At 38.3% G+C, this 72089-nt stretch overlaps 3 protein-coding genes across 5 annotated transcripts in view; 1 reads left to right on the top strand and 2 right to left on the bottom strand.

Moving 5' to 3' along the window:
- Window positions 1-11269, bottom strand: part of LOC133655308 (cadherin-related family member 1) — a 42794-nt gene extending 31525 nt beyond the window's left edge. For 2 of the 3 annotated variants that reach the window (XM_062055334.1, XM_062055336.1), the window contains exons 1-6: window positions 10763-11269; window positions 10393-10512; window positions 10074-10219; window positions 9946-9996; window positions 2984-3073; window positions 2816-2902 (exon numbers count right to left, since the gene is read on the bottom strand). In XM_062055334.1, the coding sequence (XP_061911318.1) occupies window positions 2816-2902; window positions 2984-3073; window positions 9946-9996; window positions 10074-10219; window positions 10393-10512; window positions 10763-10823 (555 nt within the window). In that variant the 5' untranslated portion in view covers window positions 10824-11269. The remainder of the gene's footprint in view (window positions 1-2815; window positions 2903-2983; window positions 3074-9945; window positions 9997-10073; window positions 10220-10392; window positions 10513-10762) is intronic. The other variant, XM_062055335.1, reaches the window with a different exon arrangement.
- A 30732-nt stretch (window positions 11270-42001) lies between these two features.
- Window positions 42002-61055, bottom strand: ghitm (growth hormone inducible transmembrane protein). Its single transcript, XM_062055332.1, has 9 exons — window positions 60909-61055; window positions 60501-60638; window positions 53689-53791; window positions 50700-50811; window positions 47593-47734; window positions 47370-47478; window positions 47104-47292; window positions 42889-43060; window positions 42002-42791 (listed from the first exon to the last, which is right to left on the bottom strand). Exons 2-9 carry the CDS (start codon window positions 60627-60629, stop codon window positions 42707-42709), a joined length of 1041 nt encoding a protein of 346 aa, XP_061911316.1. The 5' UTR covers window positions 60630-60638; window positions 60909-61055; the 3' UTR covers window positions 42002-42706.
- Window positions 60937-71831, top strand: LOC133655305 (L-seryl-tRNA(Sec) kinase-like). The gene is made up of 6 exons (XM_062055331.1): window positions 60937-61372; window positions 63525-63765; window positions 63836-64037; window positions 64109-64184; window positions 66179-66272; window positions 71081-71831. The coding sequence occupies exons 1-6, from the start codon at window positions 61172-61174 to the stop codon at window positions 71326-71328; spliced, it is 1062 nt and encodes a 353-aa protein (XP_061911315.1). The 5' UTR covers window positions 60937-61171; the 3' UTR covers window positions 71329-71831.
- Window positions 71832-72089: the final 258 nt, after the last annotated feature.

Below are 72089 nucleotides of genomic sequence, written 5' to 3'. Positions count from 1 at the left end.
CGTGCCAGATAAAAAAAAAATCTTAAAATTCTAAATAAAAGGACAATATCAGTTCTGTTTTTCAATCAATCAATGTTTATTTATATAGCCCTAAATCACAAGTGTCTCAAAGGGCTGTACAAGCCACAACGACGACAGTTTTTTGCCAAGGTAAATAACTGTGACTCACTGAAAACAGTTGTGACCCACCAGATAAGAATCACTCATCTAGACCAGTGTTTTTCAACCACTGTGCCTGGGTCTAGTGTGCCTTTGGAGATTATGTAAATTCACCTATTTGGGTTAAAAATATGTTCTGAAAACCAGTAATTATAGTCTGCAAATGATGTGTTGTTGTTGAGTGTCGGTGCTGTCTAGAGCGCGGCAGAGTAACCGTGTAATACTCTTCCATATCAGTAGGTGGCAGGTAGCTAATTGCTTTGTAGATGTCGGAAACAGCGGGAGGCAGGGTGCAGGTAAAAAGGTGTCTAATGCTTAAACCAAAAATAGACAAAAGATGAGTGCCCCTAAGAAAAGTCATTGAAGCTTAGGGAAGGCTATGCAGAACAAAACTAAAACTGAACTGGCTACAAAGTAAACAAAAACAGAATGCTGGACGACAGCAAAGACTTACTGTGGAGCAAAGACGGCGTCCACAATGTACATCCGAACATGACATGACAATCCAACAATGTCCCCACAAAGAAGGATAAAAAAACAACTGAAATATTCTTGATTGCTAAAACAAAGTAGATGCGGGAAATATCGCTCCAAGGAAGACATGAAACTGCTACAGGAAAATACCAATAAAAGACCAAAATAGGAGCGCAAGACAAGAACTAAAACACCACACACAGGAAAACAGCAAAAAACTCAAAAGCAATATTGATGCATGGTTGGTTATGGTTTAAAGCTGTGGTTCCCAAACTACGGCCCGCGGGCCGGATCCGGCCCCCCAGCATCCAAAATCCAGCCCACGGAAAGTCCGAAGTAAAAAAAAAATATATATATATATATTTTTATTTTTTTATTTTTTTATTTTATCTTTCCTTTGTAATCTATTTTTATACCGCTTGTTACTCTTGGTGTCTCCTAGCCGCTCAGGCAAATCATATTGTCTAAAAATGAATTTTCCATCGATAACATGACAATGTTAAATGTTGATGAACATCAATGTTAATTGATGTTAAATGACAAAACGGATTAACTTGCTGTAATATAAAGACAATGTATATATATATATATATATATATATATATATATATATATATATATATATATATATATATATATGTGTATATATATATATATATACATATGTATGTAGATATATATATATATATATATATATATATATATATATATATATATATATATATATTATATATATATAATACATATATATATATATATATATATATATATATATATATATATATATATATATATATATATATATATATATATATATATACACACACTACCGTTCAAAAGTTTGGGGTCACATTGAAATGTCCTTATTTTTTAAGGAAAAGATCACTTTAAACTAGTCTTAACTTTAAAGAAATACACTCTATACATTGCTAATGTGGTAAATGACTATTCTAGCTGCAAATGTCTGCTTTTTGGTGCAATATCTACATAGGTGTATAGAGGCCCATTTCCAGCACTATCACTCCAGTGTTCTAATGGTACAATGTGTTTGCTCATTGGCTCAGAAGGCTAATTGATGATTAGAAAACCCTTGTGCAATCATGTTCACACATCTGAAAACAGCTTAGCTCGTTACAGAAGCTACAAAACTGACCTTCCTTTGAGCAGATTGAGTTTCTGGAGCATCACATTTGTGGGGTCAACTAAATGCTCAAAATGGCCAGAAAAAGAGAACTTTCATCTGAAACTCGACAGTCTATTCTTGTTCTTAGAAATGAAGGCTATTCCACAAAATTGTTTGGGTGACCCCAAACTTTTGAAAGGTAGTGTATGTATATATATATATATATATATATATATATCTATATATATATATATTATATATATATATATATATATATATATATATATAATATATATATATATATATATATATATATATAGATATATATATATATATATATATATATATATATACACACAGCCCGGCCCCCGGCCAAATTTTTGTTACCCAATGCGGCCCCCGAGTCAAAAAGGTTTGGGGACCCCTGGTTAAAGTCATATCCAACAATTGCAACAATGACTTTTTACAGTCAACTGAGTTTCGTTTTTTAATGATTTCTGCTGGTGGTGTGCCTCCGCATTTTTTCAACGCAAAAAATGTGCTTTGGCTCAAAAAAGGTTGAAAAACACTGATCTAGACAACACTCTACTTACTGAACATGTCCCAGTTCATACACTAACTGGGATTCAAGTACGATTCCTACAAATGTCACCAATGAGCTCCCATATCCTTGCCAGTTCTTGCAAATTCCAACCTTTTATTTCACCATTGTTCTAGGCTTCAAACAGGAGCTCAATTGCCCATAGCTGTCTGAAACCACACAGGACCACTTTCTCTACCACACTCACGATTCTTGAAAGTGTGTATGAGATTAATCAAATCCATCCATCCTTTTTCCACACTCCTTAACCGTGAAACTGAAAGTCCAAACTCAAAAAAGAACCCTTTTAGTTTTTCTGACAACTGATAAAGGCAACAGAAAAAAAAGGATCACGCTCAAATTCGCCATTTGTTCTGCAAACTGGAGCAGCCTTGGATTGTATGAATCCGAATGAAAAAGCAGCTTAAAACGTCACGAGTGCCGCATACTCTGCATAACATTAAAAGATTGAGGTTCACCTGGAGGGAATAGCAGATGCTGCCTCCTGAACCCATGTCTTTATCCAGTGCCTGGACTCTGTAGACGCTGCTCCCTGCCACGGCATCCTAAAAAGAACATATCCAAGACATCGAGGGGTTTTCTTTCCAAAATTGGGTTTGTGTCAATGCTAGTAGGCTCTACAGTACCTCTGGGATATTAACAATAAAAGGCAGGTTCTGGAATTCAGGAGTTTCATCGTTGGTGTCCGTGACAAACACTCTAGCTGTTTCAACCACCTGAAAACACAACAAAGAGCTCCATTTTAGCCTGCAGCTTGTTTGTAACTACTGTCAAAATAAAACTGATCCATTGTTAATTAAATATATCATTAGACTCTACACCAGGGGTCACCAACCTTTTTGAAACCAAGAGCTACTTCTTGGGTAGTGATTAATGCGAAGGGCTACCAGTTTGATACACACTTTTATAAATTGCCAGAAATAGCCAGTTTGCTCATTTTACCTTTAACTCTATGTTATTATTAATAATTAATGATATTTACACTTAATTGAACAGTTTAAAAGAGGAGAAAACATGAAAAAAATGACAATTAAATTTTGAAACATATTTTATCTTCAATTTTGACTCTTTAAAATTCAAAATTGAACCGAAAAAAAGAAGAGAAAAACTTAAAAAAAGATTTTATGGAACATCATTAGTAATTTTTCCTGATTAAGATTAATTTTAGAATTTTGATGACATGTTTTAAATAGGTTAAAATCCAATCTACACTTTGTTAGAATATATAACAAATTGGACCAAGCTATATTTCTAACAAAGACAAATCATTATTTCTTCTAGATTTTCCAGAACAAAAATTTTAAAATCAATTCAAAAGACTTTGACATAAGATTTAAATTTGATTCTACAGATTTTCTAGATTTGCCAGAATAATTTTTTGGAATTTTAATCATAATAAGTTTGAAGAAATATTTCACAAATATTCTTCGTCGAAAAAACACAAGCTAAAATGAAGAATTAAATTACAATTTATTTATTATTCTTTACAATAAAAAAAATTTTTTTTTACTTGAACATTGATTTAAATTGTCAGGAAAGAAGAGGAAGGAATTTAAAAGGTAAAAAGGTATATGTGTTTAAAAATCCTAAAATCATTTTTAAGGTTGTATTTTTTCTCTAAAATTGTCTTTCTGAAAGTTATAAGAAGCAAAGTAAAAAAATTAATGAATTTATTTAAACAAGTGAAGACCAAGTCTTTAAAATATTTTCTTGGATTTTCAAATTCTATTTGAGTTTAGTCTCTCTTAGAATTAAAAATGTCGGGCAAAGTGAAACCAGCTTGCTAGTAAATAAATACAATTTAAAAAATAGAGGCAGCTCACTGGTAAGTGCTGCTATTTGAGCTATTTTTAGAACAGGCCAGCGGGCTACTCATCTGGTCCTTACGGGCTACCTGGTGCCCGCGGGCACCGCGTTGGTGACCCCTGCTCTACACCAATTTGCTTTGTCACTGATAAACACTTTCATTGTAGCTTAGCATATATCAATAGTAATAATAATGGACATTGTGAACTGAGGACACATCATTTAAGTTCAAGTTAAAGTACTTAGGTGTGGTGAAATTTGTCCTCTGCATTTGACCCATCCCCTTTTTCACCCCCTGGGAGGTGAGGGGAGCAGTGGGCAGCAGCGGTGGCCACGCCCGGGAATAATTTTTGGTGATTCAACCCCCAATTGCAACCTTTGATGCTGAGTGCCAAGCATGGAGGTAATGGGTGCCATTTTTATAGTCTTTACTATGACTCGGCCGGGGTTTGAACTCACAACCTACCGATCTCAGGGCGGACACTTTAACCCAGGGATGTCCTAAGTGCGGCCCGGGGGCCATTTGCGGCCCGAAGGTCATTTTTTAACGGCCCCACGGCCCATTTTAAAATACGATTAAAAACATAAAAAGTGGTATAAAAGATCAAACAGGTGAAATGTAACAAGAAAATGTTGCAATGTTCACTCTAATAACACAAAGCTGCCATGCAGGCTGTTTCTTTCTTTAAAAAATAATAATGAATCAAAATCAATGTCATTATGAATTATTGACCTATCCAAGGCTCCAATTACGTCACATTAAATATTGCACTTTGAGATATTTTTGGGGGAAAATGTTGCATATTTTGTGTTTGCCATATAAAAAATTGAGCTGTTTTTTTTTTTTTTTTTTTTAAAGAAGGGCCTAAAACGAACAAACAAAAAACATAAACAACAATACAACGTACAATTGACGGATAGATCTGAAGTTGATCTCGAGCTTATTGTGTTAAAAGTAAACAGTAAAAGACATTTTTTAACACTTTAATGAGTAGGACCCTTTTGGTTCCCCAATAATTTTTGTGTGATTTGTTTTTAAGTGTCATCGCTCAAAAAATAATAATGAATTAAAATCAATGGTGTTATGAGTTATTGACCGTTTTAAGGCTCCAATTATTATATAATCTGAAATATTCCACTTAAAAATGTTATTGGGTGAAAATAATGCATATTTTGTGTTTTTTCCATTAAAAAACAGGGTTTTCTTTGACAAAAAGAGCATACGACTTGAATCTTTAAAAACATTATATTGACAGATAGACCTAATGTTGATCTAGGGCAGCGGTCGGCAACCCAAAATGTTGAAAGAGCCATATTGGACCACAAATACAAAAACAAATCTGTCTGGAGCCGCAAAAAATTAAAAGCCATATTACATACAGATAGTGTGTCATGAGATATACATTTAATTAAGAGGACTTAAAGGAAACTAAATGACCTCAAATATAGCTACAAATGAGGCATAATGATGCAATATGTACATATCGATAGCCTAAATAGCATGTTAGCATCGATTAGCTTGCAGTCATGCAGTGACCAAATATGTCTGATTAGCACTCCACACAAGTCAATAACATCAACAAAACTCACCTTTGTGCATTCATGCACAATGTTAAAAGTGTGGTGGACAAAATGAGACAGAAAAAGAAGTGGCATAAAACACGTCCTAGAAAGTCGGAGAAAGTTATACATGTAAACAAACTATACGGTGAGTTCAGGGACCGCCAAAATTAGTAGGACAAAACGGCGCTCGCCAAATACTCGAATCAGTGAAGCATGTTTAATATAAACAGTGTGATTTATAACAATTAGGGAGGTTTGTGTCATGTTTGTCCTCCTACACAAACCATACTAAAACAAAAAAATAGATTTTTTTCCCCTCATCTTTTTCCATTCTTTATACATTTTTGAAAAATCTCCAGAGAGCCACTAGGGGGGCGCTAAAGAGCCGCATGCGGCTCTAGAGCCACGGGTTGCCGACCCCCGATCTAGGGATTTAAAACTTGAATAATAATAAAAATAATAATAAAGAATAATGACACATTTTTTATATTTTTTTTACCAAAACCCTTTGGGGTCCCTGGGATCAAGCCTAAGTGGAAGCCTTAATGTATATTTTTTATACATATATTGTATTGGTTTTTAAAATAAAAAAATATCAAAATGGCCCCCGCTTGCTTTGATTTTTCAGTGTGCGGCCCTCAGTGGAAAAAGTTTGGACACCCCTGCTCTAACCACTAGGCCACTGAGTAGGTTATTTAATCCACATTCACACATTATTGACCTACATTGGATTAGTTTTAACATCTTTAATGCACAAAGGGCCTCATTTACTAAAGGGTTGCGTGTACTAAAACATGTGCCAACTTAATAGCACACGCAAAGATGGGCTACTAAATGTGTGCAAAGTGGATTGCGTCTGTTAGGTGATCAGAACAAGGCGTGAAACCTATTTTGCAGCTCTGTGTTCATTAATATGCAGAATATATGCTGATTAGCAAAATGCTCGCAATACTCGGAGGAGAAGATGCCAATATATGATACAGCACGCGCAATGTGATTTGGTGTGTCTGTGTTTCAACCTATTTGCATGGTCTGTCATAAATGAATACATATTACACATATTGTCTATACAGCAACAACCTTTTCTAATTTTATAGCTGCATGCCGGGTGTGTTAAAGGCCTACTGAAAGCCACTACTACCGACCACGCAGTCTGATAGTTTATATATCAATGATAAAATCTTAACATTGCAACACATGCCAATACGGCCGGGTTAACTTATAAAGTGACATTTTACATTTCCCGGGAAACTTCCGGTTGAAAACGTCTATGTATGATGAGGTTTGCGCGTGACGTCGATGGTTGAACCGGAAGTATTGGGACACCATTGTATCCCAATACAAACAGCTCTGTTTTCATCGCAAAATTCCACAGTATTCTGGACATCTGTGTTGGTGAATCTTTTGCAATTTGTTTAATGAACAATGGAGACTGCAAAGAAGAAAGCTGTAGGTGGGATCGGTGTATTAGCGGCTGGCTGCAGCAACACAACCAGGAGGACTTTGAGTTGGATAGCAGACGCGCTATCCGACGCTAGCCGCCGACCGCATCGATGATCGGGTGAAGTCCTTCGTCGCGCCGTCGATCGCTGGAAAGCAGGTGAGCACGGGCGTTGATGAGCAGATGAGGGCTGGCGTAGGTGGAGCGCTAATGTTCTTATCATAGCTCTGACGAGGTACCGTAGCTAAGTTAGCTTCAATGGCGTCGTTAGCAACAGCATTGCTAGGCTTCGACAGGCCCAGTGTTTGGTTCGGTGTCTCCTGATAGTAGTATTGTTGATCTTCTGTCTATCCTTCCAGTCAGGGGCTTATTTCTTTTGTTTCTATCTGCATTTAAGCACGATGCTATCAAGTTAGCTCAGTAGCTAAAGTGCTTCACCGATGTATTGTCGTGGAGATAAAAGTCACTGTGAATGTTCATTTCGCGTTCTCGACTCTCATTTTCAAGAGGATATACCGTAATTTCCGGACTATAAGTCGCTACTTTTTCCCCTCGTTCTGGTCCCTGCGGCTTATTTACGGCCTGTTCTTCTCCGACACCGACGAAGAGGATTTCGGTGGTTTTAGTACGCAGGAGGAAGACGATGACACAATGATTAAAGACTGACTTTTCATATACCGGTAGGCTGGTTATTTTGATAACGTACAGGCGAGCACTTTGTGTTACTTTGCACCGTTGTATTATTTGTACTCTGCACGAATGCTGTTCGCCATGTCAAAGATGTGAAAGTTCGATTGAATGATTGAAAGATTTATTGTTAACAAATGGGACGCTTTGCGTTCCCAAACAGTCATCTCTGTCCCGACAATCCCCTCCGTGGTAGCAGGAACCCCTATATACTACGCTAATTACACATCAAAACCCTGCGGCTTATAGTCGGGTGCGGCTTATATATGGAGCAATCTGTATTTTCCCCTAAATTTAGCTGGTGCGGCTTATAGTCAGGTGCGGCTTATAGTTCGGAAATTACGGTAGTGTCCGAGGTGGTTTAAAATACAAATCCGTGATCCACAATAGAAAAAGGAGAAAGTGTGGAATCCAATGAGCCAGCTTGTACCTAAGTTACGGTCAGAGCGAAAAAAGATACGTCCTGCACTGCCCTCTAGTCCTTCACTCTTACGTTCCTCATCCACAAATCTTTCATCCTCGCTCAAATTAATGGGGTAATCATCGCTTTCTCGGTCCGAATCGCTCTCGCTGCTGGTGTAAACAATGGGGAAATGTGAGGAGCTCTTCAACCTGCGACGTCACGCTACTTCCGGGACAGGCAAGGCTTTTTTTTATCAGCGACCAAAAGTTGCGAACTTTATCGTCGATGTTCTCTACTAAATCCTTTCAGCAAAAATATGGCAATATCGCGAAATGATCAAGTATGACATAGAATGGATCTGCTATCCCCGTTTAAATAAAAACAATTCATTTCAGTAGGCCTTTAATGGCGTTAATGTTTTCATTTAGAATATATATTATTACCTTATCTCCTATATGAAAAAAAAACTTCTTGAAGTATGCATCTTTTTGCGTCTTGAGCTCAGTAAGTGCAGCCTCTCTACTGTGGGCGCCTCTGCAGCGCACAAAAAAAACAAAACATTAAAAAGTGGTACATGTCTGCTGCTTGTTTGACAGCAAAACACTGCAGTTAGGATGAGTAGTTCAGTGGTGAAAACTGCGTAGTACACACCAAAACCTCATTCAAGAAAGGCGGTCTGGACTAGTTATGAATAGCACGTGCAATGTGGGTAGATTGCACGCAACACGCCCTCTAATAGTACACACAATTTTATAGATTGCAGACGCTGTTTAGCACATGCTATTTTGATCTTAGTAAATTACGCCCTATATGTTAAAAAAGTTAAAGTACCAATGATTGTCACACACACACTAGGTGTGGCGAAATTATTCTCTGCATTTGACCCTTCACCCTTGATCACCCCCTGGGAGGTGAGGGGAGCAGTGGGCAGCAGCGGTGGCCGCGCCCGGGAATCATTTTTGGTGATTTAACCCCCAATTCCAACCCTTGATGCTGAGTGCCAAGCAGGGAGGTAACGAGTCCCATTTTTATAGTCTTTGGTATGACTCAAACTATCCTTCACGTTTTTTTTTGTATGTGGCTAGAGGCGAGAGGTCCCGGGTTCAAATCCCGGACAAGCCCCCAAATTGTTGCGTTAGACCAGATGTTCCTCCAGGGAATTTAAGTTTCTGGTCACTCCCAAGTTCTTTTGATGACACATAGCTGAGCTCAAATTGTACACCAGGCAGTAGTTGGTATTTTGTGGTTTATTCTCAAAGCTTTGAAAACAAACGTGAGACCAATCCAGTACAGAAGTGTTCACTCGCCCCGCCAAGATCGATCTCTCCCCCAAACCTACGGAAGTGCTGTCTTCTTCAAATCCGTCCCTCGCTCCCACCCCCCAGAGACGTACTGTTCTACCCCCCCTCTTCCCCTTCCTCCTCCCCACCTGTTGTCTGCTAGCCCAGCCCCGCTTTGTGCCCCTTATCTCAAGAATGTTATGGGAATCTTAAGCAGAGAGAATATTCAACGCTCTGACTCTTTCAGCAAGGACACTCGTAATGCGAGCACTTTGTACCACACGAAACATTAGCTGATTAAAATATGACTCTAGGAGATACAAAAGAAGTAACTATTAAATATGGATATATGTAATTATCCACTTCCGTCACTATCTTAGAACTATTGAATGATCTATAACCACTCACTTTGTTCCGGCCGTCCGTAATGCTGACGAGCACCGAAATCTCGTCTTGTTCCTGCAAAGTAGTTACACTTGTTCAAATGATGACATGTTTCGAACAAAAACTCCTGAAAGAGTTGAGGGTCTCCTCACCTCTCTGTCCAGCTCCAGAACTAGGGTCACGTTTCCCAAATTGGGCTCAACCCTAAAATACTCCTTGGAGCCCTTTTCAAAGGTCAAACCGTATTGTATTGGATCTTCTTCTGGATCTGTGCCGTTGAGGATGTAAATCTGCGTTCCTGTGCGGGAATCATTTGGGCAAAGATGATGTTTTTGGACTGGATACCTGGTATCACTGGTATAATACCACAAGGTATTATACCAGTGATTAGCTTCAGCTTCAGAACCACGGTGGTAATTTTTACAATAAGCTTGATCAAAACAAATTACTGTACGTCCTAATGTGACTCACCGACTGGTGTATCTTCGGAGATGCTGAACAAAGCCATGTTCCCGTTTGTACTGCTGGGTCCATTGTCGTAAAAATACGGGGCATAGTCGGATAACCCTTTGTGAGAATCCAAAAGTGAAACTAGTAAAAATAACATGACATCAGTACTTGTGTGGTGATGACTAATGAACTTACTTGCTGAATATGAAATCAGAGTGGAGAAGGACAACAGGGAGGAAAGGTTAACAATGTGTGTGAAGTAGCCCAAGAATTCACATTTAAATACAAAGTCAGTGCAGAGAGCGGTGCACTAATGTGGTCTCTTCCCTGGAGGATTAAGCGTCTAAGAAGTCTTATCCACGCACAAAGACAAAAACAAAACCAACCTTACCCGTGCTGAAGTGGAGCAGAAGGACAAAGGTGAAAGGAGACATTTGTTTCTCTTTCTTCATCCTGGAGAGGGGTCGAGGCCCGGCTGGCTCATGTGGAAGGCTTCTTTGCGGGTTGCGAGCTGTGCGAGTGTCGTGCCCTTCTCCAAGCAGCTCAGAGGGAAGGAAGAAGAAGAGGCTGAGACTCACAAGGCACTAATCCAGTGACGCATCCCTTCCCTCCGCAGTCTTCTACCTACTACACTGCGGCTCGGATTCATCCTGGAAGACAGTTCACACACACACGGATGTGGCGCTCACACCTTTGCATGTGTTAAATCCAAGTAAAAAAAACCTGCTTTGCAGTAAATTTACCATTTCTCTGGCAATGGCAGCTCGAGACCTACAATCGAACGGTACATTAACAGAACTATGATTACTACCGCCCGAATGCAGCTGAGATAGGCTCAAGCGACCCCCCGCAACCCCAAAAGGGGCAAACGGTAGGAAATGGATGGATTACTCTATCTGTGTTGGCCCTGCGATGAGGTGGCGACTTGTCCAGGATCTACCCGACCTTCCGCCCGAATGCAGCAGAGATAGGCTCCAGCACCCTCCGCGACCCCGAAAGGGACAAGCGGTAGAAAAATGGATGGATGGAGGGTTACTCTAGCAGACTATATGACTATATCAATTTCTATAATCTGATAGTTTTTTATCATACAAAAGTGATGGAGAACCAATCGCGTACGCAGGCAACAAAGCAGGAAAACTAACATTTCTAAAAACCCTCAAGTTTGGTTCCTTCTCTCAATGACTCAAAATTACTTTTAAGAAATTGTGTTCCAACATCCTGCAACTCAATGAAAACTGTTCTGGTATTCAGAAAGTAAATCCTGAATGTCAACACATTGAGGCTGAATCCCTATTGTCGCCCTTTGCCCTTTGTCTTAGGACAAGGCCAGACCTGGGCAAATTAAGACCCGGCGGCCTGTTAAGCTTTTCAATCTGGCCCGCCGGACATTCCCAAATAATTTTTTTAGATCTTTAGGATCGAAATTGTAGCCACCATTATGTTGTGCAGTGATGTTTTCAAGTCTTGAACTATAGAAAGTATTTTAATGGTTGGAATCTGCGCTTTTGCATGATATACTAATTACTATGGTAATCTAATTCAGTGTTTCCCACACATTCATTTATTTGTGGCGGCGAAAGACGAAAGAATTACGTCCGCCACAAATAAAATAAAATAAAAAAAATTTGGTTTTTTTTGTCCTGGCCAGCTTCTCAGGCAAATCATATAGTTGATGTAGATGCCCATATAGGCTGTTCAGATTTACTTTACAAAAGAGAAGTGTAGGATACTTCTCTTGTTGCCTTATTTGTATTTTACCACTACTGTTTTCTGTTTATTTGTTACTGACTGTGGCAGGACACCTCTGCCTCTGTTTCACTTTATGTTGCTGGTAAATAATATGGTTGTAGTAGTAGGCTAAAGTTAAATTATTTAGTATGCACTAATTAAAGGGGCAGAGCTTTAAGAGACATTTTAGCTTTTATATTTTATAAGATATATTTTTTGTAAGAACCACAATTAATAAATATATTTCAGTGAATAACTTATTGTTCAAGTCGGTATATAAAAATATGTACATAAAGTGTTATAATTATATTGTAAAATGGATGGATGGATGGACGTTTAAAACAAAACTGTTATTATTAATTAGTAAGTATTAGGGATGTCCGATATATCGGCCGATAAATGCGTTAAAATGTAATATCGGAAATTATCGGTATCGTTTTTTTTATTATCTGTATTGTTTTTTTTTTTTTGTTTGTTTTTTTTTGTGTTTTTTATTAAATCAACATAAAAAACACAAGATACACTTACAATTAGTGCACCAACCCAAAAAACCTCCTTCCCCCCATTTCTTTCTGTTATCAATATTCTGGTTCCTACATTATATATCAATATATATCAATACAGTCTGCAAGGGATACAGTCCGTAAGCACACATGATTGTGCGTGCTGCTGGTCCACTAATAGTACTAACCTTTAACAGTTAATTTTACCCATTTTCATTAATTACTAGTTTCTATGTAACTGTTTTTATATTGTTTTACTTTCTTTTTTATTCAAGAAAATGTTTTTAATTTAGTTATCTTATTTTTTTATTTTTATTTTTTTAAAGTACCTTATCTTCACCATACATGGTTGTCCAAATTAGGCATAATAATGTGTTAATTCCACGACTGCATATATCGGTTGATATCGGTATCGGTTGATATCGGTATCGGTAATTAAAGAGTTGGACAATATCGGAATATCGGATATCGGCAAAAAGCCATTATCGGACATCCCTAGTAAGTATACATTTTTTTAGCCTTTTTAGAGAAAATCATATCATTGTAGTAAATTATGCAATTTACTCGATGATGTCATGATGACCACGCCCATAGCCACGCCCCCACCGCCACAGGTATCTTGGCAGTTTATGGGAAACACTGTAATTAGTTACTATGGTCATCTAATTAGTTGCTATGGTAATCTAAGTCACAGCAGCTCAGACGAGGCACCAAGCAGTGTGGGCGGGGAGCGTTTCCACCGAGTGTTTCCAGAGCGGCTAGACTGAAATGCGGGTGTCAGGGACAGATGCGGAAGGAGATTTTTACAACAAAGTTCTAAAGCTTAGTGATATATCAGATGTATCAGATTGTAGGTGGGTTTATTTTTTACCCTTTGCGTTCATATTTCGCTGTGTTTGTTGCGTTTCGCTTGATTGTAAAATATGTTGATCGAGAGGGGGTGTGACGTTCATATGTTCTCAATATTCAGTGTTTTATCGTTCATAGTTAATATTCTAAATCCCGCATTCTTTATTTTCTCATTCAGTAAAAAAAATTTCAATTCCATTACGTTTTTTAAGGCGGTCTGTCATAACGTTTTTAGCATTCAGACGTTATTGTGAGGATTTGTTATAGTGTTCCTAACAATAGATATACCGGCCCCCAGACACATTTTTTTCTCTAAATTTGGCCCCCCAAAGCAAAATAATTGCCCAGGCCTGCACTAGGCCCTCAGTTTTGCACGTTCTTCTTTGAGCAAGTGGTGTACCAATTCTCCTATAAGGTTAAGGCAGGGGTCGGCAACCCAAAATGTTGAAAGAGCCATATTGGACCAAAAATACAAAAACAAATCTGTCTGGAGCCGCAAAAAATTAAAAGCCATATTACATACAGATAGTGTGTCATGAAATATAAATTGAATGATGACTTAAAGGAAGCTAAATGACCTCAAATACAGCTACAAACGAGGCATAATGATGCAATATGTACATACAGCTAGCCTAAATAGCATGTTAGCATCGATTAGCTTGCAGTCATGCAGTGACCAAATATGCCTGATTAGCACTCCACACAAGTCAATAACATCAACAAAACTCACCTTTGTGCATTTATGCACAACGTTAAAAGTTTGGTGGACAAAATGAGACAGAAAAAGAAGTGGCATAAAACACGTCCTAGAAAGTGGGAGAGAGTTATACATGTAAACAAACTGCGATGAGTTCAAGGACCGCCAAAATTAGTAGGACAAAACGGCGCTCGCCAAATACTCGAATCAGTGAAGCATGTTTAATATAAACAGTGTGATTTATAACGATTAGGGAGGTTTGTGTCATGTTTGTCCTCCTACAGAAACCATATTAAAACAAAAAATATATTTTTTTCCCCTCATCTTTTTCGATTTTTCATACATTGTTGAAAAAGCTCCAGAGAGCCACTAGGGCGGCGCTAAAGAGCCGCATGCGGCTCTAGAGCCGCGGGTTGCCGACCCCTGGGTTAAGGGAAGGGCTAAGTAGAGACATGTGTGTAAAATTTTCAAAATGAATTCATTTAAATGGAGCCAGTATTATCAGACAGGTCTTGTTAGGACGATTTCAGGGTTATAAGTATAATTTTCCTGTGATAAATATTACAAAAGTTAGGGATTTTTTCACCTAGTGAAAATGCTGTAACTTATGGTCAACCTCTTCAATACAAAGTTAAAAATGTTAAAAATGTCATAACGTTCTTAATGTTGACCTCATTTTAGAAAGTTTGGTATGGTCGGAAAGTTTGTTAAACAAAGACACAGAAAAAAGGGTTCACAGATAAGGTGTATTTCTAATTGGTCAAATACGTGAAATTAGCGTAGGAAGTGACGGAAAATCTGAGTAAACATGATTGGTCTGACTCGACTTCACTGTTAGAAGTGATTGATTGATTGATTGAGACTTTTATTAGTAGGTTGCACAGTGAAGTACATATTCCGTACAATTGACCACTAAATGGTAACACCCGAATAAGTTTTTCAACTTGTTTAAGTCGGGGTCCACTTAAATTGATTAATGATACAGATATATACTATCATATATACTATCATCATAATACAGTCATCACACAAGATAATCACATTGAATTTATTTACATTATTTACAATCAGGGGTGTGGAGGGGGGGGGGGGGGGTATGGACATCAAGTAGTGGACATAGAGAGAGAGAGAGGAGAGAGAGAGAGAGAGAGAAGAGAGAGAGAGAGAGAGAGAGGAGAGAGAGAGAGAGAGAGAGAGAGAGAGAGAGAGAGATCAGAAGGCATAAGAAAAAGTATCTGCATTTGATTGTTTACATTTGATTATTAGCAAAAAAATGAGGGTGTTAGTTTAGGGTTGTAGCTGCCTGGAGGTGAACTTTTATTGCGGTTTGAAGGAGGATAGAGATGCCCTTTCTTTTATACCTGTTGGGAGCGCATTCCACATTGATGTGCATAGAAAGAGAATGAGTTAAGACCTTTGTTAGTTCGGAATCTGGGTTTAACGTGGTTAGTGGAGCTCCCCCTGGTGTTGTGGTTATGGCGGTCATTTACGTTAAGGAAGTAGTTTGACATGTACTTCGGTATCAGGGAGGTGTAGCAGATTTTATAGACTAGGCTCAGTGCAAGTTGTTTAACTCTGTCCTCCACCCTGAGCCAGCCCACTTTGGAGAAGTGGGTAGGAGTGAGGTGGGATCTGGGGTGGAGGTCTAGAAGTAACCTGACTAGCTTGTTCTGAGATGTTTGGAGTTTAGATTTGAGGGTTTTGGAGGTGCTAGGGTACCAGGAGGTGCATGCGTAATCGAAAAAGGGTTGAACGAGAGTTCCCGCCAGAATCCTCAAGGTGCTTTTGTTGACCAGAGAGGAGATTCTGTAGAGAAATCTCGTTCGTTGGTTAACCTTTCTGATTACCTTGGTTGCCATTTTATCACAGGAAAGATTAGCCTCTAGAATGGAACCTAGGTAGGTGACCTCATCTTTCCTGGTGATAACAATGTCACCCACTTTTATAGTGAAGTCATTGGCTTTCTTAAGGTTGATGTGGGACCCAAACAGGATGGATTCCGTTTTACGGACCACGCAGTCTGATAGTTTATATTTTAATGATGAAATCTTAACATTGCAACACATGCCAATACGGCCGGGTTAACTTATAAAGTGACATTTTAAATTTCCCGCTAAACTTACGGTTGAAAACGTCTATGTACGATGAGGTATGCGCGTGACGTCAATGGTTGAAACGGAAGTATTCGGACCCATTGGATCCAATACAAAAAGCTCTGTTTTCATCTCAAAATTCCACAGTATTCTGGACATCTGTGTTGGTGAATCTTTTGCAATTTGTTTAATGAACAATGAAGACTGCAAAGAAGAAAGCTGTAGGTGGGATCGGTGTATTAGCGGCGGACTACAGCAACACAACCAGGAGGAGTTTGAGATGGATAGCAGACGCGCTAGCCGCCGACCTCACCTTGACTTCCTCCGTCTCCGGGCCGCTGACCGCATCTATGATCGTCGCTCCGTCGATCGCTGGAACGCAGGTGAGCACGGGTGTTGATGAGCAAATGAGGGCTGGCGTAGGTGGATAGCTAGTGTTTTTAGCATAGCTCTGTGAGGTCCCGTTGCTAAGTTAGCTTCAATGGCGTCGTTAGCAACAGCATTGTTAACCTTCGCCAGGCTGGAAAGCATTAACCGTGTATTTACATGTCCACGGTTTAATAGTATTGTTGATTTTCTGTCTATCCTTCCAGTCAGGGGTTTATTTATTTTGTTTCTATCTGCATTTAAGCCCGATGTGCTATCACGTTAGCTCCGTAGCTAAAGAGCTTCGCCGATGTATTGTCGTGGAGATAAAAGTCACTGTGAATGTCCATTTCGCGTTCTCGACTCTCATTTTCAAGAGGATATAGTATCCGAGGTGGTTTAAAATACAAATCCGTGATCCACAATAGAAAAAGGAGAAAGTGTGGAATCCAATGAACCCTCGTACCTAAGTTACGGTCAGAGCGAAAAAAGATACGTCCTGCACTGCACTCTAGTCCTTCACTCTCACGTGCCTCATCCACGAATCGTTCATCCTCGCTCAAATTAATGGGGTAATCGTCGCTTTCTCGGTCCGAATCGCTCTCGCTGCTGGTGTAAACAATGTGCAAATGTGAGGAGCCTTTCAACCTGCGACGTCACGCTACTTCCGGTACAGGCAGGCTTTTTTTTTTATCAGCGACCAAAAGTTGCAATCTTTATCGTCGATGTTCTCTACTAAATCCTTTCAGCAAAAATATGGCAATATCGCGAAATGATCAAGTATGACACATAGAATGGATCTGCTATCCCCGTTTAAATAAAAAAAAAATTCATTTCAGTAGGCCTTTAATTGCTGATGCGGGTTTATTGGTTTTTAAATGTGCCAGAAAATAGCCCGTTTTGTACACCGTTGAGGTGATTCAATGGCCAGTAGTGCGTAAATGTGTTTCTGTATAGTATTTCTCCAGGAATGGTCATGTGGTGACATCAATTACGGTATTTTGAGAGGTAATCATTGAAGTCGGGACATCACTGAAGGCCTAGGTGGGAAACGCACGGCCCGCCACTGCGGAAATGTGAGTAAAATGATGTAATTGTGAGGAGAAGGAACATTTGTTTGGGAAAATAATGTGTTCGGGACCACTCATTTATCTCCGAAACGCTCCACCGCCCCGTCTTGAACTAAACAATGTCGAGACGGCAACACCAACTAAACTACGAACCTAAAGTAAGCCAAAAAAAAATCCATAAACCCACAACACATCTTATTTGGTTGTGTTGTTGTGAACGACATCATCGATGTAAGACCAACGTACAAACAGGACGGCGTAATGTTTAATGAATAAACATTCGCCTAAATATCGATGTTGTGTACATTTTAATAATGACACCTATGAAAAGTAAAACATAAAAATGGTTATTAATTCACTGCCCTATTAAAAATATTGTAGATCCTTTTAATTATACATCTTGCAATATTGTTAGCAGTAAATTACAAACCCCGTTTCCATATGAGTTGGGAAATTGTGTTAGATGTAAATATAAACGGAATACAATGATTTGCAAATCCTTTTCAAGCCATATTCAGTTGAATATGCTACAAAGACAAGATATTTGATGTTCAAACTCATAAACTTTATTTATTTTTGCAAATAATAATTAACTTAGAATTTCATGGCTGCAACACGTGCCAAAGTAGTTGGGAAAGGGCATGTTCACCACTTTGTTACATGGCCTTTCCTTTTAACAACACTCAGTAAAGGTTTGGGAACTGAGGAGACACATTTTTGAAGCTCTCAGGTGGAATTCTTTCCATTCTTGCTTGATGTACAGCTTAAGTTGTTCAACAGTCCGGGGGTCTCCCTTCTGCTATTTTAGGCTTCACACATTTTCAATGGGAGACAGGTCTGGACTACAGGCAGGCCAGTCTAGTACCCGCACTCTACTATGAAGCCACGTTGATGTAACATGTGGCTTGGCATTGTCTTGCTGAAATAAGCAGGGGCGTCCATGGTAACGTTGCTTGGATGGCAACATATGTTGCTCCAAAACCTGTATGTACCTTTCAGCATTAATGGCGCCTTCACAGATGTGTAAGTTACCCATGTCTTGGGCACTAATACACCCCCATACCATCACACATGCTGGCTTTTCAACTTTGCGCCTATAACAATCCGGATGGTTCTTTTCCTCTTTGGTCCGGAGGACACGACGTCCACAGTTTCCAAAGACAATTTGAAATGTGGACTCGTCAGACCACAGAACACTTTTCCACTTTGTATCAGTCCATCTTAGATGAGCTCAGGCCCAGCGAAGCCGACGGAGTTTCTGGGTGTTGTTGATAAACGGTTTTCGCCTTGCATAGGAGAGTTTTAACTTGCACTTACAGATGTAGCGACCAACTGTAGTTACTGACAGTGGGTTTCTGAAGTGTTCCTGAACCCATGTGGTGATATCCTTTACACGCTGATGTGGCTTGTTGATGCAGTACAGCCTGAGGGATGGAAGGTCACGGGCTTAGCTGCTTTTGGCAGTGATTTCTCCAGATTCTCTGAACCCTTTGATGATATTACGGAGCGTAGATGGTGAAATCCCTAAATTCCTTGCAATAGCTGGTTGAGAAAGGTTTTTCTTAAACTGTTCAACAATTTGCTCACGCATTTGTTGACAAAGTGGTGACCCTCGCCCCCATCCTTGTTTGTGAATGACTGAGCATTTCATGGAATCTACTTTTATACCCAATCATGGCACCCACCTGTTCCCAATTTGCATGTTCACCTGTGGGATGTTCCAAATAAGTGTTTGATGAGCATTCCTCAACTTTATCAGTATTTATTGCCACCTTTCCCAACTTCTTTGTCACGTGTTGCTGGCATCAAATTCTAAAGTTAATGATTATTTGAAAAAAATAAAAAAAGTTTATCAGTTTGAACATCAAATATGTTGTCTTTGTAGCATATTCAACTGAATATGGGTTGAGAATGATTTGCAAATCATTGTATTCCATTTATATTTACATCTAACACAATTTCCCAACTCATATGGAAACGGGGTTTGTAGTTTCTTGGGTGCCAACAGACATTACTAATTGTTAGAACAGGAAGATGTTTTTGTCTATGCCAGGGGTCGGCAACCCAAAATGTTGAAAGAGCCATATTGGACCAAAAAATACAAAAAAAAATCTGTCTGGAGCCGCAAAAAATTAAAAGCCATATTACATGTGTCATGAGATATAAATTTAATTAAGAGGACTTAAATGAAACTAAATGAGCTCAAATATAGCTACAAATGAGGCATAATGATGCAATATGTACATATCGCTAGCCTAAATAGCATGTTAGCATCGATTAGCTTGCAGTCACGCAGTGACTAAATATGTCTGATTAGCACTCCACACAAGTCAATAACATCAACAAAACTCACCTTTGTGCACTCACGCACGACGTTAAAGGTGTGGTGGACAAAATGAGACAGAAAAAGAGGTGGCATAAAACACGTCCTAGAAAGTCGGAGAAATTTATACATGTAAACAAACTATACGGTGAGTTCAAGGACCGCCAAAATAAGTAGGAAAAAACGGCGCTCGCCAAATACTCGAATGAGTGAAGCATATTTAATATAAACAGTGTGATTTATAACAATTAGGGAGGTTTGTGTCATGTTTGTCCTCCTACAGAAACCATACTAAAACAAAAAAATACATTTTTTCCCCTCATCTTTTTCCATTCTTCATACATTTTTGAAAAATCTCCAGAGAGCCACTAGGGCGGCGCTAAAGAGCCGCATGCGGCTCTAGAGCCGCGGGTTGCCGACCCCCGTCCTAGAAAGTCGGAGAAATTTATACATGTAAACAAACTATACGGTGAGTTCAAGGACCGCCAAAATAAGTAGGAAAAAACGGCGCTCGCCAAATACTCGAATGAGTGAAGCATATTTAATATAAACAGTGTGATTTATAACAATTAGGGAGGTTTGTGTCATGTTTGTCCTCCTACAGAAACCATATTAAAACAAAAAAATACATTTTTTCCCCTCATCTTTTTCCATTCTTCATACATTTTTGAAAAATCTCCAGAGAGCCACTAGGGCGGCGCTAAAGAGCCGCACGGGTTGCCGACCCCCGGTCTATGCAGTCATTTTGGAATGGAATGCAGAATCATTTTTTTTATCAAATGTACACAGGTTACACACAAAGAGGTTTTAAACAAAGCCAGACGAAGCTAGAAGGACCCGGTGGTCTATAAGCCTCCGACTGCTGCTCTCATGGCAGCTCTTCCACCACGCCCATGCACTTTTGTTGGCACTTTGTTTATCCGCCCGCAGCCTTAAGACAAAAATAATAATAAATAACTGCAAAAGCTTCTACGCTGTTTTTCTCTCTCCACTTTGTGCTGAGCCTTCTTAACACAAAGTGTGTCAGGACATCATTTGCTTCCAGTTGATAAGGAATACTCCGCCCAGTGTCATTTATAGAATAAGCAGGCTCGAAAAAAATCAGACCGCAAAAATAAACAGCAGATATGATAGGAAGAAAAAAAAAGAAGCCGAGCAACCAGAGTTCATCTTAATGACTCACTGCCACGTTTAGTGGCGCTCTATTCATGTCGAGCGTAGAGTTTCGCACCCTGCCACAATATTGATGACGCGTGTTAAGATGCTATAAGTGTCACCGTCTTCACTTTCGCAGCTGTAAAAAATAGCGTTCTACGCTGAGTGACGACAGCCAATCAGAACACAGCCTTTGCTGTCTCTATGATGAAACGGGCAGTAAAGTAACATTATTGTCGCACTGCTTTGTGTTCAATTGCAGTCAAGACGAAGTCAAAAGGCATATGTATGTGTCGGGATGATGTTTGATAAGAAATGATCGAGTTCGAGTCTATTATCGAATCCTCTTATCGAACCGATTCCTTATCGATTCTCTTATGGAGTCCAGATAGGTTGTTGTATATGGAAACAAACACAATATTTGGTGTAACAAAAGCTCACTTTTATTGTATAAGAAAACAATTTAATCTAAAAAATAAATAAATATTGACTATTACCCCCCTAAAAAACAAAATAAAATAAATAAATATTGAGTGTTGTTACCCAAAGTATATTAAGTGCATACTTGCCAACCTTGAGACCTCCGATATCGGGAGGTGGGGGGGGCGTGGCTAAGGGTGTGGTTAAGAAGAGAGTATATTTACAGCTAGAATTCACCAAATCAAGTATTTCATATATATATAAATAATATATATATATATATATATGCATGAAATACTTGACTTTCAGTGAATTCTAGCTATATATATATATATATATATATATATATATATATATATATATATATATACACACTACCGTTCAAAAGTTTGGGGTCACCCAAAGAATTTAGTGGAATAGCCTTCATTTCTAAGAACAAGAATAGACTGTCGCGTTTCAGATGAAAGTTCTCTTTTTCTGGCCATTTTGAGCGTTTAATTGACCCCACAAATGTGATGCTCCAGAAACTCAATCTGCTCAAAGGAAGGTCAGTTTTGTAGCTTCTGTAACGAGCTAAACTGTTTTCAGATGTGTGAACATGATTGCACAAGGCTTTTCTAATCATCAATTAGCCTTCTGAGCCAATGAGCAAACACGTTGTACCATTAGAACACTGGAGTGATAGTTGCTGGAAATGGGCCTCTATACACCTATGTAGATATTGCACCAAAAAGCAGACATTTGCAGCTAGAATAGTCATTTACCACATTAGCAATGTATAGAGTGTATTTCTTTAAAGTTAAGACTAGTTTAAAGTTATCTTCATTGAAAAATAAGGACATTTTAATGTGACCCCAAACTTTTGAACGGTAGTGTATATATATATATATATATATATATATATATATATATATATATATATATATATATATATATATATATATATAAATATATATATATATATATATATATATAAATAAATATATATATATATATATATATATATATATATATATATATATATATATATATATATATACATATATATATTTTTTTTTTTTACATTTTATTATACATATAAATAAAATACTTGAATTTCAGTGTTCTGCAGGCTATCCAGTAGATGGCAGTATTGTCCTGTTTAAGAGTGTCACAACATTGCTGTTTACTGCAGACGAACTGCTTTACGGTAGACTAAACGTGACTGCTGTTGTTGTGTGTTGTTACCGCGCTGGGAGGACGTTAATGAAACTGCCTAACAATAAACCCACATAAGAAACCAAGAACTCTCTCCTTGTTGTGCACTCTACTCTCTAAAAGCCGTAGATGTTATGACGTCATTGGGCAGGCAAGCTGTTTATATTGTGGGAAAGCGGACGTAAGAACGGCTGTCCCCACTCAGGTCCGCATTGAGCTGGAGGGGGCGTGGCCTCCAGCTCCGGCTGAATACCGGGAGTTTGTCGGGAGAAAATCTCTGCCAGGAGGTTGTCGGGAGAGGCGCTGAATACTGGGATTCTCCCGCTAAAAACGGGAGGGTTGGCAAGTATGATTAAGTGGGATTTTTCATAAAAACAAATATATCCAGTAACACAAAAACAAGCTGTCTCTGTGATCACTATAGGTGTATAAATAATAATATAGTGTTAAATAAAATCAGTCCCTTGGGCACAAAACTGGAAATAATACAGCTCTCCAAAAAGTGCAATTCTGCTGCTATTTGACATAACTGTTTGTTATGATGCTTTGACATTTTTGCACTTTATTTCTTTATTGAAAGACAATTCTATGAAGAGAAAAGTTGTTTGCAAATGTGGTTACAGTGCTAAAAAATGAAAAGTTAAAGCTAAAAAAAGAAATACACTTTATTGAGTTAACATTATTTCTTTATAGGGGGAAAGATGTGATGAGCTAGGATATATAACAACTACACTACCCAGCATGCAACGGGAGTGACGAGCATGCGCGGTAGCCCCGAAAAGTGTTGTTGCATGTCGTCACCCGGCAGCTATGAATGGGGTTATGAGCACGCTGTGAAAGTAAACGTCAAGAACTCAGCCAACACGCCTCATCTGCATTATTTATAATTACACAGACAACACATATACAGTGTGATTTTGTTTTGTTTACAAGGAAAGAAAAACAAAAGTTAAAAAAGGGATATATATGTTGTATATATACACTACCGTTCAAAAGTTTGGGGTCACATTGAAATGTCCTTATTTTTATAGGAAAAGCCCTGTACTTTTCAATGAAGATAACTTTAAACTAGTCTTAACTCGAAAGAAATACACTCTATACATTGCTAATGTGGTAAATGACTATTCTAGCTGCAAATGTCTGCTTTTTGGTGCAATATCTACATAGGTGTATAGAGGCCCATTTCCAGCAACTATCACTCCAGTGTTCTAATGGTACAATGTGTTTGCTCATTGTGCTCAGAAGGCTAATTGATGATTAGAAAACCCTTGTGCAATCATGTTCACACATCTGAAAACACTTTAGCTCGTTACAGAAGCTACAAAACTGACCTTCCTTTGAGCAGATTGAGTTTCTGGAGCATCACATTTGTGGGGTCAATTAAACGCTAAAAATGGCCAGAAAAAGAGAACTTTCATCTGAAACTCGACAGTCTATTCTTGTTCTTAGAAATGAAGGCTATTTCACTAAATTGTTTCGGTGACCCCCAAACTTTTGAACGGTATATATGTGCTGCGGTTGCTTTAAGAACGTTGCGACAGCTGCCGTAAAGGAGGTGCGTTGCTAGCCTGGTTGCTATGTTTCCGGTTGGTCGTAAAAGTGTTCGTCATGTGTTTTTACCCTGCTCAAATCTCTCAGTAAAGTTATTCATTGGATTATACCTTTTGTTTTGAACTTTATTACACCTTGGAGCGCTTTTTCCCGTCCATTTTTTTCCTGCTTTCGCTATCTGCGCCTAATGACTGAGCTACGTGACGTCATTTCTTGTGATGTCACACGGAGCATTTCTGGTTGGGACGGGATTCGTTCCGAGGGATTCAAATAGAGAACCAACTATTTTGTTTACTATAGTGGTCTCGATAACGGGTACCAGTTCTCAAAAAGGGATTCGAGTCCGAGGACTCGGTTCTTTTCTTATCAAACAACCGGGAAAACCGGTTTCGAGTATCATCCCTATGGATGTGTTTATTTATTCATTTGTTCAAACATTTGTTTATTGAAATGTAAAAAATACAAACGTCAGTCGAATAAGTACCGTATTTTTCGGACTATAAGTCGCAGTTTTTTTCATAGTTTGGCGGGGGGTGCGACTTATACTCAGGAGCGACTTGTGTGTGAAATTATTAACACATTACCGTAAAATATCCAATAATATTATTGATGTCATTCACGTAAGAGACTAGACGTATAAGATTTCATGGGATTTAGCGATTAGGAGTGACAGATTGTTTGGTAAACGTATAGCATGTTCTATATGTTATAGTTATTTGAATGACTCTTACCATAATATGTTACGTTAACATACCAGTTGGTTATTTATGCCTCATATAACATACACTTATTCAGCCTGTTGTTCACTATTCTTTATCTATTTTAAATTGCCTTTCAAATGTCTATTCTTGGTGTTGGCTTTTATCAAATACATTTCCCCAAAAAATGCGACTTATACTCCAGTGCGACTTATATATGTTTTTTTCCTTCTTTATTATGCATTTTCGGCCGGTGCGACTTATACTACGAAAAATACGGTACAGGCAAATATTGATATAAAGCCACAGACAACTGCACTTCCGAATGGCCCCAACATGATGCGGCAATACACTAATGCAAACAAAAGGCCCATCAATCAACCACAATTCACACACATCTCAATTGGGGCCAAACTGGAGATCAGTCTCCCTTACATATTTTATGAAAGCACCCCATACTTCTTCAAATTTCACAGAACAACCATTCAATGTCAACCTAATTTTCTCCAATTTAAAGGCCTACTGAAAGCCACTACTAGCGACCACGCAGTCTGATAGTTTATATATCAATGATGAAATCTTAACATTGCAACACATGCCAATACGGCCGGGTTAACTTATAAAGTGACATTTTAAATTTCCCGGGAAACTTCCGGTTGAAAAACTCCTTTGGATGATGACGTATGCGCGTGACGTCACGACGGCAACGGAAGTATTCGAAAAAAGATACACCCTGCACTGCCTCTCTAGTTCTTCACTCTAACGTTCCTCATCCACGAATCTTTCATCCTCGCTCAAATTAATGGGGTAATCGTCGCTTTCTCGGTCCGAATCTCTCTCGCTCCATTGTAAACAACGGGGAATTGTGAGGAATCCTACCTCCGGTGACGTCACGCTACTTCCGGTATAGGCAAGGCTTTTTTTTATCAGAGACCAAAAGTTGAGAACCTTATCGTCGTTGTTGTCTACTAAATCCTTTCAGCAAAAATATGGCAATATCGCGAAATGATCAAGTATGACACATAGAATGGATCTGCTATCCCCGTTTGAATAAAAAAATGTCATTTCAGTAGGCCTTTAAGGAAGAAAAAGCTGGCAGCTTAGTTGCCAGAATTTTTGTGTTAAGTTCCATTAACATTGGTTAATGGAAAAACAGTACAAGTTATTTTTTTTATTCTGGCAACTTAGCTGCCAGTTTTTCTACCGTAAAAACAAATGTACCGTCTTTCCATTTACAGTAATACACCGTTAAAAACAACAACCGTAGATTTTACAGTCAAAAATTGGCAGCTCACTCAACAGAATTTTAACGCAAGAAAACAGTAGTAGTTTTTTTCAATTGACAGTAATATTTAAGGCTGCAGCTAACGATTATTTTTCTATCGATTAATCTATAGATTATTTTTTCGATTAATCGGTTAATCTATAGATTATTTTTTCGATTCATCTATAGATTATTTTTCCTTTTACCGATTATTTTTTTAATTCAAAATGAAGATGAAAAAATAAATGTAGGCCAGTTTTTTCAAAAGGCATTGCTTTTATTTACAAAAAAAAAAAAGTATGGCCACTCAGTCAACATTGACAACAACATGACAAAATATTCTGTAACAATGTAAACATTTAAAACTTTTAACATTTAACAAAATTAAAAGTAGCTTATTTGCTTTTTAATGTGCAAATATAAAAGTAAACATCCAGTGCAAATCGTAATATTCTGCAATAGTATAAGCATTTCAAAAGTAAAAGTATTGCTTATTTTGCTTTAAAATGTGCAAAAATAAAGATAAACATCCAATACAAAAAAGTGCCAATCTAAATATTCTGGAGCACTGTAAACATTAAGTATTGCTTTTAAAATGTGCAAAATAAACATCCAGTCCAACACAGTACACAATAACCAATTCTACTCATTCCAGTGAGTGACTAACAGTTGTAATGAAGAAAGGTTAGCATGTCTACATGCTCTGGTTCTTTTCTTGTTTACAATATTCCCAGCAGCTGAAAATAAGCGCTCAGAAGGGGTCGATGTGGCTGGAACTGAGAGCTAATTACCGGTAGCCTTCACCTCAAGCCAGGACTGCGAGTGAGCTGAGCTCCAGTTTATATTCCTAGAAGGTCAACGGGCTCATAGTAGGGATGTGCGTATCGATCCTGTGGTATCGATATATCGATACTCACACGCTACTCATTTGGCATCACTTTTCTGAAAAAAGTATCAATATAAACCAAAAAACGGCGTGTGGGGGGTGCAAGCATCACTTTCAGATGTTTTTGATGACTTACTTAACTTCCTATGTGCTGGGACAGCCCTGTACCTGGCAGAGTATAGAGCTGGCCCAGTCACGTGACAGGAGACAGCGAATGAGCGTCGTCAACGTGCAACACACACACAGCCAGCCGACAGCGATGCAGCCAGGCATATCCACTGTTGTCCAATTGTTGACTTAAAACAGGCATTGTTTTTTTGTTTTTTTAGTAATGTTTACTGAATATTTTTGTTTAAATGATTATCCTAAATTCAAATAATTTCCACACAGGGGAATTTACTGTTAGTTGAAAATTGCTTGAGTATTTAAAACAAGATAAGAAAGGGATAACATTTGGAGATTCTTCATCTTTGCATTAGTTTTATTTTTTTCCAAGAAAATCTTGAAATATATGATTGAATGTGATTTTGGTTTTAATCTGTAACATCATTTCTTACATTTCGAAAACATTAACCTATTTCATATTTCATTAATTGCTAATTATATCACAAACTTTAAAAAATAACTGCAGCTTCTTGCGATTCGGATTTGACAGTTAATTGGAAAGCCCTAATATCTAATTATTATTATATATAATTATTATTATATATAATATTTAATTTATTTTTCATATTTGTTATTTATTTTAATTTTACTTTTATTATATATTGACCATAATAAATGTGGTATAAATGGTCTGTATTTGTCTTGTGATTTGTCTTAAATAATAACAATAGTAATAATATTTTTGACTGACAAAAATTGCCAATAAGAAATTAATGGTATCGGTATCGATGAAAAGGCAAGATAAAGTATCGGTATCGTATCGAATCCTAAAAGTGTGGTATCGCCCATCCCTAGCTCATAGTGATGTTACTAGTAGTTGACTGGGAGGTGTTTATTATCATTTGAGGAGAGTCCGCTGCCTGATGCTCACCTGCTAAACACCTATCTGCTCCACGCTGAAGCGCTGACTACATGCGCTCTGAATACACACTGCTGATTGGCTGGTAACGTTTTGAATACGCACTGCTGATTGGCTGATAACGCTTTGTATAACGCTTTGTGTGTACCAATCAGATGGTTGTGTGGGTGGGACAATGCTGCGTGCTGAGACAGAGGCAGCCGCAGAAGGAGCGAAGCAGCTTGTTAAGACTTTAGCAGCTAAAGTTAGCTTTAGCTTAGAAACTCGTTCGGTACACACCCGTACCGAACCAAAAGCCCCGTACCGAAATTGTTCAATACAAAACACGTACCGTTACACCCCTAGCAGATACAAATGACACATTCATGTTTTTGTGTAATGATGACAACGTATACTCGCGCGGACGATTGACTAGTTGATGGTTTTCTTTTCAAATGCTCGTTCATAGCCGTTGTGCTGCCTATGCTATGATAGGCCATTTACGCTCGACACAGTGTGCATACAACAACATTATTAGGCCGTGTATTGAAATACTCCCACACTTTTGACCACTTTTGGCGTGATTTTTTCCCCCTCGCTCGCACAGTCTGCTTTGCGCTCCGCCATGACGGTAGTGTGACGTAAATATGCGACGCGTCGACGCACAAAAACGGCGTCGACGTATTTACGTAACCGATGACGTCGACTACGTCGACGCGTCGTTTCAGCCTTAGTAATATTCTGTAAAGAACAACGTAACATTTATTGTCATTTTTATTAATTTGATGGGTAGTTTGCTGTAAAGTAAAGTATTTTTATTTAGACAAAAACATGTTTGGAAAGTATGATAATATACTGTAATATTTATTGCTAGAGATGTCCGAAAATATCGGCCTGCCGATATTATCGGCCGATATATGCGTTAAAATGTAATATCGGAAATTATCGGTATCGTTTTTTTTTATTATCGGTATCGTTTTTTTTTTTTTTGTTTTTTTTTTTATTAAATCAACATAAAAACACAAGATACACTTACAATTAGTGCACCAACCCAAAAAACCTCCCTCCCCCATTTACACTCATTCACACAAAAGGGTTGTTTCTTTCTGTTATTAATATTCTGCTTCCTACATTATATATCAATATATATCAATACAGTCTGCAAGGGATACAGTCCGTAAGCACACATGATTGTGCGTGCTGCTGCTCCACTAATAGTACTAACCTTTAACAGTTAATGTTACTCATTTTCATTCATTACTAGTTTCTATGTAACTGTTTTTATATTGTTTTACTTTCTTTTTTATTCAAGAAAATGTTTTTAATTTATTTATCTTATCTTACTAATTTTTTTAAAAAGGACCTTATCTTCACCATACCTGGTTGTCCAAATTAGGCATAATAATGTGTTAATTCCTCGACTGCATATATCGGTTGATATCGGTATCGGTTTATATCGGTATCGGTAATTAAAGAGTTGGACAATATCGGAATATCGGATATCGGCAAAAAGCCATTATCGGACATCCCTATTTATTGCAATATTGGATACTATTAACATTTTTAAAGGTATGCAATTTCAAGCAGTACATATGTGGGCTCTGTACCGAGGATGTCGTTGTTGCTTGTACAGCCCTTTGAGACACTTGTGATTTAGGGCTATATAAATAAACATTGATTGATGATTGATTGATATATTTTTTTCTGTCAAAATTTAAAAAAAAATTCCAGGAATGATTGCCTTTTTAATGCCTTGAAGTTCATCATGAAACAATATTGCAAACTAGGGATGTCCGATAATGGCTTTTTGCCGATATCCGATATTGTCCAACTCTTTAATTACCGATACCGATATCAACCGATACCGATATCAACCGATATATGCAGTCGTGGAATTAACACATTATTATGCCTAATTTGGACAACCATGAATGGTGAAGGTAAGGTACTTTTTAAAAAAAATAATAAAATAAGATAACTAAATTAAAAACATTTTCTTGAATACAAAAGAAAGTAAAACAATATAAAAACAGTTACATAAAAACTAGTAATTAATGAAAATTTGTAAAATTAACTGTTAAAGGTTAGTACTATTAGTAGACCAGCAGCACGCACAATCATGTGTGCTTACGGACTGTATCCCTTGCAGACTGTATTGATATATATTGATATATAATGTAGGAAGCAGAATATTGATAACAGAAAGAAATGGGGGGAAGGAGGTTTTTTGGGTTGGTGCACTAATTGTAAGTGTATCTTGTGTTTTTTATGTTGATTTAATAAAAAATAAAAAATAAAAAAAACGATAGATAATAAAAAAAACGATACCGATAATTTCCGATATTACATTTTAACGCATTTATCCCTATTGCAAACTCATTGCACTTTAATGCAGAAATGTTTCCTATTGGAAGTGAAATTGGAGGGTGTGTTGGTCTGTTTACTGCAGCTCACAGGGCATAACTTGTTACTACAGTTTGTGATGATTTCGGAAAAATATTGTTCCCTTGTTCTACACAAAGTCTGGATGAACACATTTAGCGTTTCTTTGTAAATCTCATAATGAGTCCGTAGCTTGGATCAAACGCACAACTGTCCCATCGAGTGAGTCACTTTAATATCGATCGTGATACACGCAGCACGTCATGTGTGTTATTACAACTACAGTACACACGCTTAAACAAAACATGAAAAGTGGGCTAATACTTTGCAGATACTGTATTACGATTGTTCACGTTTTTCAGTCAGTACAGATTGGTGTCTTATCGCAGAGTTGTGCATTACAAACTCAAAAACGCGATTCGGGTGCTGACGTAGAAGCTAGCTTATCTCTTGCCGTAGTTAGCTTTTACAGCTAACATGGAAAAATAGTTCCTCCGTGTTCGCTCTTACAATAACAATGTCGTATACAGTTCGGTTATTATACGGGTTACGGAACGTAAATGTAGCATTGTTGACGGTTTTTGAATATGTTTTTAAAGTGATTTAGAGGTAGAATTGATTGATCCCATTATCTGCATTGGTAGCCACCTACAATGAGTTGATTTTTACATGCATTTTGTCTTCTTGTCTCTCATTCGGATGGTGAAAGATAGACAAAATTCCAAAAAAAGTGCACTTCCCCTTTAAGTTAATGTGACGGCGCGATACTACTCACCTCTGTTAATAACTTGCTTTAACACTGTATCAACTTTGATAGCTCTACATCAGGGGTCACCAACGCGGTGACCGCGGGCACCAGGTAGCCCGTAAGGACCAGATGAGTAGCCCGCCGGCCTGTTCTAAAAATAGCTCAAATAGCAGCACTTACCAGTGAGCTGCCTCTATTTTTTAAATTGTATTTATTTACTAGCAAGCTGGTCTCACTTTGCCCAACATTTTTAATTCTAAGAGAGACAAAACTCAAATAGAATTTGAAAACCCAAGAAAATATTTTAAAGACTTGGTCTTCACTCGTTTAAATAAATTCATTCATTTTTTTACTTTGCTTCTTATAACTTTCAGAAAGACAATTTTAGAGAAAAAATACAACCTTAAAAATGATTTTAGGATTTTTAAACACATATACCTTTTTACCTTTTAAATTCCTTCCTCTTCTTTCCTGACAATTTAAATCAATGTTCAAGTTTTTTTATTTTTTTTTATTGTAAAGAATAATAAATACATTTTAATTTAATTCTTCATTTTAGCTTCTGTTTTTTCGACGAAGAATATTTGTGAAATATTTCTTCAAACTTATGATTAAAATTCAAAAAAATAATTCTGGCAAAATTAGAAAATCTGTAGAATCAAATTTAAATCTTATTTCAAAGTCTTTTGAATTTCTTTTAAAATTTTTGTTCTGGAAAATCTAGAAGAAATAATGATTTGTCTTTGTTAGAAATATAGCTTGGTCCAATTTGTTATATATTCTAACAAAGTGTAGATTGGATTTTAACCTATTTAAAACATGTCATCAAAATTCTAAAACTAATATTAATCAGGAAAAAATACTAATGATGTTCCATAAATTCTTTTTTTAAGTTTTTCTCTTCTTTTTTTCGGTTGAATTTTTAATTTTAAAGTGTCGAAATTGAAGATAAACTATGTTTCAAAATTTAATTGTCATTTTTTTACATGTTTTCTCCTCTTTTAAACCGTTCAATTAAGTGTAAATATCATTAATTATTAATAATAACATAGAGTTAAAGGTAAATTGAGCAAATTGGCTATTTCTGGCAATTTATTTAAGTGTGTATCAAACTGGTAGCCCTTCGCATTAATCACTACCCAAGAAGTAGCTCCTGGTATTAAAAAGGTTGATGACCCCTGCTGTACATGATACAATAGCAATATTGTTATTGTTGATGGCAGTAGAGATAATGTAACATTATAACATAAATAAAACATTTTTTTTAATTACTTGATCAACTTAGATCGTAATAAAAAAATTAAAAAAATGTTTTATTTATGTTATAATGTTACATTATCTCTACTGCCATCAACAATAACAATATTGCTATTGTATCATGGAACTTAGATCGTAGGCAGCACGGTGGAAGAGGGGTTAGTGCGTCTGCCTCACAATACGAAGGTCCTGAGTAGTCGTGGGTTCAATCCCGGCCTCGGGATCTTTCTGTGTGGAGTTTGCATGTTCTCCCCGTGACTGCGTGGGTTCCCTCCAAGTACTCCGGCTTCCTCCCACCTCCAAAGACATGCACCTGGGGATAGGTTGATTGGCAACACTAAAATTGGCCCTAGTGTGTGAATGTTGTCTGTCTATCTGTGTTGGCCCTGCGATGAGGTGGTGACTTGTCCAGGGTGTACCCCGCCTTCCGCCCGATTGTAGCTGAGATAGGCTCCAGCGCCCCCCCGCGACCCCAAAGGGAATAAGCGGTAGGAAATGGATGGATGGATGGAACTTAGATCGTTTTCAATGTGGGGATGATAACTTGAGTCATCAATATGTGATGTCGTGTTTGTTATAGCAACCCGCGGCTCTCGAGCTGCATGCGGCTCTTAAAGTGCCGCCCTAGTGGCTCCCTGGAGCATTTATAAAAAGGTATTGAAAATGGAAAAATATGGGGGAAACATCATTTTTATTTTTTAGTATGACACAAACCTTCCCAATAGTTAGAAAGCCCACTGTTTAATGTTTGTGTGTATGCTTCACTGATGAGACTATTTGGTGAACATCGTTTTGTACTACTCATTTCGGAGGCTTTTGAACTCACCATGGTGTGGACTGTGTTTGTTTACATGTAAAATCTTCCACTCCTTCTTTGTCTCATTTTGTCCACCAAAAGTTTTATTCTGTGCGTGAATGCACAGAGGTGCGCTTTGTTGATGTTATTGACTTGTTGAGTGCTAATCAGGCGTATTTGGTCATGCAAGCTAATCAACGCTAACATGCTATTTAGGCTAGCTGTATGTACATATGATGCCTCGTTTGTAGGTGTATTTGAGCTCATTTAATATCCTTTACTTTTATCTTCTTTGTATATAATTTAGTTTTGCATGTCTCATGACTAGAGATGTCCGATAATATCGGCCTGCCGATATATGCGTTAAAATGTAATATCGGAAATGATCGGTATCGGTTTTTTTATCATGGGTATCGTTTTTTTTTTGTTTTTTTTAATTAAATCCACATAAAAAACACAAGATACACTTACAATTAGTGCACCATCCCAAAAAACCTCCCTCATTCACACAAAAGGGTTGTTTCTTTCTGTTATTAATATTCTGGTTCCTACAATATATATCAATATATATCAATATAGTCTGCAAGGGATACAGTCCGTAAGCACACGTGATTGTGTGTGCTGCTGCTCCACTAATAGTACTAACCTTTAACAGTTAATTTTACTAATTTTCATTCATTACTAGTTTCTATGTAACTGTTTTTATATTGTTGTACTTTCTTTTTTATTCAAGAAAATGTTTTTAATTTATTTATCTTATTTTACAATTTTTTTTAAAAAGTACCTTATCTTCACCATACCTGGTTGTCCAAATTAGGCATAATAATGTGTTAATTCCACGACTGCATATATCGGTTGATATCGGTATCGGTCGATATCGGTATCGGTAATTAAAGAATTGGACAATATCGGAATATCGGCAAAAAGCCATTATCGGACATCCCTACTCATGACACATTATCTGTATGTTATGTTGGCTACATTTCTGATAGTTGTCTGTGTGCCGTGTTGTTCCAGACCACAGCAAACGTTACTTAGCTTGCCAAAGATTGTAATGAATTTATCCCTTAACTTGGACACACTCATATATACCTTTGGCCATTAAAAGCCAGTAATTTCCAGGAGTTATTATTTATTTATTATATCTCACCTTCTGAGTAGCCTCTGATTTACTAATGGTTTCTAATGTTGTAAAAATGTGTTGAATTATTCAACTTCGAAGATTTGCTTCAGCCTGCGACACATAGTCATTTTGATAGTAGGCTGTTATAGCTAATATAGATACTTGCGTCATGTGTTGCCTTCATTATAAACGGCTTTTCAGATGACATTTTTGTATTTTTGGTCCAACATGGCTCTTTCGACGCTTTGGGTTGTCGACCCCTGTTATAGGCGGTAGGAAAGGGGGCCTAATAAATTGACCACAGTCCTTGTCATTGTTCATCAATCTAAAAATGGCACATCTCCACATTGTCGACCTATTTACCCCCCCTTCCACCCAATGATGTCATCCCTTATTCGTAGTTAACCCTCCTCTCACGGCTCCTATCTGAAGTTTGTGTACAACAACAACAATGTGACCTCTGCGATTATAAACACAGCTCCCTTCAAAATGAGACACCTGCACGTTCGCTGACAGTTGTTAGCATCTGTTATAGCAGCGTCCTCGCTTGGGGAGGGTTTTAATTTTAGAGGAGCAACCAGATGGTGGACAAGAGGATTTGCGGGCTTAAGCCTTTGTCATCTGCTGCTGCTACACTCACAGTATCGTTCGTGCGTGTGTGTGTGTGCGGATCAGGCAAGGTGGACCCCCTGTACATTCATCTGGGGTAATAACGGAATGAATACTTCATTTTGGAGGTGAAACTCAGGGAAAATATCTGTTTTTAGTCATCTGTCCACAGTTCTCTTGTTGTTCTTCTTTCATTTCATTTAGACACAAGTTCCATCGTCGATGTTTTGAATTTTTAGGACTTGGTTAAGGTTTCTTTCCTGGAGAGTCACAAGGACACTTTCCATTTCTGCCACTTTGGTCCTGTAGTCTTGAATCTTCGCAGGGTTGAACTTGGCCTTGTTCCACAGCATAAGAGTGTTTTGTGCAAGTTGCATGTTTAACACTAGAAGTCCCAGCATTTTTCTGTCTACCTAGAAGACCCAGAGAGGGGTCATTTGGCAGTTTTGATGCCTTCAGTGACAATCTACAATGTAAATAGTCATGAAAATAAAGAAAATCCATTGAAATTAGAAGGTGTGTCCAAACTTTTGGCCAGTACTGTATATCAGTGGTCCCCAACCACCGGGCCGCGCAAGAAATTTAATCAAAACATTTTTTTTAATTTAAAAAAAAAAATTAAATCAACATAAAAAACACAATATATACATTATATACAGGGATGTCCGATAATGGCTTTTTGCCGATATCCGATATTCCGATATTGTCCAACTCTTTAATTACCGATACCGATATCAACCGATACCGATATCAACCGATATATGCAGTCGTGGAATTAACACATTATTATGCCTAATTTGGACAACCAGGTATGGTGAAGATAAGGTACTTTTTAAAAAAATGAATCAAATAAAATAAGATAAATAAATTAAAAACATTTTCTTGAATAAAAAAGAAAGTAAAACAATATAAAAACAGTTACATAGAAACTAGTAATTAATGAAAATTTGTAAAATTAACTGTTAGAGGTTAGTACTATTAGTGGAGCAGCAGCACGCACAATCATGTGTGCTTACGGACTGTATCCCTTGCAGACTGTATTGATATATATTGATATATAATGTAGGAAGCAGAATATTAATAACAGAAAGAAACAACCCTTTTGTGTGAATGAGTGTGAATGGGGGAGGGAGGTTTTTTGGGTTGGTGCACTAATTGTAAGTGTATCTTGTGTTTTTATGTTGATTTAATTTAAAAAAAAAAAAAAAACGATACTGATAAAAAAAAAACCCGATACCGATAATTTCCGATATTACATTTTAACGCATATATCGGCCAATAATATCGGCAGGCCGATATTATCGGACATCTCTAATTATATATCAATATAGATCAATACAGTCTGCAGGGATACAGTCCGTAAGCACACATGATTGTATTTCTTTATGAAAAAAAAACAATACCGATAATAAAAAAAAACGATACCGATAATTTCCGATATTACATTTTAACGCATATATCGGCCGATAATATCGGACATCTCTACTTTTATTATCATTAATATTTATGTAGGCAGAACACAGACCTTTTACGTGGTACTGTATATCATAAATGTCATATCAAATATGTCATCAATACAATCAATTAGCATATTAGGTAGGTGTGCAATTAAGCAAGGTGTGTTTTAGTGCCACGCAAACCTGTCTGCGGATGCTATCTTGCTTCTGAGCAACTTTATAGATTATCATATTACTTCAATTTGTCCCGTTATTGAGTGGACTAATATTGGCCTGTGGATTACTGGATCGCTAGACACTGGACTTGGACTTTGAGAGTCTTTTGAGGAAAAAAATATTGTTGTGCTCCCAACTTTTGTGTGGTGTTGCTTCCTTATTTGTGATTATTCTAAGCTGATTATCACATCCTATAGGGCTGAGCGACATGCATCTGTACTAAAAAACTATCCATCCATCCATTTTCTACCGCTTGTCCCTTTTGGGGTCGCGGGGGGTGCTGGAGCCTATCTCAGCTGCATTCGGGCGGAAGGCGGGGTACACCCTGGACAAGTCGCCACCTCATCGCAGGGCCAACACAGATAGACAGACAACATTCACACACTAGGGCCAATTTAGTGTTGCCAATCAACCTATCCCCAGGTGCATGTCTTTGGAGGTGGGAGGAAGCCGGAGTACCCGGAGGGAACCCACACAGTCAAGGGGAGAACATGCAAACTCCACACAGAAAGATCCCGAGGCCGGGATTGAACTCAGGACTACTCAGGACCTTCGTATTGTGAGGCACATGCACTAACCCCTGTTTCACCGTGCTGCCACTAAAAAACTAATTAACTAGGAATTAGTTCAACGTTTTATTAGCCTTCTAAGTGAAGTAAAAAAAGGAATTACCGTATTTTCCGGACCATAGGGCGCACTTGATTATAAGGCGCGCTGCTGATGAATGGTCTAAAAAACAGGTACCAAAGGGTAAAAAAAAAATTGGTTTTGCATGATAGGTCTTCTTGAGGAGAAGTGGGTGTAGTCAGAGTCTGTGTTGGTGAAGCATTTAAAGGCCTACTGAAATGAATTTTTTTTATTTAAACGGGGATAGCAGATCCAGTCTATGTGTCATACTTGATCATTTCGCGATATTATGCTGAAAGGATTTAGTAGAGAACATCGACGATAAAGTTTGCAACTTTTGGTCGCTGATAAAAAAAAAGCCTTGCCTGTACCGGAAGTAGCGTGACGTCACAGGTTGAAGAGCTCCTCATATTTCCCCATTGTTCACAATGCAGCGAGAGCGATTCGGACCGAGAAAGCGACGATTACCCCATTAATTTGAGCCAGGATGAAAGATTCGTGGATGAGGAACGTGAGAGTGAAGGACTAGAGTGCAGTGCAGGACGTATCTTTTTTCGCTCTGACCGTAACTTAGGTACAAGCTGCCTCATTGGATTCCACACTTTCCCCTTTTTCTATTGTGGATCACGGATTTGTATTTTAAACCACCTCGGATACTATATCCTCTTGAAAATGAGAGTCGAGAACGCGAAATGGACATTCACAGTGACTTTTATCTCCACGACAATACATCGGCAAAGCACTTTAGCTACGGAGCTAACGTGATAGCATCGTGCTTAAATGCAGATAGAAACAAAATAAATAAACCCCTGACTGGAAGGATAGACAGAAGATCAACAATACTATTAAACCATGGACATGTAAATACACGGTGTTGCGTTTGACCAGATGTTCCTCCAAGGGGAACTCAGAACGCTAGTCAGTCCCAAGTTCTTTAGATGACATATAAACTGAACTCAAAAGTACCACCAGGGACAGAATAGGTATTTTGTAATTTATTGTCAAATATTTGAGAATAGAGACCAGCCTCGAACAACACATACGAATGCGTAGCCCAAGTTGATCTGAAAACTTCCCGTAAAACACTGTCCTCTTCAATATCTCCCCCCGCCCTCACTTGTCTCACCTCAAACACATGCTCATTGTGTCTCTTATCTTGAGTCGGCCTGGGAAGCAAAGCAAGGAGGAATTCTCCTCTCTGCCTTCTACATCAAGGCCGGCTCCAGTGCAAGCACTTTGTCATTAGATGATTTGAAAGCAAAAGAGTACAATATGGAACATTAGCTATTTGTAATATGACTATGGAAGTAAAGAAGTAACACAAAAATATGGATATATGAAAATATATATATCTCCTTCAATTGTTAATAATTCCCAGCTTGGCGAAGCTTAACAATGCTGTTGCTAACGACGCCATTGAAGCTAACTTAGCAACGGGACCTCACAGAGCTATGATAAAAATATTAGCGCTCCACCTACGCCAGCCAGCCCTCATCTGCTCATCAACACCCGTGCTCACCTGCGTTCCAGCGATCGACGGCGCGACAAAGGACTTCACCCGATCATCGATGCGGTCGGCGGCTAGCGTCGGATAGCGCGTCCGCTATCCAAGTCAAAGTCCTCCTGGTTGTGTTGCTACAGCCAGCCGCTAATACACCGATCCCACCTACAGCTTTCTTCTTTGCAGTCTTCATTGTTCATTAAACAAATTTCAAAAGATTCACCAACACAGAAGTCCAGAATACTGTGGAATTTTGAGATGAAAACAGAGCTTTTTTGTATTGGATTCAAAGGTGTACCAATACTTCCGTTTCAACGATTGACGTCACGCGCATACGTCATCATACATAGACGTTTTCAACCGGAAGTTTAGCGGGAAATTTAAAATGTCACTTTATAAGTTAACCCAGGCTGTATTGGCATGTGTTGCAATGTTATGATTTCATCATTGATATATAAACTATCAGACTGCGTGGTCGCTAGTAGTGGCTTTCAGTAGGCCTTTAAGCTTTCGAGTCTATGGCCTTGCTTAGCAATAATGGCTGCGATTGTAGCAGTGGAGTAGTCTTGGCCTGTATCGTCTTCAGTATTAATTCAAACCTGGCCGAGTCATACCAAAGACTACAAAAAATGGCCCCAAGGCCAAGACCACTCCTCCCCTACTGTACTCGGCCCACAATGTCTGTGTCTGAGTGCTGCTTTAGCCTGCTCAGTTGCAGCCAATGTGGCCAGGATGGGGGCAAAAAAAAAAAAAAATTAAATCAACAAAAGTCGCATTTGGACGGCATGCAAGTTAAAAAGGAACAGTGACGTCACTGTCAAAGAATGGGGAAATGCCACCATCTTGTGGAATGTATGAGATGGAAACAAAAGCCAAATTAGATGATCAATATTTCACAAATAATTCTAACAATGTCCATATTGCTGTAATGTACTGTATGCATTTTGATTTATTGACCAAACGTTTATTTAATTACTGCTACGAGTGATTGATTCTTTGGTGAAAACAAGTTACTTAAAAAAATAAATATAGGAACGAGCCATACTTTTGAACGGCTCTTTTAAAGGAATGGCTCCTCAAGGTCCGACTCCCTTCAAAAGGCCATAAATCTCATCTCGAGCACACAGCTTCTAAAATTTGTAGCTCATACAGGCTAAAAAATATATGGTTCTGGATCATAATTTTCCCCAAAGAAATCGTCGTTGGCTCTCACATTGTTGATGGGGAAGGGATCTGTGGTTCCCACCCCTACGTCATGGATCATGTGACTGGCTTCGGGACTCTCCGTGAGATTGATGTTATTTTAATCATATCTATTTATTCGTAAACTTTTTTTTTAAAAGTATTTCCGTGTTATGAATCAGATATATATGGTAATATAGCTTCAATATAGAGGCAACTTGTTTTTCCATTCTCTTTGTACTTTCAGTAAGGAAAGCAGCAATTGGCTGTCCTATGGGTCGCTAAGAGTCACTACATGTCGTCATCGCCTCATTTGCGTAATTGGAGGCTGTAGAGAGGAATAACGTAGAAGAAAACAAATGAGTAAAAAAAAAAAAGCCAAATGACGACAGCTCTAAGTTAAACTTTCTTCTGTTAATTCTGAGCTTGTTTTCTTTAAATTATCAATTAAAATATTAGAGGATCAAATCGGATCGAAGGACTGGAGGGTGTGTGACATTATTCTGATCTATTGACTGGCTCATTAACATGAACGATGGGATTGGGACGTTGCACTGAATTATGAAGAAATATTTGCATCTTGCTCTTGAAACTAGGGCGAAAACAGAGCTTTGCACATGCAGATTTTATGAGTGAGGATAGTAACTGCAGCTTGCTTAAGACTAGGGCTGCAACTAACGATTAATTTGATAATCGATTAATCTGTCGATTATTACTTCGATTAATAATCGGATAAAAGAGACAAACTACATTTCTATCCTTTCCAGTATTTTATTGAAAAAAACGAGCATACTGGCACCATGTGGTGGACATTGGGGGTGCAGCATACACCAATAATAACACAGAAATGTAACTCATCAGAACTGAATCAGATATTGTACACGTTTCTGTTGTGAATAATAAAGGATTCATTTTAGGCTGCCTCTGAATAATAGCATGAAATATTCCAGCACCTTCATAACGTTTAGTTACACTAAAGCGTCACTCAAATCTAAATATATTTATATAGCTTTATCAGCCCGGCTACATTGATCCATTATGAAACCAACCTGAGATATTTCTGTCCGTTACGTTTATTTCCAAATTGGTAAGCGTGCGTTTTCTCTCTCAAAACGGAGTCAAATGTGCCGGAGACACATTATCAGCCCCGCGTTGCAACAAAGGCATAACTTTAACGTTACTCACAAAAAAGCTGAACTCATGAATGCTTGTTGCCACTATGGACTTAAAAAGTTACGTACTGTGAGTTGTTCCCTTCATCCATGGCTCCAACATGTTTCTTCTTCAGGTGCTCCTGAAGCAATGTTGTACTTCCGTGCCATTTTGCAGGAAACGCTCTTCTTTGAAGTCTTTAAAGTGAAGTGTTCCCACACTTTTGACCACTTAGGTCGTACACTTTTCTCCATTGAAGCAATAACCTCAAGATGTTTCTCCGCTAAACTATCGGTACTCTTTTCCTGCGCCATTTTTCGAATTTTTCCAGCAAAGGGGACGCCGTCGTCACGTGAGCTGCACATGACACATCATTGGCTAGCTTACGCCACCTCATGAGACGTAGCCTCAGCGCCGCCCTGGCGCTGTTTTGTACTTATTTTGATTATGGTTTCTCAGCTGTTTGTAAATATTGCAGTTTATAAATAAAGGTTTATAAAAATAAAAATAAAATAACAAAAACTCCGCGCATGCGCATAGCATAGTTCCAACGAATCGATGACTAAATTAATCGCCAACTATTTTGGTAATCGATTTTAATCGATTAGTTGTTGCAGCCCTACTTAAGACACAAAAAAAAGCCCCCATGCAGCAAAGGCAAGGTGGACCCACTGTGGGTCCTCAATATGAATGTAAATTTACAGGTAATAAATACTTCATTTTGGAGGTGAAACTCAGGGAAAATGTAATCCATCTCTGCTCTTTACTCAAATATTTCCTTTATCAAAACTCCTTTATTCCCTCAAAAATTCAGAACAGAAGTCCACAACTTATCATGCTACTTTATGTAATTGTTTAGAAGAAATAAATAGTACATGTGAAGCAGCAAAAATAGAAGAAGAAAAGACATCCACCATCAGTGAGACCTCTGTCTTTAAGAACAATATCTTTGTACGTCTTACTCTTGAAGTTTTGTGTTTATGGTAATTACACAAGACTGGTGGCTATGAGGAGGACATGCGTGAAGTTGCCCTCCGCCTTGTCAAAATCTCCCCAAACCAGTCCCAATCATTTTAAACATTATCGTTTGTGACATTGTAATTTTGAACGCTTTATGGTATGAATGTGTCATTATTCATAATTTCGCATCTCCGAACTTGTTCCATTCATTCGTGCGACATTTATTCTGTTTTGGTCTTACTATCATAGCTTTTATGTTTTTAACATTTTATGGAGCTGGCTATTAATCATTTGTTACTAACCTAAAAACTTTAGTAGCTGCACATACGATTGGGACTGGTGATGAATATTGAACATTTACTTAAAAACTATTATAGACAAACGAATGGAACATGTTTGGGGTGATTTGGACAAGGTGTCAGGGCCAACTTTACTCAGGTTCTTAGTAGAACTCTTTGTTTGCTGCCAAATTTGTTTGCTGCCAAACAGACAGAAAGGTGGAGCAAAGAGTGCAAGTGTTTACTTCCTCCTGTTGCCGCCGCCACTCAGAATCATCACCATCCTCATGAAGATGTTGAGTGTGTCCATGTAGATTCCCATACACCTGAAAATAGCAAAGAATGGACTCCGTTATTCTCTCCCACAAAGTGGATCATTGCCTTATTTTGGCACCAGTACGAGTAATAGCTTAGCCTTCTTACGCATTAATGGGGTCGTATTTCTGCACGCCGTAGGTCGGGTGCGTCTCCGCCCTCTTGATGACCTTCTGGGTGTCATAGAGGAGGAACATGCTGAAGAGGACCAGGCCGCCGTAGATGGCCACCGAGTACAGGCCGGCTCCGAGCGCCGTGGTGGGCGGGAGGAACATGGAGCCTGTTGGGGGTGACATCTTTAGGATCAATAAAACAATTTATATAAACCAGACCTGGGCAAATTAAGGCCCATTATGCTAGGTTCACACCAACGGCGCTTTGACGGCGCTTTAAAGCGGCATGCAAAGCGGCGTTAAAGCGTAACAAAGCCTGACTAAAGCGTGAGGGTCCTAATGGGTCGTGGGAAAGCTTGTAGTGAAGCGGGACATGCGGCAAGTTCACCAATTTTGAATATAAAAAATAAAAGAAATGCCTTTTATTATTGTCAACTAGCATAAGAAGCGAAAGATAGATATTTATTAAGATGACAAAGAAATAAAAGAAATGAAGATATACAACATAATATAACGGGAAATAAAAGAGAAATTGAAAAAATAAATGAATATAAAAAATAAAAGAAATGCCTTTTATTATTGTAAACTAGCATAAGAAATGAAAGATAGATATTTATTAAGATGACAAAGAAATAAAAGAAATGAAGATATAAAACATAACGGAAAAAAAAGAGAAATTGAAAAAATAAATGAATATAAAAAATAAAAGAAATGCCTTTTATTATTGTCAAGTAGCATAAGAAATGAAAGAGATATTTATTAAGATGACAGAAATAAAAGAAATGAATATATAAAACATAATAAATAATAAATAATACACATAATATAACGGAAAAAAAAGAGAAATTGAACAAATGAATGAATATAAAAAATGTGTGGAAAACAGTATACTGAGTTTTTCACATTTTTTTCTTATTTTGGTTGTAACAATGCACAACAGAGCTTGATAATCGTGTCAGAGCCTGATTTAAAGCATCAGGATCGCATCAAAGCGTAATAAAGTTCAATAAAGCGTAATAAAACGTATCAAAGCGTGATTTAAAGCGTATCAAAGCGGCATCAAATCGTGAGGAACGGTAACAAAGCGGCAACTAATTCGTATCAGAGCGTATCAAAGCATAACATTACTTCGGAGATTGGGATATTCGTGGAAAAATTTACAAAAATGACGGCGCTTTGCTCGCCGCTTTAAAGCGCGGCAAGCGCCGTTGGTGTGAACCAGGCATTAAGATTTTCAATCTGGCCCACCGGACATTCCCAAATCATTTTTTTAGATCTTTAAAATGGAAAGTGTAGCTGCCATTATGATGTGCAGTGATGTTTTCAAATGACCATAAGTCTTGAACTATACAAAGTATTTCAATGGTTGGAATCTGCGCTTTTGCATGATGTACTAGTTACTATGGTCATCTAATTAGTTACTATGGCAAGCTAATTAGTTACTATGGTAATCTAAGTCACAGCAGTTTAGACGAGGCACCGAGCAGTGTGGGTGGGGAGCGTTTCCACAGAGTGTTTCCAGAGCGGCTAGCCTGAAATGCGGGTGTCAGGGACAGACGCGGAAGGAGATTTTTACAACAAAGTTCTAAAGCTTAGTGATATATCAGATATATCAGATTGTAGGTAGGGTTTTTTTTACCCTTTGCGTTCATATTTCGCTGTGTTTGACGCATTTCTCTTGAATGTAAAATATGTCGATGGAGAGGGGGTCTGACGTTCATATGTTGTCAATATTCAGTATTTTATCCTTCATAGTTAATATTGTAAATCCCACATTCTTTATTTTCATGTACATTCTGGGTGTACATTCAGTAAATAAAAAAAAATTCCATTCCGTTTTTAAGGTGGTCTGTCATAACGTTTTTAGCATTCAATGTGTTAGTGTTCCTAAAAATAGATATACCGGCCCCCAGACACATTTTTTTCTCTAAATTTGCCCCCCCCCCCCGAGTCAAAATAATTGCATACCGTATTTCCTTGAATTGCCGCCGGGTATATAATATGCGCATGCCTAGAATTACCGCCGGGTCAAACTCGTCACGTCACGAGTGACACTTCACCTTTCAAGGCATCATTTTCAAAATGGAGGAGGCTAATTTCAATCACTTAAAATCGCATAAAGGGAAGAAGATAAAGAGCTATTCAGTAGGATTTAAGGTACCGTATTTTCCGCACCATAAGCCGCACCTAAAAACCACAATTTTTCTCAAAAGCTGACAGTGCGGCTAATAACCCGGTGCGCCTTATATATGGATTAATATTAATATTTATTTTCATAAAGTTTAGGTCTCGCAACTACGGTAAACAGCCGCCATCTTTTTTCCCCGTAGAAGAGGAAGCGCTTCTTCTACGGTAAGCAACCGCCCCATAGAAGAGGAAGCGCTTCTTCTTCTACGGTAAGCAACCGCCCCCATAGAAGAGGAAGCGCTTCTTCTTCTACGGTAAGCAACCGCCCCATAGAAGAGGAAGCGCTTCTTCTTCTACTGTAAGCAACCGCACCCGCCCCCGTAGAAGAAGAAGCGCGCGGATATTACGTTTCATTTCATTTGTGTGTTTCTGTAAAGACCACAAAATGTCTCCTACTAAGAGACACGCCTACAAGGTTCCACTGACTTTTGATATTCCTGTGAACCGCACTGTGGATACAACGGGAACACGTACGGTGAATATTCGCACCACAGGGAATGAGAAGTCGTCCTTCACTGTGGTTCTAGCTTGCCATGCTAACGGCCAGAAACTTCCACCCACGGTGATATTCAAAAGGAAGACCTTGCCAAAAGAGAACTTTCAGGCCGGCGTCATCATAAAAGCTAACTCGAAGGGATGGATGGATGAAGAAAAGATGAGCGAAGACACCGGGTGACTTTTTTCACGCAGCTCCGTCCCTGTTGATCTACGACTGCATGCGCGTCCACATCACAGATGGTGTCAAAAAACAAGTGAAGCACACCGAAGAAGAATAATTCGATGGATTTGTGGATGAGTAATAACTTCAGAAAGTGAGCTTTAAATGTTTATTTTGTGTGTTGTGTGACATTAACGTTCGAGCAACGTTGAGTTATTGATGTTGCTATTGCTCTGCACTATTTTGAGTGTTACTATTTTTGTGATTGCACATTTGTACATTACATTTTGGGAGTGAACAGAGTTGTTAGAACGCTGGTTTGTAATATATTATTAAAGTTTGACTGACCTATCTGACTGTTTTGTTGACATTCCCTTTAGCGTAGCGTAGGTGCGGCTAATAGCACGGGGCGGCTAATAGGTAAACAAAGTTTTGAAATATGCCGTTCATTGAACGTGCGGCTAATAACACGGGGCGCCTTATGGTGCGGAAAGTACGGTAATTGCAATTCTTATTATTAATATTGTGTTAGTATGTAGTGGTGGAGAGCTGACTTTTTGTTGTTGGAGTTGCGTCTTTCAAAGCGCTTTATTTTGAAAAAATGTTTTATTAATATAGCTGCGTGTGTCAAATATGAGTCATTTTGATGCAGTTGTACGAGCAACATTTCAGAAACAAATCATGAGCTAAGAAAACCTGCTAACAGGCGGTAATAATGTTATTTTAATTGCCTTTTCAGACCCCCCCAAAAAAAAAACAACTCCCGGGATGATTCATTGTGCTTTAAATATTATTGCGGCATTAAGCGATGTCATGATGGTATCCTTACATCACACTCAAATTTACCACATGCCTTTGGTAAGCGCCGGAGTTTAGTTTAGTTTAGTTTATTAAGGATCCCCATTAGTCTACACCGCAGTGGAGACTATTCTTCCTGGGGTCCAGGCAAAAACATCACACAATCACAAAACAAAAGATTAAAATGCAGTACAACATGATCAAATAATAAAATGTTGTAATACAAAAATAGCAACAACAAAGAACCAAAAAAATAATAATAACTTCGAGTTTACATAATATTGTTCATACCAAAGATAAAAATATATATATATATATTTTTGCAAAAATAAAACAAAGAACCAGTGGCCTAAAATATACACATTGGTGTACCAAAGACAAACAATAAGTGACGAAAAAAGTACCCTCCGCCATTTTGTGAGAAGAGGTTTTAAATTAATTAGCGCATGCCTAAATTTACCACATGCCTTTGGTAAGCGCCGGAGTGAGAAGAGGTTTTAAATTAATTACCGCCCCGGCGCTAATTCAAGGAAATACGGTAGGCCTGATATAAACTGTGATGCTCACCGATAGAGGAGGCAAAGACCACTCCAAAGCCCACAGCCAGTGGACCCCCCATGTTGAGGAACTTCTCGCTGGGGGCGCACATGGCCACTGTGGACAGCCCCCCCACGATGCCAGCCGTGTACCAAGCGGCCCTCATCACTAGGGGTCCTCCCAGGAGAGTGAGGGGAGCGATGACAGCGCCCATCACGCCTATGTAACACAAACAAGACGCCTCCGTCAGTGTTTTGCCATGACTAGCAGTGTGCTGCCCTCTAGTGTTGACAAACCTGCATGCAGCATCCAGGCCAGATGCTTGGGGACGGGGCTGTGCTCGTATGAAATGGACCTGACCAGGATGCCGGCGCCGATCATGGCTGCAAAAGTGGCTCCTATAGCCTGGGAAGTAAAAAATAGTGGCCACCTTACAACACTATCAAAAGGTCCTCATCTCGCATTTGACTTTGTGATGCATGAACGTTTTTATTGTGTTTAGTCTGCAGCTGGCCTCACCAGCCAGGATCCTCTCATCATGAGTCCAAGGAGCGCCGGGGTCCGACTCACTGCGACCGCTGAGAGCGCCGTCAGTCCAACACTGCCTGCGAAGTACATGTAAGTGGAATGGATCCTGTCCTTCACATACTGAGGCCAGATCCTAGAAAGAGGGGGAATACAGGTCAGTGTTTATTAGAGGTGGTGAAAATGATCGATTCTCCAATGCATCACTGGTAGAAGGTGGACGATCCTGAACTGATGGACAAATAAATGTCCATATATCAATTACTTATCATATGCCGGTACTTTTTTACCACGCTTTGAACCATGTGGCTTACGCAAAGGTGTGACTGATCTAAATATTTTTCTTCGCTAACGGCCATATTAGTTTGTATACAACAAACTTTCATAGAAGTAACACTGACAGAGACTGAAAAGGTGTGTTATTCTTTGTGCTATGGCGCCATCTTTTGGGCGACTTTGCCCACTGCAGGTGCTGCGGGTTGAAAGTCTACAGCAGGGGTCACCAACGCGGTGCCCGCGGGCACCAGGTAGCCCGTAAGGACCAGATGAGTAGCCTGCTGGCCTGTTCTAAAAATAGCTCAAATAGCAGCACTTACCAGTGAGCTGCCTCTATTTTTTAAATTGTATTTATTTACTAGCAAGCTGGTCTCGCTTTGCCCGACATTTTTAATTCTAAGAGAGACAAAACTCAAATAGAATTTGAAAATCCAAGAAAATATTTTAAAGACTTGGTCTTCACTTGTTTAAATAAATTCATTAATTTTTTTACTTTGCTTCTTATAACTTTCAGAAAGACAATTTTAGAGAAAAAATACAACCTTAAAAATGATTTTAGGATTTTTAAACACATATACCTTTTTACCTTTTAAATTCCTTCCTCTTCTTTCCTGACAATTTAAATCAATGTTCAAGTAAAAAAAATTTTTTTATTGTAAAGAATAATAAATACATTTTAATTTAATTCTTCATTTTAGCTTCTGTTTTTTCGACGAAGAATATTTGTGAAATATTTCTTCAAACTTATTATGATTAAAATTCAAAAAAAATATTCTGGCAAATCTAGAAAATCTGTAGAATCAAATTTAAATCTTCTTTCAAAGTCTTTTGATTTTCTTTTAAAATTTTTGTTCCGGAAAATCTAGAAGAAATAATGATGTCTTTGTTAGAAATATAGCTTTGTTTGTTATATATTGTTTGTTATATATTCTAACAAAGTGTAGATTGGATTTTAACCTATTTAAAACATTTAACAGCATTTAATCAAAATTCTAAAATTAATCTTAATCAGGAAAAATTACTAATGATGTTCCAAAAATTATTTTTTAAAGTTTTTCTCTTCTTTTTTTCAGTTGAATTTAGAATTTTAAAGATTCGAAATTGAAGATAAACTATGATTCAAAATTTAATTGTCATTTTTTTTTGTGTTTTCTCCTCTTTTAAACCGTTCAATTAAGTGTAAATATCATTAATTATTAATAATAACATAGAGTTAAAGGTAAATTGAGCAAATTGTCTATTTCTGGCAATTTATTTAAGTGTGTATCAAACTGGTGGCCCTTCGCATTAATCACTACCCAAGAAGTAGCTCTAGGTTTCAAAAAGGTTGGTGACCCCTGGTCTACAGTATTTCCCTGTTTCATGCCTTGAACCGGAAGTATAAGTGCAGTTTCATCTACTAGTCATCCATATTGTTTCTATCCGTGTGTAAGTTTTACAAAACAAAAAAAAAACGTCACGTGTTTGATAGTAGTGTTTTCATGCATATTTGTACGCGCTATCATAATGTAATCAAGCTAACGTCTTTGGCATTACCTAACACAGTGTTTTTCAACCACTGGTGTGCTGTGGGAGATTATCTAATTTCACCTATTTGGGTTAAAAATATTTTTTGCAAACCAGTAATTATAGTCTGCAAATTATCACCAAAAATGATTCCCGGCCACGGCCACCGCTGCTGCTCACTGCTCCCCTCACCTCCCAGGGGGGGATCAAGGGTGATGGGTCAAATGCAGAGAATAATTTCGCCACACCTAGTGTGTGTGTGACAATCATTGGTACTTTAACTTTAATGTGTTGTTGTTGAGTGTCGGTGCTGTCTAGAGCTCGGCAGAGTAACCGTGTAATACTCTTCCATATCAGTAGGTGGCAGCCGGTAGCTAATTGCTTTATAGATGTCGGGAACAGCGGGGGGCAGTGCGCAGGTAAAAAGGTGTCTAATGCTTAAACCAAATATAAACAAAAGGTGAGTGCCCCTAAGAAAAGGCATTGAAGCTTAGGGAAGGCTATGCAGAACGAAACTAAAACTGAACTGGCTACAAAGTAAACAAAAACAGAATGCTGGACGACAGCAAAGACTTACTGTGGAGCAAAGACGGCGTCCACAAAGTACATCTGAACATGACATGACAATCAACAATGTCCCCATTGATAAAGGATAAAAACAACTGACATATTCTTGATTGTTAAAAAACAAAGTAGATGCGGGAAATATCGCTCAAAGGAAGACATGAAACTGCTACAGGAAAATACCAAAAAAAAAAGAGAAAAAGCCACCAAAATAGGAGCGCATGACAAGAACTAAAACACTAAACACAGGAAAACACCACAAAACTCCCAATAAGTCACGGTGTGATGAGACAGTACACCTACTTTGAGACAAGAGCTATAGTGATGCATGGTTGGTTATGGTTTAAAGTCATATCCAACAATTGCGACAACGACTTTTTACGGTCAACTGAGTTTCGTTTTCTAATTATTTCTGCTGGTGGTGTGCCTCCGCATGTTTTCAACACAAAAAATGGGCCTTGGCTCAAAAAAGGTTGAAAAACACTGACCTACTTTATTTTCGGACCCACTAGAGCAAATAGCCAGAGAAACACTTCACTCGCCAAGTTTCCATTTGATACCGCCACGCGTCACAGAATTATTGAGAAGATTTTGAAAACATAATACCGCGGTATCTACAATATCAATTAACCCTACGATATAATAATTAAAGCTGCATAATTAGTCGATTTATAATCAAATCGGGAAGTGCCTACAGATTCCCACCTCTAGTGTGTATATACAGACAAAATTACAGTTTACAAAAGTTTACTTACGCTGCTTTCGTAATAGCACCAATCTCGTTGGACATGCCCAAGCCGTAGTAGCATAGAGCTCCCAGTCCCACTGCAGCACCTCCGGCGACAATCATTCTTCCCATGCCGTCAACTAAAACAAAAAGAGTATTTTTGTTTTTTCTGTGCATACAAGAAGTCCTGGGCAGAGATGGGCTAAAATCTGTATTGCAATATATATTGTGATAATGATATATGATATATATATATATGATACATGATAATGATATATATATTGTGTGCAATATATATTGTGATAATGATAACGATGTGATGATGCCTGTGATAATGATACACAGTACTCGTACCTCAATTTAAGAGCGTTTTGAGATAAGAGCTGTCTCCTGGCTGATTGTTAAGCTTATAGTTACAAGCATCCCCCCATTAGTCAGCGTAGCAAATGTTACAGTGAACCCTGTAAGAGCCATCCAAAACATCTGGTCTTACTCTCTATTATTAGCTTATAGCTAGAGATCGACACACTGTCACTTTGTTTTCCAACCATGGTAAGGAAGAAAGTAGATGTGAAGTACTCAAAAAAGGCTCAAAAAATGTATACTTACTAATTAATAATAACAGTTTTGTTTTAACGTCCATCCATCCATCCATCCATCCATTTTACAATATAATTACAACACTTTATGTACATATTTATATACAGATTTGAACAATAAGTTATTCACTGAAATATATTTATTAATTGTGGTTCTTACAAAAAATATATCTTATAAAATATAAAAGCTAAAATGTCTCTTAAAGCTCTGCCCCTTTAATTAGTGCATACTAAATATACAAACATACACATACTGTACATATACATTCACTGTACAAACATACATATACTGTACACTACCGTTCAAAAGTTTGGGATCACCCAAACAATTTTGTGGAATAGCCTTCATTTCTAAGAACAAGAATAGACTGTCGCGTTTCAGATGAAAGTTCTCTTTTTCTGGCCATTTTGAGCGTTTAATTGACCCCACAAATGTGATGCTCCAGAAACTCAATCTGCTCAAAGGAAGGTCAGTTTTGTAGCTTCTGTAACGAGCTAAACTGTTTTCAGATGTGTGAACATGATTGCACAAGGGTTTTCGAATCATCAATTAGCCTTCTGAGCCAATGAGCAAACACATTGTACCATTAGAACACTGCAGTGATAGTTTCTGGAAATGGGACTCTATACACCTATGTAGATATTGCACCAAAAACCAGACATTTGCAGCTAGAATAGTCATTTACCACATTAGCAATGTATAGAGTGTACTTCTTTAAAGTTAAGACTAGTTTAAAGTTATCTTCATTGAAAAATAAGGACATTTTAATGTGACCCCAAACTTTTGAACGGTAGTGTACATATACACTCACTGTACAAGCACACATATACACATTCTGTACATATACAAGTACATTTGAAGTGAAGTGAAGTGAATTACATTTATATAGCGCTTTTTCTCAAGTGACTCAAAGCGCTTTACATTGTGAAACCCAATATCTAAGTTACATTTAAACCAGTGTGGGTGGCACTGGGAGCATGTGGGTAAACTGTCTTGCCCAAGGACACAACGACAGTGACTAGGATGGCGGAAGCGGGGATCGAACCTGCAACCCTCAAGTTGCTGGTACGGCCGCTCTACCAACCGAGCTATACCGCCCCACCGCCCATTTGCATACATACATTCATGCACATAATCACGTTTCATCAAACATATATTAACGTTGTTGCCCTAGGGTAAACTGGGTAACACATGGCACACTGACAAAGCTTAACCTATTGTTACTGTAACAATCTACAAGGTTAATGTAGGTTGCTTCGCTTTCTTACCCTCCATTTTTCTGCATTCTTTCGTATCTCAAGTTATCATTACGTATATGTATTGTTGCATTTGAACAACTGTTTTGTTGATATTAAAGGTAAAGTATTGGTATTGTTCATTATCAATAGCACTATTTCTATTGGTATTTGTATTGCTCCATTTGTAGTGTAAAAATGCTCATTGTCATTTCTGTACTGTTTTTTTATTTTCGCTAACTGCTTATTTGCTATTACTTTTACCATCATATTTTTACATGTCGTATTTGCTGATGTTGCTCTGTTGTTGTTGTGTTTGCTGTTGTTGTTTTTGTCTCTCTGTCTAATCCCCCTCTTGTCCCCACAATTTCCCCCTCTGTCTTCTTTTTTCCCTCTTTCTATCCCCTCCTGCTCCGGCCCGGCTGCACCAAATGATAATATAAATACATTTAATAAAGTCAAATACAAATAAGGCAAAAAGAGAAGTATCCTACACTTCTCTTTTGTAAAGTAAATCTAAACAGCCGATATGGGCATCTACATCTGCTATATGATTTGCCTGAGAAGCTGGACAGGACAAAAAAAAATAAAACAATTTTTTATTTGTGGCGGACGTAATTCTTTCGTGGCGGGCCGCCACAAATAAATGAATGTGTGGGAAACACTGATGGAGGCCACTGTGCTCATTCAAGGCAGCAGATATTTTTCTGTACCCTTCCCCAGATGTGTGCCTCGAGACAATCCTGTCTTAGAGGTCTACAGACATTTCCTTCGACTCCATGCTTGGTTTGTGCTCTGCCATGCGCTGTCAAGTCAGAGACCTTATATATCGACAGGTATGTGCCTTTCCAAATCATCCCCAACCAACTGAATTTGCCACAGGTGGACACCAGTTAAGCTGTAGGAACATCTCAAGGATGATCAGTTTAAACAGTGTCATGGCAAAGGCTGTGAATACTTAAGTACATGTGATTTTTTAGTTTTGTTATTGTGAATAAATTTGCAAAAAATCTCTTCAAAAAAGTTTAGACATTGTCATTATGAGGTACTGTGTGTAAAATTTTGAGGACAAAAACCTTTTTTTTCAATTTTGGAATAAGGTTGTTACATTACAAAAAAGTGAAGCACTGAATTCCACCGGATTGAAAACAAGTTTGTAGGACAAGGATCTCCTGCACTTACTTTTCATGGCAGTTTCTGTGGCTGGTTCAAATGCAGCCTCCTTGATTTGGTCTTTGGCTGTCCTTCCACGGCGGAAACCAAATTTGGCTTTAGTGGAAAATCCCTAGAGAGTGGGGTTGAGGGGAGGACATAAAAAAGGTAGTCTCTTAGTAGCTACAAAGGTGACCACACAGTATCTTCAAAATAAATTTAAAAAAATACATAAACACAAATAAGAAGTGGCACCTCAACTTAAGAGTGCCCAAACTTAAACGTTTTGAGATAAGAGCTGTCTTTCGGCTGATTGTTATGCTTTAAAATGCAAGCAGAAATTTCAGTTCCATGCATCCCGGCCATTAGTGGCATAGCAAATGCCACAATGAACCTTGTAAGATTTGCCCAAAACATCTGGGGCCGTACTTATCAAGCTTCTTAGAATGACTCCTAAGAAGTCTGCTAAGAGTTGACTTAAGAGTAAATAAATTCTTCGCTGAAAGCTGCACTTAAAAGTTAGTTATCAAGCGTCTTACTCACACTTTCAGCGAAGTGTAGGACTGAATCTTAAGTGTCACACTCAGAGCTGAATTACGACATTACTATGTGCCGTAAACGCAATTTTAGGTGACGTCATTTCTGTGTCCATAGAAATGACCAATCACGGAAGGGAATCCGTTGTCTAAGAATAAAGAAATATCTTGGAAATATTTAAGTGGACAATGGGAGTGTATATTTTGACAATAAACTGCAAAATAATACAAAACAAACTAGTCCCCGCCGGCACTCACGCTACCGCTCCCTCTCTTCTCTCGCCCACACACTCACTGACGTCACTCACCTCACGGCCACACACATACGCTACTGTCATAACATTTTCTTTCCAATTCATTAATTAGGCAACTAATTTGAGACTGGTGTGGGTGGCTCTATATATACTAGCCCACTGCAGACACATGCAGAAATCAACAAGGAATGGAAAAGTATTAAATCTGTGACAAAAATAATATCCGCTCTGTCTAAACGATACCGTTTGATCAGCTGCTCGTCATCAAAAAAAAACAAAACATTGTTCCGTTCCCTGAACGTTCGCGCACGTCTCTCTCGCCTCAGTGCCATCCCCTGCTGGCAACTCCTAACCACTTAAGACACCTCTGAAGGTCTCTTAAATATCGTGGAGAGTAGGAGTGATTCTTAGACTTAAGAACGTTGATAAAAAGCTTTTATTCTTAAGTTTGAGAGTAGGACTAAATTTCGCAAATTCTCAGGACTTAAGTGTAAAATGGCACTCTAAGAAGCTTGATAAGTACGGCCCCTGGTCTTACTCGCTAGCATTGGCTTACAGATAGAAATTGACATGATTTTCTTTCTCCAACCAAGGGAAGGAAGAAAGACAGTGAGTCTGAAGGCCAGCGTTGTGAAGAAGAAGCTGATGATATTCGTTGAATTTAAGAAATAATCTAAAACATGTTACATTTCTTCTAACATCAAACCTTGCTTGCCTCACCATCATCAGCTGTTAGACTAGCCCTATTGTAGTGAATCACACCTGAACCATCATACATGAGTCATATCTTTAAAGGCCTACTGAAAGCCACTACTACCGACCACGCAGTCTGATAGTTTATATATCAATGATGAAATCTTAACACTGCAACACATGCCAATATGGCCGGGTTAACTTATAAAGTGCAATTTTAAATTTCCCGGGAAACTTCCGGTTGAAAACGTCTATGTATGATGACGTTTGCGCGTGACGTCAATGGTTGAAACGGAAGTATTCGGACACCATTGTATCCCAATACAAACAGCTCTGTTTTCATCGCAAAATTCCACAGCATTCTGGACATCTGTGTTGGTGAATCTTTTGCAATTTGTTTAATGAACAATGAAGACTGCAAAGAAGAAAGCTGTAGGTGGGATCGGTGTATTAGCGGCCGGCTGCAGCAACACAACCAGGAGGACTTTGACTTGGATAGCAGACGCGCTATCCGACGCTAGCCGCCGACCGCATCGATGATCGGGTGAAGTCCTTCGTCGCGCCGTCGATCGCTGGAACGCAGGTGAGCACGGGTGTTGATGAGCAGATGAGGGCTGGCGTAGGTGGAGCGCTAATGTTATTATCATAGCTCTGACGAGGTCCCGTAACTAAGTTAGCTTCAATGGCGTCGTTAGCAACAGCATTGCTAGGCTTCGACAGGCGGCACAGCATTAACCGTGTGGTTACAGGTCCAGTGTTTGGTTCGGTGTCTCCTGATAGTAGTATTGTTGATCTTCTGTCTATCCTTCCAGTCAGGGGCTTATTTCTGTTGTTTCTATCTGCATTTAAGCACGATGCTATCGCGTTAGCTCCGTAGCTAAAGTGCTTCACCGATGTATTGTCGTGGAGATAAAAGTCACTGTGAATGTCCATTTTGCGTTCTCGACTCTCATTTTCAAGAGGATATAGTATCCAAGGTGGTTTAAAATACAAATCCGTGATCCACAATAGAAAAAGGAGAAAGTGTGGAATCCAATGAACCCTTGTACCTAAGTTACAGTCAGAGCGAAAAAAGATACGTCCTGCACTGCACTCTAGTCCTTCACTCTCACGTTCCTCATCCACAAATCTTTCATCCTCGCTCAAATTAATGGGGTAATCGTCGCTTTCTCGGTCCGAATCGCTCTCGCTGCTGGCGTAAACAATGGGGAAATGTGAGGAGCCCTTCAACCTGCGACGTCACGCTACTTCCGGTACAGGCAAGGCTTTTTTTTTATCAGCGACCAAAAGTTGCGAACTTTATCGTCGATGTTCTCTACTAAATCCTTTCAGCAAAAATATGGCAATGTCGCGAAATGATCAAGTATGACACAGAAAGGATCTGCTATTCCCGTTTAAATAAAAAAATGTCATTTCAGTAGGCCTTTAATGGACGTGTGAAAGTAAACAATGTGATAAAGAACATTTTACAACAATCATAGATATCTGGGGCCGTACTTATCAAGCTTCTTAGAGTGCCATTTTACACTTAAGTCCTGAGAATTTGCGAAATTTAGTCCTACTCTCAAACTTAAGAATAAAAGCTTTTTATCAACGTTCTTAAGTCTAAGAATCACTCCTACTCTCCACAATATTTAAGAGACCTTCAGAGGTGTCTTAAGTGGTTAGGAGTTGCCAGCAGGGGATGGCACTGAGGCGAGAGAGACGTGCGCCAACGTTCGGGGAACGGAACAATGTTTGTTTTTTTTTTGATGACGAGCAGCTGATCAAACGGTATTGTTTAGACAGAGCGGATATTATTTTTGTCACAGATTTAATACTTTTCGATTCCTTGTTGATTTCTGCATGTGTCTGCAGTGGGCTAGTATATATAGAGCCACCCACACCAGTTTCAAATTAGTTGCCTAATTAATGAATTGGAAAGAAAATGTTATGACAGTAGCGTATGTGTGTGGCCGTGAGGTGAGTGACGTCAGTGAGTGTGTGGGCGATAGAAGAGAGGGGGCGGTAGCGTGAGTGCCGGCGGGGACTAGTTTGTTTTGTATTATTTTGTAGTTTATTGTCAAAATATACACTCCCATTGTCCACTTAAATATTTCCAAGATATTTCTTTATTCTTAGACAAGGGATTCCCTTCCGTGATTGGTCATTTCTATGGACACAGAAATGACGTCACCTAAAATTCCGTTTACGGCACATAGTAATGTCGTAATTCAGCTCTGAGTGTGACACTTAAGATTCAGTCCTACACTTCGCTGAAAGTGTGAGTAAGACGCTTGATAACTACCGGTAACTTTTAAGTGCAGCTTTCAGCGAAGAATTTATTTACTCTTAAGTCAACTCTTAGCAGACTTCTTAGGAGTAATTCTAAGAAGCTTGATAAGTACGGCCCCTGGTCAGGACACTGTGCTTGTAGGCTGAAATTGGCGGTCGTACTTGACGGCCGCAACCACTTCATGGCTTCACATTAGTAATGTAGTACAAAACCAGACGTTGAGTAATCGCTCCACATACATCGCGGACAATAACTAGTAATAGTCTGCGTTGCCAGTCCAAATGTATTCGCTGTTTTTCGTAGTCTGTCGTTGTCTCCCCTTCGACAAACGGACAACGTTTTTCACTAAGTAGAATCACAGCTGACCTGGACATTGGAAAGTTCTCTTGCCGTTCAGATGGCACAACACACCCGTTGACAAACACACCCCGCCAGTCTGCCGTTCTTCCAGGCCTTATCCAAAACCGTCGCTCAACCGTCTATGTTGCCGTCTGAGATGTGTTGTATCCGAAATAGCTGCAATCGCGCGTTTACTTCTCTTAAGGTACTCATGTGTGAATTCCACACGGGCATGTCTGGATGACTCGCCTCCATCTTTCTGACGTCACTTTCTGCGTGGGGCGTCACTTCCTCTCCGGACTCAATTTGTAAACGATCAATGAGTCCATACAAAGCTAAGAGCCGGTGATTCAAGAAATAGACGGCGCACTTACCCGTGTAAAATAATTGTCCGAGGAGGGGTACCTTAAACGCTGATTCAGTGTGGCTGAAACGAGGCTTAGGCTAAATAATTATTCCTTTAAGGCAGTGGTCCCCAACATTTTGTGCACCACGGACCGGTTTAATGTAGGCATTATTTTCAGGGACCGGCTTTCCACTTGTGCCAGATAAATACAGCAAAAATAAGGGCATTAAAAATACAACTCACTATAACGCTGAATTAGTGGGAGCCTTGGTCTTGTTTCTTTGCAATGAGATCAGATGGAAATCAGCCTTTGGCTACAATCTGTCACATTTATATTTTATATGTTCATTTATGTGCAATGTCACAAAAGATATAACAAATATAACAAATGGCAACTTCCTATGAGGAGTTTTATTGTACATTTATAAACAAGGTTATTGGTGTGTCTAGTGCGGGGGTCCGCAACCCGCGGCTCTTTAGCGCCGCCCTAGTGGCTCCCTGGACCTCTTTCAGAGATGTTTGAAAATGGAAAAAGATGAAGAAAAAACATATATTTTTTGTTTTAACATATTTTCTGGAGAACAAACCTTCCTAATTGTTAGAAATCCCACTGTTTATATTAAACATGCTTCACTGATCAGAGTATTTGGCAAGCACCGTTTTGTCCTACTAATTTCAGCGATCCTTGAACTCACCGTAGTTTGTTTACATGTATAAGTTTCTCCGATGCTGCCACAGAAAGACATGTTTTATGCCACTCCGTCTCATTTTGTCCACCAAACTTTTTATGATGTGCGTGAATGCACAAAGGTGAGCTTTGTTGGTGTTATTAAATTGTTGGAGTGCTAATCAGGCATATTTGGTCAGTGCATGGCTGCAAGCTAATCGATGCTAACATGTTATTTACACTAACCGTATGTACATATTGCATCATTATGCATTGTTTGTAGGTATATTTGAGCTCATTTAATTTCCTTAATGTCCTCTGTGTATTTAATTGGTATTTGCATGTCTTATGACACATTATCTGTACGTAATATTGGCTGCATTTCAGATACTTGTTAGTGTGCCATGTTGTTCCAGACCACAGCAAACGTTACCCAGCTTGCCAAGATTGTAATAAACCCATTAGAATAAGACACCCTGCCGTTTCCTTAAACTTGGACACACACACATCTATACCTTTGGCCATTCTAAGCCAGTAATGTCCAGAAGTTATCTCATCTTGTGAGAAGCCTCAATGTTACTAATGATTTCCAATGTTGCAAAATGTGTAGAATAAATATTAAAATACAACATTTCTGTCAACGAATATTTGCGTCAGCCTTTGATGCATACTTGCCAACCCTCCCGTTTTTAGCGGGAGAATCCCGGTATTCAGCGCCTCTCCCGACAACCTCCCGGCAGAGATTTTCTCCCGACAAACTCCCGGTATTCAGCCGGAGCTGGAGGCCACACCCCCTCCAGCTCAATGCGGACCTGAGTGGGGACAGCCATTCTCACGTCCGCTTTCCCAGCAGCTTGCCTGCCCAATGATGTCATAACATCTACGGCTTTTAGAGAGTAGAGTGCACAACAAGGAGAGAGAGTTCTTGGTTTCTTATGTGGGTTTATTGTTAGGCAGTTTCATTAACGTCCTCCCAGCGCGGTAACAACACACAACAACAGCAGTCACGTTTAGTCTACCGTAAAGCAGTTCGTCTGCCGTAAACAGCAATGTTGTGACACTCTTAAACAGGACAATACTGCCACCTACTGGATAGCCTGCAGAACACTGAAATTCAAGTATGTCTTTTATTTATATGTATAATAAAATAAAAATATATATAGCTAGAATTCACTGAAAGTCAAGTATTTCATACATATATATATATATTATATATATATATATGAAATACTTGATTTGGTGAATTCTAGCTGTAAATATACTCTCCTCTTAACCACGCCCCCCCACCTCCCGATATTGGAGGTCTCAAGGTTGGCAAGTATGCTTTGATAGTAGGCTAATATAGACACTTACAGCATGTGTTGCCTTCATTATAACACTTATATAAGGCTTTTAATTTTTTGCGGCTCCAATAAGTATTTTTGGTCCAATATGGCTCTTTCAACATTTTGGGTTGCTGACCCCTGGTCTAGTGGGACAGACAAAAGTTAGGTCGGAGAAAATGCAGTCGTTAATAAATTGTTTAATGTTTCTCTGCGGCCCGGTAGCCAATGCGTCACGGACCGGTACCGGTCCCCGGACCACTGCTTTAAGGGGTTATCTGGCTTAGTCAAGTCAAATAAACATTCTAAAAACTATTTATTAAATGATTCAGGTGGTTGCATTCATGTGTTTGACAACATCCAAGTCTCCTGTTAGCTAGAAGGGCCAGAGGATGGAGTTTAAAGGGTACCTGCTGGGGCCTGAGCATGGTGGGACATTGCTTCAGGGTGGATGATCTCAGGGCAGCCGAGTTTGACAGCACAGGACGCAGCCCGACGAGGGGGAGGCTCCTTAAGCACGTTAGCCTTGCCACCATCATGTTGTCAGCCTAAACATGGAACATAACAGTTCTTGTTATAAACATACAACACAGACTAGTGAGCCATTTAGCCTGCAATTGTCCAATTCGCCACTTAGCCTGCTTTGGTTGTCCAAACAACCGCAACCTACGCAGTATGACGACGTTACCTAACAAAAAATAAGTGCGTGGACAACCCAATCATCGCATTCCTTCAACGTTAAAGATATGTACATTATCCGTCCAACCATATACGAAGCGTATTGTTAATGATGTCGTTTTATTTCAAGTTTTACTCACGCAGTTAGAAGTACGTCGTTCACCTTTCAAGATTCCCGAATGTTCTGTTGTAAGTGATACGTCATCGAGATGTGACGACTATATATAGACTTGAAGACGTCATCATAACGCGACGACGTCGAGCGGAAGTTGTCCAACAAATATGGCTGTCATAACATAAGTGTAAACATTCCGATTTACTTAGGTTTTTATTTGCCTTATAAGTTTCGGCGGTAACCTGCCAGAAAACTAAAAGCAGAGCTTTTTTTTTTTTTTTGCGCCGTATGGCAACGGACGGGGAACCCGAATGTGTCCACCGGACTCGGGCATGTCTATGTGTCCTCTGCGGGCTTCCCGCCGCCGGGAAGTCGTCCTTGTCCCGGACTGTTTGTCTCTCCGCCAGTCGCAGCGGCTGGAGAGCGGCTGTTGTGCACTACGACGAGCTGATCCCAGATCAGGCTTTTCACGCCAGAGAGCCAGAGGAGGTACAGTACAGAAGTTTACATGATTTTTTTTTTTGTAGTGTGCTTTAAAACCTCTAAAGCAGGGGTCACCAACCTTTTTGAAACCAAGAGCTACTTCTTGGGTAGTGATTAATGCAAAGGGCTACCAGTTTGATACACACTTAAATAAATTGCCAGAAATAGCCAATTTGCTCAATTTACCTTTAACTCTATGTTATTATTAATAATTAATGATATTTACACTTAATTTAACGGTTTAAAAGAGGAGAAAACACGAAAAAAAATGACAATTAAATTTTGAAACATAGTTTATCTTCAATTTCGACTCTTTAAAATTCAAAATTCAACCGAAAAAAAAGAAGAGAAAAACTAGCTAATTCAAATCTTTTTGAAAAAATTTAAAAAACAATTTATGGAACATCATTAGTAATTTTTCCTGATTAAGATTAATTTTAGAATTTTGATGACATGTTTTAAATAGGTTAAAATCCAATCTGCACTTTGTTAGAATATATAACAAATTGGACCAAGCTATATTTCTAACAAAGACAAATCATTATTTCTTCTAGATTTTCCAGAACAAAAATGTAAAAAAAAATTCAAAAGACTTTGAAATAAGATTTAAATTTGATTCTACAGATTTTCTAGATTTGCCAGAATAATTTTTTTGAATTTTAATCATAATAAGTTTGAAGAAATATTTCACAAATATTCTTCGTCGAAAAAACAGAAGCTAAAATGAAGAATTAAATTAAAATGTATTTATTATTCTTTACAATAAAAAAAATAAATTTACTTGAACATTGATTTAAATTGTCAGGAAAGAAGAGGAAGGAATTTAAAAGGTATATGTGTTTAAAAATCCTAAAATCATTTTTAAGGTTGTATTTTTTCTCTAAAATTGTCTTTCTGAAAGTTATAAGAAGCAAAGTAAAAAAATTAATGAATTTATTTAAACAAGTGAAGACCTAGTCTTTAAAATATTTTCTTGGATTTTCAAATTCTGTTTGAGTTTTGTCTCTCTTAGAATTAAAAATGTCGGGCAAAGCCAGACCAGCTTGCTAGTAAATAAATAAAATTTAAAAAATAGAGGCAGCTCACTGGTAAGTGCTGCTATTTGAGCTATTTTTAGAACAGGCCAGCGGGCTACTCATCTGGTCCTAACGGGCTACCTGGTGCCCGCGGGCACCGCGTTGGTGACCCCTGCTCTAAAGGCTTAGTGGCCACGTACGTGGACAGCACCTTTTAGCTCTTATTTCCAAAATTGTGTACACTACTGAATTGGGGTCTTATGGCCGCTTATGTGGACACTTATACTGCTATCAGGTGGTGTCAGAAGAGTATAACATACATTGGAATTTGGAAAAAAAAAGTGTAAAAATAAGAACTACAAACATGAAGTACACGTTTGTGTACTTATGGACTAAGTACATCATATCAAAAGATGATTCTTAGTTTTTATTCTAATTATGGTCCAATAAGCCCAAATAGCAAAGAGAAATAAAATAAAAAGCATGTAAACAAACAGCTTGGGCCTTAAGAGGTTAATTAGTAACATTTTAAGTATTTAATTGAAATAAACTCCTACCACATTTAACATCCATCCATTTACTACCACGTTTCCCTTTCGGGATATACGTTGTTTTTTTTTCCACAATTGAGCATTGTTATATGTATAAAGTCATAAATAATGTTATTGTTGTCATTACAACGTGCAAGTCTACCTATACTTAGCTTTTCTATGGAGGTTAAATTGTGTTTTTGTTATGAAAGTTAAAGTAGCAATGATTGTCACACACACACTAGGTGTGGCGAAATTATTCTCTGCATTTGACCCATCACCCTTGATCACCCCCTGGGAGATGAGGGGAGCCGTGAGCAGCAGCGGTGGCCGCGCCTGGGAATCATTTTTGGTGATTTAACCCCCAATTCCAACCCTTGATGTTGAGTGTCAAGCAGGGAGGTAATGGGTCCCATTTTTATAGTCTTTGGTATGACTCGGCCAGGGTTTGAACTCACAACCTACCAATCTCAGGGCGGACACTCTAACCACTCGGCCACTGAGTGCGCCTTTATAGTACGAAAAATACGGTAAATAAATTCAGTGTCAAAGAAAAGCTTTTGTAATAAAGACACAAATTAACATCCATACTTTTCTTTTTGTTTTTCCCAGCAAACTGAATGGAAACTCCACAGACACGCGGTGTTGCAGTGCATTGAAGAGTTCCTAAAGAATCCAAAAATGTCGCTCGAGCTTCCCGGCGGCTGCACGATCGAGGGGGCTGCGTGGGAACGATGCATTCGATCCCTACCGGATCCCCCTCTGGGCGACCAGGCACCGCTCCTGTTCCTACTGGATGACAACTTCTACTACCCGAGCATGAGATACGAGGTCTACCAACTGGCTCGAAAGTGTATGCATGTTCTTCCAGCATTCAGGGGAACTTGTTTCAGTCGGCTCATCGGCGTACACGCGTGTTGCAGATTCACTCGGCTTTTGCCAGGTGCACGTGGAATGCCGCTTGGAGTCGTGCATCAGCAGGAACAACAACAGGCCGCACCCCGTCCCCACCGAGGTGATCGTGGCGATGGAGAAGCGTTTGGTTCGGCCGAATCCTAGGAAAAACCAGTGGGAGGCAAAGAGCGTTTCGGTCAACGCGACAGACGACGTTTCGGAATGTGACGTGTGAGGCCACATAATTGTTTTTCTTTTGAAGCAAATTCATAATAAACTGGAGTTCTGTGTTGTTTTTTCAGTCAGAATGTGCTGGAGTTGATCGGCTCTGCGCTCAGCGACCCCTTAAGTCCAGTTGAGGACGACACGGAGCAAAAGGTTAGTGTGGAAGAATGAGGAATTTATCAATGCCGTCTGTATACTTGGGTCCATTTTTTAATAATAATAATAATACATTTTATTTGGTATAGCCATACTTGCCAACCTTGAGACCTCCGATACCGGGAGGTGGGGGGTGAGGGGGGCGCGGTCGGGGTGCGGCGGGGGCGTGGTTAATAGGGGAGTATATTTACAGCTACAATTCACCAACTCAAGTATTTCATATATATATATATATATATATATATATATATATATATATATATATATATATATATATATATATATATATATATATATATATATATATATATATATATATATATTAGGGCTGCAACAACTAATCGATTAAAATCGATTATTAAAATAGTTGCCGATTAATTTAGTCATCGATTCGTTGGATCTATGCTATGCGCATGCGCAGAGTTTTCTTTATTTTTTTTTTTTTTTTTTAATAAACCTTTATTTATGAACTGCAACATGTACAAACAGCTGAGAAACAATAATCAAAATAAGTATGGTGCCAGTATGCTGTTTTTTTTCAATAAAATACTGGATAGGATAGAAATGTAGTTTGTTTCTTTTATCCGATTATTAATCGATTAATCGAAGTAATAATCAACAGATTAATCGATTATCAGATTAATCGTTAGTTGCAGCCCTAATATATATATATATATATATATATATATATATATATATATATATATATATATATATATATATATATATATATATATATATATATATTAGGGCTGCAACAACTAATCGATTAAATCGATTAAAATCAATTATTAAAATAGTTGCCGATTAATTTAGTCATCGATTCGTTGGATCTATGCTATGCGCATGCGCACAGTTTTTTTTTTTTGTTGTTTTTTTAAATAAACCTTTATTTATGAACTGCAACATGTACAAACAGCTGAGAAACAATAATCAAAATAAGTATGGTGCCAGTATGCTGTTTTTTTTCAATAAAATACTGGATAGGATAGAAATGTAGTTTGTTTCTTTCATCCGATTATTAATCGATTAATCGAAGTAATAATCGACAGATTGATCGATAATCAAATTAATCGTTAGTTGCAGCCCTAATATATATATATATATATATATATATATATACATATATATATATATATATATATATATATATATATATATATATATATATATATATATATATATATATATATATATATATATATATATATATATATATATATATGAAATACTTGACTTTTAGTGAATTCTAGCTATATATATATGTATATATATTTATTTTATTATACATATAAATAAAATAAATACTTGAATTTCAGTGTTCCGGGGGCTATCCAGTAGATGGCAGTATTGTCCTGTTTAACTTCTCCTCCGTTCATGACTCGGCCACCGTGTTCAATGGAGAAGTCTGTTTTACAAAATGTACAGGCGACATAATTACATACCCCTTCCCCTTCGAACTGTCCTGGATGAACTGAAATTCTTGTTTCCATTCGTTTTGGAACTTGCAAGCGTATTTCTTCATCTTGCTCGTCGACGGCGTCACCATGTCTGTAACTTCCTCGTTCTTCTGCTTCGTCTCCTCGTTGTGTGCGCAGTTGTGCACTCTACTCTCTAAAAGCCGTAGATGTTATGACGTCATTGGGCGGGCAAGCTGTTTATATTGTGGGAAAGCGGACGTGAGAACAGGCTGTCCCCACTCAGGTCCGCATTGAGCTGGAGGGGGCGTGGCCTCCAGCTCCGGCTGAATACCGGGAGTTTGTCGGGAGAAAATTTCTGCCGGGAGGTTATCGGGAGAGGCGCTGAATACCGGGAGTCTCCGGCTAAAAACAGGAGGGTTGGCAAGTATGGGTATAGCGCTTTTCAGAGTACTCAAAGACGCTTTACAGGATAAAAAATTTTAAGTATAAAACAGTTCAAAGTAATAATATAAAATACAGGAAATATAAAAATATTTTTTTTTTAAGTATGGTTTGTTTCCTACCTCACAGGAGGCGGACCGGCAGAAATGTGCCGCCAGCGTGGTTCACCAGGCCGACCAGGCCTGTCGACGTCTCGTCTCTGAAGCTATGAAGAAAGCCAGAGGTCAGTTGTTGGCTACCATCAAAGGGGAACTGCATTTTTGGGGGGAATTCTGCCTATCATTCACAGTCCTTATGTAAGACAAGAGTACCGTATCTTTCAGACTACCATATTTTTCGGAGTATAAGTCGCTTTGGAGTATAAGTCGCACCGGCTGAAAATGCATAATAAAGAAGGAAAAAAACATATACTGTATAAGTCGCACTGGAGTATAAGTCGCATTTTTTGGGGAAATGTATTTGATAAAAACCCAACACCAAGAATAGACATTTGAAAGGCAATTTAAAATAAATAAAGAATAGTGAACAACAGGCTGAATAAGTGTACGTTATATGAGGCATAAATAACCAACTGAGAAGGTGCCTGGTATGTTAACGTAACATATTATGGTAAGAGTCATTCAAATAACTATAACATATAGAACATGCTATACGTTTACCAAACAATCTGTCACTCCTAATCGCTAAATCCCATGAAATCTTATACGTCTAGTCTCTTACGTGAATGAGCTAAATGATATTATTAGAGATGTCCGATAATATCGGCCAGCTGATATTATCGGCCGATATATGCGTTAAAATGTAATATCGGAAATTATCGGTATCGTTTTTTAAATTATCGGTATTGTTTTTTTGTTTGTTTTTTTGTTTTGTTTTTATTAAATCCACATAAAAAACACAAGATACACTTACAATTAGTGCACCAACCCAAAAAACCTCCCTCCCCCATTTACACTCATTCACACAAAAGGGTTGTTTCTTTCTGTTATTAATATTGTGGTTCCTACATTATATATCAATATATATCAATACAGTCTGCAAGGGATACAGTCCGTAAGCACACATGATTGTGCGTGCTGCTGCTCCACTAATAGTACTAACCTTTAACAGTTAATTTGACTAATTTTCATTCATTACTAGTTTCTATGTAACTGTTTTTATATTGTTGTACCTTCTTTTTATTCAAGAAAATGTTTTTAATTTATTTATCTTATTTTACTAATTTTAAAAAAAAAGTACCTTATCTTCACCATACCTGGTTGTCCAAATTAGGCATAATAATGTGTTAATTCCACGACTGCATATATCGGTTGATATCGGTATCGGTTGATATCAGTATCGGTAATTAAAGAGTTGGACAATATTGGACAAAAGCCAAAAAGCCATTATCGGACATCCCTAGATATTATTTTATATTTTACGCTAATGTGTTAATAATTTCACACATAAGTCGCTCCTGAGTATAAGTCGCACCCCCGGCCAAACTATGAAAAAAACTGCGACTTATAGTCCGAAAAATATGGTATAAGGCGCACTTAAAATCCTTTCATTTTCTCAAAACCCGACAGTGCGCCTAATGTACGGAAAAACAAACCTCCACCAACCTCCGAGGACAAAGCTACGAACAATGGGAGACCGGGCTTTCTGCTCCGCCGCGCCCAGTCTGTGGAACGCTCTCCCTGACCACCTGAGGGCACCACAGACTGTGGATGCTTTTTTTTTTTAAAAGGTATTTTTAAAAAAGCCTTTTTTTAGATATATGCGTGCTATTTCTAGTTTTTATTTTTATTAGAGATGTCCGATAATGGCTTTTTTGACGATATCCAATATTCCGATATTGTCCAACTCTTAATTACCGATTCCGATATCAACCGATACAGATATATACGGTCGTGGAATTAACACATTATTATGCATAATTTTGTTGTGTAGCCCCGCTGGATGCATTAAACAATGTAACAACGTTTTCCAAAATAAATCAACTCAAGTTATGGAAAAAAATGCCAACATGGCACTGCCATATTTATTATTGAAGTCACAAAGTGCATTATTTTTTTTTAACATGCCTCAAAACAGCAGCTTGGAATTTGGGACATGCTCTCCCTGAGAGAGCATGAGGAGGTTGAGGTGGGCGGGGTTGAGGTATTGGGGGGTGGGGGGTAGCGGGGGATGTATACTGTAGCGTCCCGGAAGAGTTAGTGCTGCAAGGGGTTCTGGGTATTTGTTCTGTTGTGTTTATGTTGTGTTACGGTGCGGATGTTCTCCCGAAATGTGTTTGTCATTCTTGTTTGGTGTGGTTTCACAGTGTGGAGCATATTTGTAACAGTGTTAAAGTTGTTTATACGGCCACCCTCAGTGTGACCTGTATGGCTGTTGACCAAGTATGCGTTGTATTCACTTGAGTGTGTGAAAAGCCGTAGATATTATGTGATTGTGCCGGCACGCAAAGGCAGTGCCTTTAAGGTTTATTGGCGCTCTGTATTTCTCCCTACGTCCGTGAACACAGCGGCGTTTTAAAAAGTCATCAATTTTACTTTTTAAAACGATACTGATAATTTTGAAACCGATAATTTACGATATTACAGTTTAAAGCATTTATCGGCCAATAATATCGCCAGTCCGATATTATCGGACATCCCTAATTTTTATTTATTTTTATTAATCTTTTTAATACACTGTAGCACTTTGAGGTTGTTTGCTCAATGGAAAGTTCTTTTTTACATATAAAATCTATTATTATTATTATTATTATTTTGGTTGTGCTTACCGACCTCAAAGCTATTTTATTTGGTACATGTTGAAATGATAAGTGTGACCAGTAGATGGCAGTCACACATAAGAGATACGTGCGGACTGCAATATGACGGCAGTCACACATAAGAGGTACGTGTAGACTGCAATATGACTCAAGTAAACAATGCCAACATTTTATATGTTCCATTGAAAATATAGAACATTTTACACGGCGCTTAAAAATCTATCAAAATGTTTTAGTTTAGTTCTTTGTGTGTAATAAGAAACATATGTTTATTGTATCGTAAGATTTTCTGTTAAAATGAAGCCAATAATTACATTTGTTTTTGGTCCCTTTTATTTCGGGGCAACCCGATCCAGGACCTTGTATTTTTGAAAGTGGATATACGGAGAAAGAGCTCCAAGTTTTAAAGGCTCTGTGCTAAAACCGATGCAGCAAGTAGCACTATTGCTAAACGAGAAACACAAACTACCAACATAACAATACAATCACCTACTGTACAATGTCTGCTCTCACTGAGATGCTCACAAATGGGATGTTTATATCTTCCCGTTTAGATGAAGAACCAATCATAATCCATAAAGTGGGCGCAAATGTGCGTTTTTTTTTCTGCTCCGCCGCTCCCAGTCTGTGGAACGCTCTCCCTGACCACCTGAGGGCACCACAGACTGTGGATGATTTAAAAAAAAAAAGGCTTAAAAACCCTTCTTTTTAAAAAAAAGCCTTTTTCTAGATATATGCGTGTTAGTTCTAGAACTATCAAATTCCGGAGGGTCCGCCTCGGGAAAAGCCTTATCCTGCAGCTATAGCCGCCCTAAACAGCAGGCCCGGCCGACCTGTCTGACAAGCCTGTGAATGTGTTGGTCATGTATAATGTTTTTTTGTTATTTTTGTTCGTTATGTCTATGTTTAAATGTACGGCAGCGAAAATGAATTTCCCCAACGGGGACCAATAAATCTAAATCTAATCTAAATCTAAATCTCCAGGTCCAAGTTGAATGTCAAAAGTTGACCAACCTCTCGGTTTTTGGCCACAACCTTCTGTAGAAGTGAGGGGCATCATTTATAATACAGAAATAACTTTCACCTGCTGTTTGTCAATACTTTCTGTGATCATGGCGCCGCTAAAAAGTAGTTCCTCTGCATTAGCGCTTATAATACCATGCTAACACTTGGTTATTATTAGGGATGTCCGATAATGGCTTTTTGACGATATCCGATATGCCGATATTGTCCAACTCTTTAATTACCGATACCGATATCAACCGATACCGATATCAACCGATATATACAGTCGTGGAATTAACACATTATTATGCCTAATTTGGACAACCAGGTATGGTGAAGATAAGGTACTTTTTAAAAAAATGAATCAAATAAAATAAGATAAATAAATTAAAAACATTTTCTTGAATAAAAAAGAAAGTACAACAATATAAAAACAGTTACATAGAAACTAGTAATGAATGAAAATGAGTAAAATTAACTGTTAAAGGTTAGTATTATTAGTGGACCAGCAGCACGCACAATCATGTGTGCTTACGGACTGTATCCCTTGCAGACTGTATTGATATATATTGATATATAATGTAGGAAGCAGAATATTAATAACAGAAAGAAACAACCCTTTTGTGTGAATGAGTGTAAATGGGGGAGGGAGGTTTTTTGGGTTGGTGCACTAATTGTAAGTGTATCTTGTGTTTTTTATGTGGATTTAATATAAAACAAAAAACAACAACAAAAAAATGATACTGATAATAAAAAAAACGATACCGATAATTTCCGATATTACATTTTAACGCATTTATCGGCCGATAATATCGGCAGACCGATATTATCGGACATCTCTAGTTATTATTCATGTTACGAGATGTAAATGGAGTATTGTTGGCGGTTTTTGAGGGTGCAATACAGTACTCACATTAGCTTCATTGTTAGCCACCTCGTACTTGCCGTATTTTACGACTTAGAATGCATTAAAAAAAAAAGAAAAACATGAATTTGTGTTCTTGTTTTATGTAGGGATTGTGAATGATAGGCAAATATTCATAAAATTTCATTAAAAAAGTGCAATTCCCCTTTTATTTGTCATTATAGTTTTAACCTGGCATGGGCTAAAAACGGTTTCTCACCCTTCAAACTTGACTTCCTTTAGCACTAATACTCTTACTTCTTACACTGTCCACTTAAGACAAGTCCGAGTGCGATACGTTGTGGTTGTCTACGACTGTGCGTTTCCAAATCAGTAGCATCCAGTATCCTCAATCATTTTCCAGACAACGGAGTGTCCTCGGAACACATGAGGTCCTTGGCCGCTCAGCTCAACCAATCCAAAGTGCAATTCCTCCAAAACGTGCGCAAACATTTTCTCCAAGAGGCGCCTTTTATTCGGGAAGAGGACGCCGACGTGGAACATGCGGTGAAGAGAGCCGTGGGACTTTTTGACCGCGATATAGAGGAAATACTGTCCGGAATAATGACGGTCAAGGACCAATCAGGAATGGCGACACAATTTCATCAATAAATCTAATGACAATGGCATTTATTAAAACATGTTTATGTGCACAAGATCTACACCAGTGGTTCTTAACCTGGGTTCGATGGAACCCTAGGGGTTCGGTGAGTCGGGTTCAGGGGTTCGGCGGAGGTCAAGACACACCCGACTCATCAAGTAAATAAAAACTTCTCCCTATCTGCGTATTACGGATACGGCAACAGCAGAAGTCAGACTGATTTGCAGGTGTGTAATTTGTTGTGAGTTTATGCACTGTGTTGGTTTTGTTCTTTGAACAAGGTGATGTTCATGCACGCTTCATTTTGTGCACCAGTAAAAAAAAAACATGGTAACACTTTAGTATGGGGAACATATTCACCATTAATTAGTTGCTTATTAACATGCAAATTAGTACAGTGTTTCCCATAAACTGCCAAGATACCTGTGGCGGTGGGGGCGTGGCTATGGGCGTGGTCACCGTGACATCATCGAGTAATTTGCATAATTTACTACAATGATATAATTTTCTCTAAAAAGGCTCAAAAAATGTACACTTACTAATTAATAATAACAGTTTTGTTTTAAACGTCCATCCATTCATCCATTTTACAATATAATTACAACACTTTATGTACATATGTATATACAGATTTGAACAATAAGTTATTCACTGAAATATATTTATTAATTGTGGTTCTTACAAAAAATATATCTTATGAAATATAAAAGCTAAAATGTCTCTTAAAGCTCTGCCCCTTTAATTAGTGCATACTAAATCATTTAACTTTAGC

Source organism: Entelurus aequoreus, linkage group LG08, assembly GCF_033978785.1.
Source record: "Entelurus aequoreus isolate RoL-2023_Sb linkage group LG08, RoL_Eaeq_v1.1, whole genome shotgun sequence".
Lineage (NCBI taxonomy): Eukaryota > Metazoa > Chordata > Actinopteri > Syngnathiformes > Syngnathidae > Entelurus > Entelurus aequoreus.
The sequence above is the reverse complement of the archived record's forward strand: the minus strand, read 5'-3'. Positions and strand labels throughout refer to the sequence as shown.

Bases quoted from the DNA above. Each gene is read 5' to 3' on its own strand.
- LOC133655305 (XM_062055331.1), top strand. From the start codon at position 61,172: ATGGCAACGGACGGGGAACCCGAATGTGTCCACCGGACTCGGGCATGT. The intron at 61,373-63,524 runs GTACAGTACAGA...TGTTTTTCCCAG, and splicing joins ACGCCAGAGAGCCAGAGGAG to CAAACTGAATGGAAACTCCA. The intron at 64,185-66,178 runs GTTAGTGTGGAA...CCTACCTCACAG, and splicing joins AGGACGACACGGAGCAAAAG to GAGGCGGACCGGCAGAAATG.
- ghitm (XM_062055332.1), bottom strand. From the start codon at position 60,629: ATGATGGTGGCAAGGCTAACGTGCTTAAGGAGCCTCCCCCTCGTCGGG. The intron at 53,792-60,500 runs GTACCCTTTAAA...CCCACTCTCTAG, and splicing joins CCATGCTCAGGCCCCAGCAG to GGATTTTCCACTAAAGCCAA. The intron at 47,735-50,699 runs GTAAGTAAACTT...CCCTCTTTCTAG, and splicing joins GGTGCTATTACGAAAGCAGC to GATCTGGCCTCAGTATGTGA.